Here is a 61,496-nt window from a genome sequence, read left to right on the forward strand (position 1 = left end):
GATTAAATTCATTCATTTGTTCTATATGTTGTCTATATCTCTCGTTTTCCCTTTCCCCCTGACTCTCAGTCTGAAGAAGGGTCTCGACCCGAAACGTCACCTATTCCTTTTCTCCAGAGATGCTGTCTGACCCGTTGAGTAACTCCACCTTTTTGTGTCTATCTTCAGTTTAAACTGGCATCTGCAATTCCTTCCTACACATTTCAGCTCTCTGGGTAGGAAGGAACTGCAGATGCTGGTTTACACCGAAGATAGACACAAAATGCTGGAGTAGCTCAGCAGACCGGCAGCATCTCTGGAGATATAGCTCTTAAGGCTAACGGAATCAAGGGATATGGGGTGAAAGCAGGAACGAGGTACTCATTTTGGATGATCAGCCTTGATTATAATCAATGGCGGTGCTGGCTTGAAGGGCCGAATGTCCTACTCCTGCAGCTAATTTCTATGTTTCTTTGAGAGAAGGAATGGGTGACGTTTCAGGTAGCGACCCTTCCTCAGACTGAGAGCCAGAGGAGAGGGAGTCCAGAGATATGCACAAAATGCTGGACTATGCTAGAGTGCTATATCTCCCCTGACTCTCATTCTGAAAAAGGGTCTCGACACATTTCTTCTCTCCAGAGAGATGCTGCCTGTCCCTCTGAGTTGCTCCAGCATTTTGTGTCTGTCTTCAAATCTTTAGGTACTTTGTTTGCAGGGCTATGCATAGTACACACCGGCATTCGACGTTATTATGTGTCTTTAGATTTACAGACATCATAGAAACATAGAAACATAGAAATTAGGTGCAGGAGTAGGCCATTCGGCCCTTCGAGCCTGCACCGCCATTCAATATAATCATGGTTGATCATCCAACTCAGTATCCCGTACCTGCCTTCTCCCCATACCCTTTGATCCCCTTAGCCACAAGGGCCACATCTAACTCCCTCTTAAATATAGCCAATGAACTGGCCTCGACTACCCTCTGTGGCAGGGAGTTCCAGAGATTCACCACTCTCTGTGTGAAAAAAGTTCTGCTCATCTCGGTTTTAAAGGATTTCCCCCTTATCCTTAAGCTGTGACCCCTTGTCCTGGACTTCCCCAACATCGGGAGCAATCTTCCTGCATCTAGCCTGTCCAACCCCTTAAGAATTTTGTAAGTTTCTATAAGATCCCCTCTCAATCTCCTAAATTCTAGAGAGTATAAACCAAGTCTATCCAGTCTTTCTTCATAAGACAGTCCTGACATCCCAGGACATCCAAGTATGCTTGGATGTCAGAGATTATTGGAATCTTCAGTAAAATAAATGAATTATTGTAAACACGAGTCCATTAGTCTGGAGACAAACAATCGTTAATGATGTCCTAGAGGATTTAGATGCTTAGCTGTAAACCATAGCTTTTATATACGTTACTCTGCTATTGATACCCAGTGTTACTATTCCTGTTTAGTAGCATTGCTTATTCAGCTGTTTGGATTAGTTTACAGATACAGCATGAAAACAGGCCCTTCGGCCCACCGAGTCCGTGCCGACCAGCGATTCCCGTACACTAACACTACCTACACAAACTAGGGACAATTTACATTTTAACCAAAGCCGATTAACCTACAAACCTGTACGCCTCCGAAGTGCGGGAAGAAACCGGAGCACCCGGAGCAAAGCCACGCGGTCCCGGGGAGAAAGTACAGATAACACCCGCAGTCAGGATCGAACCCGGGTCACCGGCGATGTAAGGCAGCAACTCTACCTCTGCACCACTGTTTATCAACATAATTGGTGAAAAGCTTCTGACAGCTGTTCTGAATCCAAAATCACCCGTCCCCATGATGTTTACATAGCTCGGCCTTAACTCTGCAGTGAAGACATTGTCCAAAAAATCCATATATGTTATGTTCAAGGTGTGCAAGAAGGAACTGCAGATGCTGGTTTACACCGAAGGTAGACACAAAATGCTGGCGTAACTCAGCGGGTCAGGCAGCATTTCTGGAGAACACCTTTTCATACTTTCCTTTCATTTATTTCCCTTTCCCCTGACTCTCGATCCGAAACGTCACCTATTCCTTTTCTCCAGAGATGCTGCTCCTGTTTCCTCCCACATTCTAAAGGCTTGCAGGTTTGTAAGTTGATTGACTTCTGTAAAATTTTCCCTCAGTGCGTAGGATAGAAATAGTGCACGGGGCAATTGCTGGTTGATGCGGACTCAGTGAGCTGAAGGGCCTGTTTCCATGTTGTATCTCTAAGATCTAAAGTAAAGTCTTGTGTCACCATGGACATTCTATCAACTGGTGTCTATTACATATCTGGAGGGGGGGGCGCTGTTGAGGATGGCTTCCCCGCCTGCAGTAGTTCGTCCTTTCACCTTTTTTTTATTTTTAGGGGGGGAGGGGGAAGGGGGAATCTGTTTTTCTCAGTCCCTACCTGGTCGGAGATGCGTCTTTCCTCCGAGCCGCATCTTCGCTTCCTCCTCGTGGCCTACCACCTGGACTGGAGCGGCGTTTCCTGTCGGGACCGGCCAGATCTTCAGCATCGGCAGCGGCACAGCGCTGAAGCACCACCGTGGAGCGGGCGATGCCTTGCCTGGGTCGCCGTGTGGTAAGCTCTGGAGTGCTGAGACCGCCGACTCCAATATCGCGGAGCTGTGGTTGCGGAGCTTCCAGCTGCGGGCGGCGATGACTACAACATCGCGGTGGCTTGGGATCTTTCTCCGAGGTCGCCAGTGTGAATCTCCGCCCAGCGCGGCCTGTGGTCTTCGAGAGCCGCAGTCTTCGGTAGGAAGCGGCCGATTCAGAACTCCAATGGAGCTATTTTGTGCATATCTCCTGGTGCTCCGGTTCTCTCCAAAGCCAGAGCTCCATCATCCCAGCGAGAGGGCCTGAAACATCGGGCCTCCACTGCAGCGACTGCAGAGGCCTTAAATAGGCCCCAACCACGGGTGAACGCAGAGGAAGAGGACTGAACTTTTACTGCCTTCCCTCACAGTGCAAAATGTTGATTCTGCCGTGGGGGAACGTTCATGTTAAATTCTATAATGTGTTAGAACTTAACATGAATTTTACAAAAGTCAATCAACTTACAAACCTACAATAGACAATAGACAATAGACAATAGGTGCAGGAGTAGGCCATTCGGCCCTTCGAGCCAGCACCACCATTCAATGTGATCATGGCTGATCATCCCCAATCAGTACCCCGTTCCTGCCTTCTCCCCATATCCCCTGACTCTGCTATTTTTAAGAGCCCTATCTAGCTCTCTCTTGAAAGCATCCAGAGAACCTGCCTCCACAGCCCTCTGAGGCAGAGAATTCCACAGACTCACCACTCTCTGTAAGAAAATGTGTTTTCTCGTGTCCGTTCTAAATGGCTTACTCCTTATTCTTAAACTGTGGCCCCTGGTTCTGGACTCCCCCAACATCGGGAACATGTTTCCTGCCTCTAGTGTGTCCAAGCCCTTAACAATCTTATATGTTTCAATGAGATCATCTCTCACCCTTCTAAACTCCACAGTGTACAAGCCCAGCTGCTCCATTCTCTCAGCATATGACAGTCCTGCCATCCCAGGAATTAAACCTTGTAAACCTACGCTGCACTCCCTCAATAGCAAGAATGTCCTTCCTCAAATTAGGGGAGCAAAACTGCACACAATACTCCAGGTGTGGTCTCACTAGGGCTCTGTACAACTGCAGAGGCAGTTTTCCTCCTGCTGTGGTGGATGTATCCCTCACCTGTGTCTCCTCTGTGTCCAAGGTTCTGCTCCTCCCCACAGATGGGATACAAGGATAGATTTCCCTCCTTCCACCCCACCAGCTCCCCCATCCAACACCTCATACTCCGACATTTCCGTTACCAAAGTGATCCCACCACCGGTCACGTCTTCCCATCTCCACCCTCTTCTGCCTTCCACAGGGATCGCTCCCTCCGCAACTCGTTGGGTCACTCACCCCTTCCCACCCAAACCTCCCTCTCCCCAGATACTTTCCACTGCTCGAAGGGCCGAATGGCCTATCCCTGCACCTATTTGCTATGTTTCTATGTAAGTGGAATATGAGGCGCTGTTCATCAGTTTGCATTTGGGCCTCACTCTGGCAACGGAGGAGGCCCAGGACAGAAAGGTCAGTATGGGAAGGGGAAGGGAGTTAAAATGGTTAACAACTGGGAGATTCCACAGGTGCTCTCTTTAAGGAGTTTGTACGTTCTCCCCGTGACCTGCGTGGGTTTTCCCCGGAAGCTCTGGTTTCCTAATACACTCCAAATACAGACAGGTTTGTACGTTAATTGTCTGTGTGTGTAGGATGATGTTAGTGTGCGGGGATCGCTGGTCAGCGTGGACTCAGTAGGCGGAGGGGCCTGTTTCCGCGCTGTATCTCTAAACCAAACTAATCTAAACTAAACTAAACTAAACTCTCCATCTCCTACAATCATTCTGAAGAGGGGCCCCACGATGAAACGTCACCTACCTATGCTCTCCAGAGTTGCTGCCTGACCCGCTGAGTTACTCCAGCACTTTGGGTCCTTTCCCATGGTATTAAGCTTGCATTCATCAAACAAGTGCTCTATCTGAATTGAAAGGAATGTTGAATATCACCAGGTCACTGACAGCAACATTTTCTTATACAATTCTCATACTTTAACTGGCAGAACACAACATAGTTGCTGCTCAAAACAAGACCACCGTGAAAAAGGTTTCTGCTGCTGAAGGCAACATTTCCACAGTTGGAGACAAGGAGAGAGTTACGATCCCAACCACATTCTTCTTCTGCCGTATGTCTTTTAGACCTGCAGCTCCGTTGAGGCGAGCCAGGCCAACGTGTCACCGACCAGGTCAATCAGACCTCGTTCACCATTCGGTGGCCAGTGTTTGGGGCAACTGGTGACGATGTGCTCCACTGTCTGCGTTGGGTCCCCACACTCGCAGGAGGCGCTCGCTGTCCACGAGGCCCCACCTCTTCATCGCTACTCCATAGCCAGTCCTCAAGCGGTTGAGGGATGTCCATTGCTTTCTGGGCAGGTCCTGGCCAGGGACGTCGATGGGTCAAGACGAGATGGAGAGACCAGTGGAAGTCAGCGGAACCATCTAGGCTACACCATTACATCAATGACCCCAACCCTCGAAGGGAGGTTATAGGAGATGCTGCCTCAAAATGGCAGCCATTGTCATCAGAGACCCTCGCCACGCTGCCCACCCTCTCATTTCACTCCAACTATCGAGAAGTAGGTTCAGGAGTCTGAAAACCATGAACATCAGGTTCAAGAATTGCTTCCACATTCTCCAGAGGAATCCTCTGCCACAGACACAGCGGTAGAGTTGCTGCCTTACAGCGCTTGCAGCACCAGAGACACAACTTCAATTCCGTCTACGGGTGCTGTCTGTACGAGGTTTTTACGTTCTCCCCGTGACCGCGTGGGTTTTCTCCTAGATCTTCGGTTTCTCCCACACTCCCAAAACGTACAGGTTTGCAGGTTAATTGGCTTGGTGCATGTATAAATTGTCCCTAGTGTGTGTAGGATAATGTTAATGTGCGGGGATTGCTGGCCAGCACCGATTCCGTGGGCCGAAGGGCCTGCTTCCGTGTCTCTAATCTAAAAGAAGGCAGTGGAGGCCAATTCATTGGATGTATTCAAGAGAGTTAGATTTAGCTCTTAGGGCTAACGGAATCAAGGAATATGGGGAGAAACCAGGAACGGGGTACTGATTGGGGATGATCAGCCATGATCATTTTGAATGGCGGTGCTGGCTCGAAGGGCCGAGTGGCCTACTCCTGCAGCTATTTTTTTATGTTTCCTTGTTTCTTCTCAACAACCATTTGGAGATTGCTGGTCGGCATGTACTCGGTGGGCCGAAGGGCCTGTTTCCGCGCTGTTTCTCTAAACTAAACTCAAATTTCGAGGATGTAACTAGTAGAGTGGATAAGGGAGAACCAGTGGATGTGTTATATCTGGACTTTCAGAAGGCTTTCGACAAGGTCCCACATAAGAGATTAGTAAACAAACTTAAAGCACACGGTATTGGGGGTTCAGTATTGATGTGGATAGAGAACTGGTTGGCAGACAGGAAGCAAAGAGTAGGAGTAAACGGGTCCTTTTCAGAATGGCAGGCAGTGACTAGTGGGGTACCGCAAGGCTCAGTGCTGGGACCCCAGCTATTTACAATATATATTAATGATCTGGATGAGGGAATTGAATGCAACATCTCCAAGTTTGCGGATGACACGAAGCTGGGGCCCAGTGTTAGCTGTGAAGAGGATGCTAGGAGGCTGCAAGGCGACTTGGATAGGCTGGGTGAGTGGGCAAATGCATGGCAGATGCAGTATAATGTGGATAAATGTGAGGTTGTCCACTTTGGCGGCAAAAACAGGAAAGTAGACTATTATCTGAATGGTGGCCGATTAGGAAAAGGGGAGATGCAACGAAGCCTGGGTGTCATGGTACACCAGTCATTGAAAGTAGGCATGCAGGTGCAGCAGGCAGTGAAGAAAGCAAATGGTATGTTAGCATTCATAGCAAAAGGATTTGAGTATAGGAGCAGGGAGGTTCTACTGCAGTTGTACAGGGTCTTGGTGACACCACACCTGGAGTATTGCGTACAGTTTTGGTCCCCTAATCTGAGGAAAGACATTCTTGCCATTAGAGGGAGTACAGAGAAGGTTCACCAGACTGATTCCTGGGATGTCAGGACTTTCAAATGAAGAAAGACTGGATAGACTCGGCTTGTACTCGCTAGAATTTAGAAGATTGAGGGCGGATCTTATAGAAACTTACAAAATTCTTAAGGGGTTGGACAGGCTAGATGCAGGAAGATTGTTCCCGATGTTGGGAAAGTCCAGAACAAGGGGTTACAGTTTAAGGATAAGGGGGAAGTCTTTTAGGACCGAGATGAGAAAATCATTTTTTACACAGAGAGTGGTGAATCTGTGGAATTCTCTGCCACAGAAGGTAGTTGAGGCCAGTTCATTGGCCATATTTAAGAGGGAGTTAGATGTGGCCCTTGTGGCTAAAGGGATCAGGGGGTATGGAGAGAAGGCAGGTTCAGGACACTGAGTTGGATGATCAGCCATGATTATATTGAATGGCGGTGCAGGCCGAGGGGCCGAATGGCCTACTCCTGCACCTATTTTCTATGTTTCTATGTTTCTAAGTTAAAATTGCAAACATGAATGAAATTAAACAGGTGAAAAGTGAAGGCTTCTGATGCAAATCAGAGGAAACCGTTGGTTAGGCCTAATTTGTAAACTGAAAGAAAGAATAATATTTAATTACTTTATACTCAACGCATCACGCAGGAATTTAGCTCGTTGTGCCTTGTTGGTTAAAAATCTTTGCCATGGAAACACTATTTTATAACTTTGAACAATTATCATTCAAATGCCTTTATCGACCATAATTGGATATGTTTAATAATGAATAATGTGATGTTTCATTGTATTTTGGGGAACGGTGACCCTTATGCAGGGCAGCAGGGTGGTGCAGCGAGAGAGCTGCCGCTTTACAGCGCCGGAGACCCTTGTTCGACCCTGACCATGGGTGAGATAAAATGTTCAAGAAGGAACTGCAGATGCTGGAAAATCGAAGGTAGACAAAAATGCTGGAGAAACTCAGCGGGTGCGGCAGCATCTATGGAGCGAAGGAAATAGGCAACGTTTCGGACCCGAAACGTTGCCTATTTCCTTCGCTCCATAGATGCTGCCGCACCCACTGAGTTTCTCCAGCATTTTTGTCCACCTACTGACTATGGGTGATGTCTGTAATGAATTTATACATTCTCCCTGTGACCGCGTGGGTTTTCTCTGGGAGCTATGGTTTCCTCCCGCACTCTAAAGACATTCAGGTTTGCAGGTTAATTTGCCTCTATAAATCACAGTAACAAACACAATCACAATAATACTTTATTAGCCAAGTATAGTTCTACAACAAACGAGGAATTTCATTTGCCAAGTCAGTCATACAAATAAAAGGCAAAGGAACACATAAAATACATTTTAACAAAAACATCCACCACAGTGACTCCTCCACATTCCTCACTGTGATGGAAGGCTAAAAAAAGGTTCAAATCTCTTCCTTTCTTTGCTCTCCCCCCCCCCCCCCCCGGTCGGGGGCCTCGTGCCCTCCCTTGACGGAACAATCTTGGCTCACGTAACCAACGGCGTTTGGGCCCTCCACATCAGGGCGATCAGCTCCTGCATCGGGGTGATCAGCTCCTGCATCAGGGGGGGATGTCATCTCCCCCGCGCCGGTGATCGGACCCCCAGAACAAATTTTTCCTTGCGCGTAGGATAGAACTGATGTATGGGTGATCACTGGTCGGCGTGGACCAGGAGGGCCGGAGGGCCTGTTTCCATGCTGATTCTCTAACCTAAGCTGAACTTAATATTGCTTTGTAATTTTGACAATTAGCATTCAAGAGTCAAGAGTGTTTTATTTTCATATGTCCCAGATAGAACAATGAAATTCTTAGTTGCAGCAGCACAACAGAAAATGTAAACATAGTACACTGTAATCAATATGATAAACGAGAGAGAAAAAAGTTCAGTGTGTATATATACACATACTACCATTTATTTATATATATACATATATTTATACATACACATATATATATATACACACACACAGCAGTGTTCACAACTTTATGCAGTACAACTTTATGCAGTACATCTGTATACACTACATATATATACACTACAACCTCACATAAGCTCTGAACTACAATAGACTATCATTATTACCATTGCACTATTAGTGTTTGTATTTTGAGTATGTGTATATATCTATATATATATATATATATAGATACAGGTGCACAACCTTTTATCCGAAAGCCTTGGGACCAGACACTTTTCGTAATTCAGAATTTGTCGGTCTTCGGAATGGAATTTTTTTAGCGTAGATTTTAATGGCTGGCTCAGTGGTAGAGTGCTCGGCTCATATCCGCAAGGTCGCGAGTTTGCGCCTTGATCCCGGCAGTAAACTCGGTCGCGAGTTTGAGTCTTCAATGTAGTTTTTTCTTGCAGAATAAATGTTTGTATGAAATGCAGTGTAGGAGAGGTGTACTGACTGTGTGGGCAGAACTTTGGAAGTGATTGCCCACCAGTCTAAAAAGCCGCTGTCTCCCTGTCCCTGGGATAGCAGGGGGCGATCAAACAGCACAATACCCCCCTCCCCCTCCAACTCCAGAGGAATCCGCTCCCTAATGGGCCGCTACGGCGACAAGTGGCAGTTTGCCCACAGCCCGAGCTGCGCCCCCTCATCCGCCACCCCAAGAACAAGACGTACCTTGCACACCATCAGCTTCTGCCCCTACGTGTTCCTCTGGAGTTGGAGCGGGGCTGGGCTGGAGTTGCTGCTGGCTGTGCGTCTCTGGGATCTCCGTGCTTGCAGTGGGCCTGGGGGTCGGTGTCCCGTTGGTCCTGACGTCTCCGGCCACCCCCCTGGACTGGAGCTGAGACTGGAAACTGTACCGCCCTTGCCCCCTCCCTCTGCAACGGCAAACAACCCCACTCTCCTGCAAGGGCGGTACAGTTCCCAGAGGATGGCAGGTGGCCGGAGACGTCAAGACCAACAGGAACCCGCTCCCCGATGGGCCCCTACGACGCCCCGAGCTGCGCCCCGTCATCCGCAACCCAGGTTCCTCTGTAGTTGGAGTGGGGCTGGGCTGGGCTGCTGTTGGCTGTGGGTCTCTGGGATCTCCGTGCTTGCAGTGGGCCTGGGGGTCGGAGTCCCGATGAGGGGGCGCAGCTCGGGGAACGGCTTCTGGTGGTCCTGACGTCTCCGGCCAGTTTGCAGTTTTCCTCTGGAGTTGGAACGGGGCTGGGCTGTTGCTGGCTGTGGGTCTCTGGGATCTCCGTGGTTGCAGTGGGCCTGGGGGTCGGTGTCCCGTTGGTCCTGACGTCTCCGGTGACAGTGCAAAGCTCCCGCGCCGGTGCAATGGGCGGGGAGCTGGAGAGGGGAGGGAAGGGATCACACACATGGCCGGGAAGCAGAGGGGTGTAGGTGGGGTGAAACTGAAGGGAGCGACAATCTGCTGCTGCCTGCCCCGCTGAGTTAAAAAGTTCCCACGCAAGACTCACGAAACACTGTGTATCGTGAGTCTACCGTGGGAACTTTTTAACTCAGCGGGCAGGCAGCAGCATATTGTCAATTATTAACCCTCCGGCGCAATATACCCTCACCTTCTCTTTTATGAATGGGGATTTAGTTCCCCTTTCTTCGAGGACCGACCGGAGGTTCCGCTGTCACCTCTGCGGGCCGCCCTCGGTGAACGTTTTCAAGGACCTTTCTTCAAGGACCGAAAAAATGGCCGCTATTCGGAGGTTTTCGTTATTTGGATCTTCGGATAAAAGGTTGTGCACCTGTATATAACAATATATAACAATAATAGTACAATAGTAATAATGATGGTCTATTGTAGTTCAGAGCTTATGTGAGGTTGTAGTGTTTAATGGCCCAATGGCTGTAGGGAAGTAGCTGTTCCTGAACCTGGACGTTACAGTTTTCAGTTCCTGTACCTTCTTCCCGATGGCAGTGGTGAAATGAGTGTGTGGCCAGGATGGTGTGGGTCTTTGATGATGCTGGCTGCCTTTTTGAGGCAGCCACTCCGATAAATCCCTTCGATGATGGGGAGGTCATAACTTTATGAAGTCTTTTCCACTCCTGGAAGTTCAAGTTGCCGAACTAGGCCACGATGCAACCAGTCAGTATGCTCTCTACTGTGCACCTGTAGAAGTTCAATAGAATACACTTCGACATGCCGAATATCCGTAATCTTCTCATGAAGTAGAGTCGCTGATGTGCTTTCTTTATAATTGCACCAGTGTGCTGGGTCCAGGAGAGATCTTCGGAAATATGCACGCCCAGGAATTTGAAGTTTTTGACCCTCTCAACCATTGATGTAAACAGGATTGTGGGTCTTCATCTTTCCCCAATCAAAGTCCACAATCAGTTCATTGGTTTTACTGATATTGAGAGCCAGGTTGTTGTGCTGGCACCATTTGGTCAATCAGCCGATCTCACTTCTATACTCTGACCCATCACCATTTGTTATTCGTCCAACAACAGTGGTGTCATCGGCGAACTTGAAGCTGGAGTTCGCACCATGTCCGGCTACACAGTCATAGGTATAGAGTGCCTTTCAAATGCCTTTATCGACTAAAATGATATGTACTTAATAATTAATAATTTGTATTTCATTATTTATATTATAGTCATAGAGTGATACAGTGTGGAAACAGGCCCTTCTGCCCAACTTGCCCACACCGGCCAACATGTCCCAGCTACACTAGTCCCACCTGCCCGCATTTGGTCCATATCCCTCCAAACCTGTTCTATCCATGTACCTATCTCACTGTTTTTTAAATGTTGGGATAGCCCCAGCCTCAACTACCTCTACTGGCAGCTTGCTCCATACGCCCACCACCCTTTGTGTGAAAAAGCTACGCCTCAGATTCCTATTAAATAATTTCCCCCTCACTATGTAGTCTGGTCCTTGATTCCCCTACTCTGGGCAAGAGATTCTGTGCATCTACCCGATCTATTCCTCTCATGATTTTATACAAATTATGAAATTATTAGTAATTATTAATCATTATAATTGTGCGTTGGGGAACTGTGACAATAACCCCTTATGCCTAGAGGAGTAGACTTCTCATCTGCGCTGTCAGAAGACAGTGCACATACACTTCTAATATGGAGAAACATGAGAAACTCAGTGGGTTGAGTTTCCTTCAGAAGTTTGTTATTTCTTCGTAGGACCCCTTCGGTGATGGCTGACCATGGGTGTCTCCAGGGTGTTATTCCCTATATGGAGGACGCCTGTGCGTGACTTTGTTTAACGTGGGGAGACTGGTGCACAGACAGCCACCCCACGGTCCTTGACAGATCTGGGTCAGGATCCAGTGGCATGGAGTCCAAGACGACCGGTGACCATTCTTCGTTCTTGGTTTCTTGGTACTCCAAAATATTCCAAATTGAATTTAAACTGGAGGTGGTGAAGGGAGGGCTTAAGCCAGAAAGGGTTATAGGGAAGAAAGAGCTATAAATTTAGTTGCAACTGGTTGGGTAACTATAGTTGGGTGGAGATTATTCCATGCTTTAATTGTGCGGGGGAAGAACGAATTGCTGTACACATCGGTCTTTGTAGCTGGAATCACAAATTGGATCGAATGCCCTCGTCTGCTCCTAATTGGTTTGGGTTTGGTGTAGGTCTTGTAGTCTATGTCGAGCTGACCATTTAACATTTTGTAAAAACAGGTCAAATTATGAGCTTCACGTCTGTCTTGGAGAGGTTTCCACCCCAGAGAATTCAGAAGTTTGGTGACACTCACTTCTCTCTCTGCTGCAGCCTTCATCCGCCTTCCCAGCCATTGTGACGCTCCACTAAGGTTAGCCATCATCCTCTGCTTATTCCACCGTTGAGGTCTTGGTTATTTACACTCAGGAAAGTAACACTCATCTCTAACATCCTTCAGCAAAGGAAATATGCTATGCTTACCTGCTTTGGTGTAAAAATCACTCCACTGTATCGGATGTTTTAACACTGCAGTTAGACAGTTTTGGTCTCCTTACCGGTAAAAAGATATAATTGTGTCAGAGGGAAGGCAATGATGGTGCCAGGGATGGTTATTCTGCATTAGAAGTGATAGAATAGACTAGGCCTACACTCCCTTGAGTGGTTTAGTTTAGTTGAGAGATACAGTGTTGAAATAGGCCCCTTTGGTCCAGCGAATCTGTGCTGACCGCCTCTACACTAGTTTAAGTTCAAGTTACATTTATTGTCACATGCAAAAGATTGTCACTAGTTCCATCTTTTCCCAGTTTCGCATCCAACACACTATGGGGCAATTTCACAGAAGCCAATTATCCCACACACCTCTTTGGAGTGTGGGGGGAAACTGGAGCACCCAGAGAAAACCCACACAGTCTCATGGAGAACGTGCAAACTCCATAAAAGAAGATGCTGGTTTCCAATTTAAAAAAGAAAGTGCAGGATTAACTCAGCAATTCAAGCAGCATCTCAGGAGAACATGGATAGGTGATGTTTCTTCAGAATGATGAAGAAGTGGGGTCCTGACCGGAAACATCACCTGTCCATGTTCTCCTGAGATGCTGCCTGACCCGACATATCAAGTCAAGTCACATTTATTTATATAGCACATTTAAAAAACAACTCTCGTTGGCCAAAGTGCTTTACATTTGTTACAAGAATAGTATAAACAAACAAACTACATACATATATACATATAGCCCTCACTCAGTGGACGTCAGGAAAGGCTTGGGAGTATAGATAAGATTTTAGTCTTGACTTAAAGGAGTCGATGGAGGGGGCAGTTCTGATGGGAAGAGGGATGCTGTTCCACAGTCTAGGAGCTGCAACCGCAAAGGCGCGGTCGCCCCTAAGCTTATGCCTAGACCGCGGGATATTCAGCAGCCCCAAGTCGGCCGATCTGAGGGACCTGGAGGTGGAGTGGTGGGTGAGAAGACTTTTAATGTAGGAGGGGGCAAGCCTATTGAGGGCTTTGTAGACATAGAGGAGGGTCTTGAAATGTATACGGACATATAATGAAAGAATGGTTCGACTGGGCTTATATTCACTGGAATTTAGAAGCAAGAGGAAGAGGACTGAACTTTATTGCCTTCCCTCACAGTGGGAAATGTTGATTCTGCTATGGGGGGATGTTTTCATGTTTTATGTTAAATTCTATAGTGTTGTGTTTATCTTATTTGTGTGCTGCATGGTAACTCAAATTTCACTGCACCAATTGGTGTATGTGACAATAAATGTCCTTTGTCCTTTAACCTTTATCCTTTGAGAGAGAACCTTATAGAAACATATAAAATTCTTAAGGGATTGGACAGGCTAGATGCAGGAAAGCATTTCCCCATGTTGGGGTAGTCCAGAACCAGGAGTCACAGTTTAAGAATAAGGGGCAGGCCATTTATGACTGAGATCAGGAAAAACGTTTTCAGCCAAATGGTGTGAATCTGTGGAATTCTCTACCACATAAGGCAGTTGAGGCGAGGCCAATTCACTGGATGTTTTCAAGAGAGAGGTAGATAGAGCTATTAGGGCTAACGGAATCAAGGGATATGGGGAGAAAGCAGGAACGGCGTACTGATTCTGGATGATCATAGAAAAAAAAATGTTTTCTCTGAAGCATCACTTATCCATGTTCTCCAGAGATGCTGCCTGACCTAAAACATCACCTGTATGTTCTGCAGAAATGCAGCCTGACTCGCTAAATTACTCCAGCACTTTGTGTTTCCACACAGTGGAAAATGTACTACTAACTGAGCCAATACTGACACCTACTGGACCTCTGAGGAAGCAACTGTGTTTATGCTCTCTGCTGAAAATACTACGCCTCTCAAAACTCTGTATGTAAAGGGCCTGTCCCACGAGCATGCGACTGCAAGCGGCAAGCGCGACCTAACGTGGTCGCTTGAGCTGTACGGCCTCGCGGGGCCGGTCCCACTTCGATCGCTGGAAGTGTGGAGCTGGTCCCGACATCGCGCAGGGCTCCGAAAAACTGACACTGTCCAAAAATTCCGCGCGGCAACGGCCTGCCGGCCCGCAGCTGCCTTGACGCCGTACGCACCGCCTCAACGCCGTACGCAGCGTCTCGACACCGTGCGCAGCGTCTTGACGACGAACGCCTAGTGCGAACTTCCCGTGGACCGCTCAAACTTCATGTCAACTTGTACGGGATCACTGGACCTCCGCGCGCCCCCCGCTTCCGGTTTGGTCGCGCTTGCCGCATGCAGTCGCATGCTCGTGGGACAGGCCCTTAAGAGTTTAATTAAAGTTGGTGCTAAGTTAATTCTTTAGATTGAATTCTGGTGTAGTGTCAGGAACCAGAGGCCGATGTAACTCAGTGGGCCAGGCAGTATCTCTGGAGATTGCGACCTTCACGTGGTCCGCCCTGTTTCGACAAATGCAATCAACCCGACGTGCACAAACAAAAGATCAAATAGAACAAGTTAACCTACAACTTTAGGCTGTGCACGCCATACGCAAGAAAAAGAAGCATCTCTGGAGAACATGGTTAGGTGATGTTTCATAGAAAAAAGGAGGCCATTCGGCCCTTCGAGCTAGCACCACCATTCAATATGACCATGTTTCCCAGGAATCTATGTTTCAATTCCTTGAAAAATACTTAGTGGTATTACTAACTGTTTTTCCTTTCAATACCATATCTCTAATATGTGGAACTAATCAACATTAGTTTATTCATTAGTCATTTAATGTTCATCAGTGATCGGAGCGGAATTAGGCCATTCGACCCATCGTCTATTCCACCATTCGATCATGGCTGATCTATTTCTCCCTCCTAACCCCATTCTCCTGCCTTCTCCACATCACCCCTGACACCCGTAATAATCAAGAATCTGTTGATCTCTGCCTTTGAAAAGATCCCATCATCGACGCAACAGGGACTGAGTCTCCCTAGTCCTCACCTTTCACCCCACTAGCCGTCGCATACAACACATAATCCTCCAACATTTTTGCCACCACCAACGGATCTCACAACTAGCCCTTTCCACCTTCCGCAGAGACCGTTCCTTCACAACTCCCTGGTTAACTCGCCCCTTCCCATCCAAACCACCCCCTCCCCAGGTACTTTCCCCTGCAACTGCAAAAGATGCAACACCTGTCCCTATATCTCCTTCCTCGACTTCGTCCAAGGATCCCAACAGTCCTTTCAGGTGAGGTAGAGGTTCACTTGCACTTCCTCCAACCTCATCTACTGTATCCGCTATTCCAGGTGTGGACTCCTATATATCGGCGAGACCAAGTGCAGGCTCGGCGATCGTTTTGCTGAATATCTCTGCTAAATCTGCCTAGGCCTACACAATCACCAGGTTGCCAAACACCCTCTCTCATTCCCACACTGACCTTTCTGTCCTGTTCATCCTCCACTGTCAGAGTGAGGCCCAGCGCAAATTGGAGGAACAGCACCACATATTTCACTTGGGTAGCTTACACCCCAGCGGTATGAACATTGACATTTCTAGCTTCAAGTAACCCTTGCTTTCCCTCTCTCTCCATCCCATCCCCCTTCCCAGTTCTCCTACCAGTCTTACTGTCTCCAACTACATGTTATCTCTGTACCACCTCCTCCCCTGTCAGCAGTCTAAAGAATGGTCTCGACCCGAAACGTCACCCATTCCTTCTCTCCAGAGATGCTGCCTGTCCCGCTGAGTTACTCCAGCACTTTGTGTCTATCTTCGATTTAATCCAGCAACTGCAGTTCTTTCCTACACACTTCTTCAGACTAGTCTGGGGAAAGGGAAACGGGAGATAACTGATAATAAGACTAGACAAAGTGGGACCCGTTGGGTCCCTGCATCACACGGGAGGGCTGGTCACCAACGCAAAATTCCACCTCTCCACCAATTCCAATACTGCTCGCCAGTGGGGGGGTGTTTGTTGCACTAGTATGAGTGTTGCGGGCCGAAGGTACTGGTTTCCAGAGGGCTAGTATAGACATTGTGGGCCGTATGGAGGCTGGCATCCAACTGTTGCAACGATTTTAAAAGCCAAGCCAAGGCAAACAATTGGGCTGCAGCCACCCGACAACCAAAATTCATTTTGTGAACACAAACTTGTTAAAAAAGGCGAGGCAAACAATTGGGCTGCAGACACCCGACAACCAAAATTCATTTTGTGAACACAAACTTTAAAAAAAGGGCTGCAGCCACTTTACAGCTGCATCGAGGGGACTCACCGTGGAGTAGACGTGCCTTCAGAGTTATTCGCAGCTCAGAGAGCCGTGACCCTCTCACTTCCTGGGTCTGGCAGAGACTGAGTGAGGCACGACACTTCCTGGTTTTATAGTCCGTCCCCCTGCCGCCAGCGGGGGCAGCAGAGAGAATGGGGAATTTTATAAAAACATTAATATCTCTCTAATTTCTCATCGACGGAATAAATCCTCCGCACTCATACGGCGGAGGGGGGCTCTGAGCGAGATGGCCAAAAATGACGGCCGTAGATGGCGGCGTTCTCTCAGAAATCGCAGCACACTCGGCCAAAAGCGGTCAAGATCAGAGATTTAGTAATATAGATAACATAACAAGATATCTCTTGTTTCCCTCTCCGCTGACTAGTCTGAAGCAGGGTCTTGGCTCGAAACATCACCCATTCCTTCTCTCCATAAATGCTGTCTGTCCTGCTGACTTAATCCAGCATTTTTGTCTAACTTAGGTTTAAATCGGCATCTTTAGTTCACTACTTCTGACACACACTGTAAGTTATCCCTTGGTGTAGGTAATGCAAGAAAAAAAATCATTGGTTCAGCATTGGTCTCATCAAGCACCTGCAGAATTGGATTGAGGGGGGACCTCATTGAAACATGCAGAATAGTGAAAGGCTTGGATAGAGTGGATGTGGAGAGGATGTTTCCACTGGTGGGAGAGTCTAGGACTAAAGGTCATAGCCTCAGAATTAAAGGATTTTAGCGGATTGGGACAATAGACGGTTTTTCTGAATCAGATTTATTCTCAATATGATTCACCGATGACGTGTCTAAGAATTGCCACTGAACACAACTAACCACAACGGTAGTCTTTCAATGACTGACTGGGCAGAGCCCAGAAACCGCGCGAAAACATGACCCCTCCCAGACGGTTGGAGACAGTGCGCGCGGGTTCCGACCGCAGAGTTCGATACCCGCGAGCACCAGCAGGTGCCGCTACATGGCCCCCCCCCCCCCCCAGAAACCGAGGAACGGAAACGAACAGGGAGCCGAACGGTACGGCCTGAACACATGGTCCTCAAACGTGGGACGGGCGTAACAACAGGGACCGGCAGAACAGGTTCGGGAAGACACGAAAACCGCGAACAAGGGGCGGGTGTAACAATGGGTACCGGCGAACCAGTTGCCGTCTTGGGAATGTCATCGGGGTGGACGGGGATCTGATTATAACCCCGGACCAGGTCCACTTTCGAGTAGAAATTGTCGTCCTCCAAGTGCGCCGAAAATATAGGGAAATATATCCTGTATATAGGGCACCGGGTAACGGTCCGCTTTGATTACCGAATTGAGCCACTTGTAAGCACCGCACGGTCTCCACACTCCAGACGCCTTCGGGACCATATGGAGCGGGGATGCTCATGGGCTGGCGGACCGCCGGACAATACCCATGTCTTCCATCAACTGGAACTCATCGCGGGCAATGCGCAGCTTGTCCGGAGGCAGGCGGCGCGCGCGGGCGTGCACCGGTGGGCCTTCGGTAGGAATATGATGCACTACACCGTGACGGGGAGCTGCCCCGCTGAAATGGGCGTAAGGAGCTCGGGGAACTTGGAGAGCAGAGCAGCGAAAGGGCCCTAGACCTCCGCGATGTCGTCAGGTTGCGGGTCGGGCGGAGGTGAACTGCGCGGAGCGGTGGGGCAGAGGTCTGACAACAGGGCCATACGACCACCGCACACGTCGATGATAAGGGGGAGCGCGAGCAGGAAATCGGCTCCTAAGATCGGCTGGGCAACGTTAGGGACGATGAACTTCCACCTGTACGGGCGGGAGTTGAAAGTGAGATTAAGGGTCCGCGTACCGTACGTTCGAATGTCACTCCCGTTAACGGCCGAGAGGACGGGGCCCACCTTACCAGCACAGGTATCATGGCCGGTCGGGGGAATGATGCTGACGATGGCACCGGAGTCCACCAGGAAACGGCGGCCAGTGCGGTGGTCACGGACGTAGAGGCGTTCGATCAGGCCGATCGAGGTCGCCTCTACAGACAATCAGCCGAGGCATTTCCCTGAAACGTGCCGGGATTTCGACAGCGTTGAGCATCCGCGCTGAAACGGAGGTGATAGTAGCACCAGTGGGTCTCGGGGCGTTGTGGCGGTTCCTCAGAGGGGGACGGTGGCGGGCCCTCTTCGCGTGGCGGTAGTCGAGCCGGTGCAGCCGGACGGCTGAAGGTACAGACCTCCTGGTGCCTTGTCTTCCACAGTTCGTCGGCCCTCTCCGCGAGCTGGTGAGGATCATTGAAGTCGGCGCCAGCGAGCATCAGGCGGACATCTTCAGGCATCTGTTCGAGGAAGGCCTGCTCGAAAAGCAGGCAGGGGCGATGCCCATCCATTAATGGCAGCATCCGGGCCATCAGGGCGGAGGGTCTTCGATCGCCCAGACCGTCCATGTGAAGGATCCGAGCGGCACGGCCACGACGACTGAGCACAAACGTGTGCAACAACGGGGCCTTGAGGCCGTCGTACTTGGCCGTTGCACGTGGATCTCGCAGGTAACGCAGCAAATAGGAGGCAGACTCTTGCGGCAGCGCCCCCACCACGTGGAAATACCTTGTCTCGTCAGCGACGATGTAGTGTAGATGGAACTCGCCTCCACATGCGCAAACCATACCTTAGGTTGATCAGGCCGAAACGGGGGCAGTCTGAGGCTGACCGTGTCCTGCTGGGCGTCCGCAGCACCGGTGGGAAGGTAATTGTCCTGCATGGTTTCTTCGTCTAACTCCAGTTAGATGCGTCGGGGTCACCAAATTGGCGGATTGAGACAATAGACGTTATTTCTGAATCAGATTTATTTTCAATATGATTCACCGATAACGTGTCTAACAATTGCCACTGAACACAGCTAACCACAACGGCTGACTGGGCAGAGCCCAGAAACCGTGGGAAAACACCACCCCTCCCAGAGTCACGTGTGGCAGGGTTCCGACCGCATGGTTCGATACCTGCGAGCACCAGCAGGTGCCGCTACAGGATGTTCTTTTAGGAAGTTCTTTTAGGGCGGTCACAGTGGCGCAGCGGTCGAGTTGCTGCCTTATGGCAAAATGCAGCGCCGGAGACACGGGTTCAATCCCGACTACCGGTGCTGTCTGTACGGAGTTTGTACATTCTCTCCGTGACCTGCGTGGGTTTTCTCCGAGATCTTCGGTTTCCTCCCACACTCCAAAGACCTACAGGTTTGTAGATTAATTGGCTTGGTAAAATTGAAAAAATTGTCCAGCATAAAATTGTCCAACTTCCAGTGTACTGGTGGACTCTTCGGAAGGTATAAGGTACAAGGAGATGAGGAGGAATTTCTTTAGTCAAAGATGAATCTGTGGAATTCTTTGCCCACAGAAGACTGTGGAGGCCACGTCAATGGATGTATTTAAGGCAGAGATTGATATATTTGTGTTTTTAACAATAATAATAATAATAATAATAATAATAATAGAAACATAGAAACATAGAAAATAGGTGCAGGAGTAGGCCATTCGACCCTTCGAGCCTGCACCGCCATTCGATATGATCATGGCTGATCATCCAACTCAGTATCCCATCCCTGCCTTCTCTCCATACCTCCTGATACCTTTAGCCACAAGAGCCACATCTAACTCCCTCTTAAATATAGCCAATGAACTGGCCTCAACTACCTTCTATGGCAGAGAATTCCACAGATTCACCACTCTCTGTGTAAAAAATGATTTTCTCATCTCGGTCCTAAAAGACTTCCCTCTTATCCTTAAACTGTGACCCCATGTTCTGGATTTCCCCAACATCGGGAACAATCTTCCTGCATCTAGCCTGTCTAACCCCTTAAGAATTTTGTAAGTTTCTATAAGATCCCCCCTCAATCTTCTAAATTCTAGCGAATACAAGCCGAGTCTATCCAGTCTTTCTTCATATGAAAGTCCTGCCATCCCAGGAATCAGTCTGGTGAGCCTTCTCTGTACTCCCTCTATGGCAAGAATGTCTTTCCTCAGATTAGGAGATCAAAACTGCACGCAATACTCCAGGTGTGGTCTCACCAAGACCCTGTACAACTGCAGTAGAACCTCCCTGCTCCTGTACTCAAATCCTTTTGCTATGAATGCTAACATACCATTCGCCTTCTTCACTGCCTGCTGCACCTGCATGCCTACTTTCAATGACTGGTGTACCATGACACCCAGGTCTCGCTGCATCTCCCCTTTTCCTAATCGGCCTCCATTCAGATAATAGTCTACTTTCCTGTTTTTGCCACCAAAGTGGATAACCTCACATTATACTGCATCTGCCATGCATTTGCCCACTCACCCAGCCTATCCCAGTCACCTTGTAGCCTCGTAGCATCCTCCTCACAGCTAACACTGCTCCCCAGCTTAGTGTCATCCGCAAACTTGGAGATGTTTGTTAATAATAATAATAATAATAATAATAATAATAATAATAATAATAATAATAATAATGGTGATAATAATTTATTACGGGTGTCTGAGGTTATGAGGAGAAGGCAGGAGAATGGGGTTAGACTTGATGGGCCGAATGGCCTGAATCTACTTCCTATCCCTTCTGACCGACTTTATGAATGGATCCAAACAAGACACCAACTCAGCCACCATCGGCTATTTCCGCTTCCGCTCGGCTCCCCCCTCGCCCTCACCAAGATGGCCGCCGCACGCCTTCGCGGGCCGACTGGGCATGCGCAGCGGCCTTCCTTAGTCGCCCTGCCACATCCCCCGACATTTAGTCGGAACGCATGTCCCTGTCTCTCGTCCAGCTGAGTGCAACGTTAAAAAGGTATGTATTCACGGCCCCCTAAATTAAGCGTGTGTCCCCTCCCCCCCCCCCCCTCCTCCTCTCAGCACACAGTGAGGTTTCAGCAAGAGGCCGGCGTTAGGTGTCCGGAGTGAGGATGGAGGGGTCCTGGGTGGATGGGTGGTCGCGCCGGAGAGGTCCTGGGTGAGTGGAGGGTCGCGCTGGCGGCGGGTGGAGGCGGCGACTTGTCGGTCGGTCCGTGTGAGGAGGAGGAGGAGGAGGTGAGTGAGGGAGGGAGGGAGGGTGAGGGCCGCCGGGGCTCCCCGGGTCAGTCCGGAGAGGCCGGGATCCGTCTGGTCACCGGTCACTACAGCTGTTGGAGGGGGAGGGGGGGGGGAGGGGGAGTGAGAGCGACGTCCCCTTCGTTTGGCCTCCGCTCCACTCGCCACACTCCTCCCCCTCACTCCCCTCATTCCACCACACGACACTTTCCATCTCTCCCCATCCGTCATTTCCATCCCTCGCCCCTTTCTTTCCCCATTTCCCCTCCCCCCATTCCCCATTCCCCATTTCCTCCCCCATTTCCCCTCCCCTTTCCCCATTTCCCCTCCCCCATTCCCATTTCCCTTTCCCCATTTCCCTTTCCCCTTTCCCCATTTCCCTCTCCCCTTTCCCCATTTCCCCATTTCCCTTTCCCCATTCCCCTTTTCCCATTTCCCTCTCCCCTTTTCCCCATTTCCCCTTTCCCCATTTCCCTCTCCCCTTTTCCCATTTTCCTCTCCCCTTTCTCCTCCCATTCCCATTTGCCCTCCCCTTTCCCTCTCCTTCCCTCACCCCTTTCTCCTCCCATTTCCCCTCTCCTTTCCCCATTTTCCTTCCCTTTCCATCCCCCCTTCCCCATTTCCCCTCCTCCTCATTTCCATTGCATCGCACTCAACTCCCCTCCTGTCCCTGCCCCCTCCCACTCCTCATCCCCCTCTGCTCCCCCTCCACGCCATTTCCATCACTCGCACTACACTACACTCTCCTCCATTCCACTCCCCTCAATTCCACTCCCCTCACTCCTGTCCCTTCCCCTCCTGTCCCCTCCCCTCACTCCTTTCCCCTCATTCCACACTAATCATAGCCATAGAAACATAGAAAATAGGTGCAGGAGTAGGCCATTCGGCCCTTCGAGCCTGCACCGCCATTCAATATGATCATGGCTGATCATCCAACTCAGTATCCTGTACCTGCCTTCTCTCCATACCCCCTGATCCCTTTAGCCACAAGGGCCACATCTAACTCCCTCTTAAATATAGCCAATTAACTGGCCTCAACTACCTCCTGCGGCAGATAATTCCAGAGATTCACCACTCTCTGTGTGAAAAAAGTTTTCCTCATCTTGGTCCTAAAAGATTTCCCCCTTATCCTTAAACTGTGACCCCTTGTTCTGGACTTCCCCAACATCGGGAACAATCTTCCTGCATCTAGCCTGTCCAACCCCTTAAGAATTTTGTAAGTTTCTATAAGATCCCCCCTCAATCTTCTAAATTCTAGCGAGTACAAGCCGAGTCTATCCAGTCTTTCTTCATATGAAAGTCCTGACATCCCAGGAATCAGTCTGGTGAACCTTCTCTGTACTCCCTCTATGGCAAGAATGTCTTTCCTCAGATTAGGAGACCAAAACTGTACGCAATACTCCAGGTGTGGTCTCACCAAGACCCTGTACAACTGCAGTAGAACCTCCCTGCTCCTATACTCAAATCCTTTTGCTATGAATGCTAACATACCATTCGCCTTCTTCACTGCCTGCTGCACCTGCATGCCTACTTTTAATGACTGGTGTACCATGACACCCAGGTCTCGTTGCATCTCCCCCTTTCCTAATCGGCCACCATTCAGATAATAATTTACTTTCCTGTTTTTGCAACCAAAGTGGATAACCTCACATTTATCCACATTATACTGCATCTGCCATGCATTTGCCCACTCACCCAGCCTATCCAAGTCACCTTGCAGCCTCCTAGCATCCTCCTCACAGCTAACACTGCCCCCCAGCTTCGTGTCATCCGCAAACTTGGAGATGTTGCATTCAATTCCCTCGTCCAAATCATTAATATATATCGTAAATAGCTGGGGTCCCAGAACTGAGCCTTGCGGTATCCCACTAGTCACTGCCTGCCATTGTGAAAAGGACCCGTTTACTCCTACTCTTTGCTTCCTGTCTGCCAACCAGTTCTCTATCCACATCAATGCTGAACCCCCAATACCATGTGCTTTAAGTTTGTATACTAATCTCTTATGTGGGACCTTGTCGAAAGCCTTCTGAAATTCTAGATATAACACATCCACTGGTTCTCCCTTATCCACTCTACTAGTTACATCCTCGAAAAATTCTATAAGATTCGTCAGACATGATTTACCCTTCATAAATCCATGCTGACTTTGTCCAATGATTTCACCACTTTCCAAATGTGCTGCTATCCCATCTTTAATAACTGATTCTAGCAGTTTCCCCACTACCGACGTTAGACTAACTGGTCTGTAATTCCCCGTTTTCTCTCTCCCTCCCTTTTTAAAAAGTGGTGTTACATTAGGTACCCTCCAATCCTCAGGAACTACTCCAGAATCTAAAGAGTTTTGAAAAATTATCACTAATGCATCCACTATTTCTGAGGCTACTTCCTTAAGTACTCTGGGATGCAGCCTATCTGGCCCTGGGGATTTATCGGCCTTTAATCCATTCAATTTACCTAACACCACTTCCCGGCTAACCTGGATTTCACTCAGTTCCTCCATCTCATTTGACCCCCGGTCCCCTGCTATTTCCGGCAGATTTTTTATGTTTTCCTTAGTGAAGACAGAACCAAAGTAGTTATTCAATTGGCCTGCCATGTCTTTGTTCCCCATGATCAATTCACCCGTTTCTGACTGCAAGGGGCCTACATTTGTTTTAACTAATCTTTTTCTCTTCACATATCTATAAAAGCTTTTGCAGTCAGTTTTTATGTTCCCTGCCAGTTTTCTTTCATAATCTATTTTCCCTTTCCTAATTAAGTCCTTTGTCCTCCTCTGCTGGTCTCTGAATTTCTCCCAGTCCTCTGGTAGGCTGCTTTTTCTGGCTAATTTGTACGCTTCATCTTTTGTTTTGATACTATCCCTGATTTCCCTTGTTATCCACGGATGCACTACCTTCCCTGATTTATTTTTTTGCCAAACTGGGATGAACAATTGTTGTAGTTCATCCATGCAGTCTTTAAATGCCTTCCATTGCATATCCACCGTCAACCCATTAAGAATCAATCGCCAGTCTATCTTGGCCAATTCACGTCTCATACCCTCAAAGTTACCTTTCTTTAAGTTCAGGACCCTTGTTTCTGAATTAACGATGTCACTCTCCATCCTAATGAAGAACTCAACCATATTATGGTCACTCGTGCCCAAGGGGCCACGCACAACAAGACTGCTAACTAACCCTTCATCATTACTCAATACCCAGTCTAGAATAGCCTGCTCTCTCGTTGGTTCCTCTACATGTTGGTTTAGAAAACTATCCCGCATACATTCCAAGAAATCCTCTTCCTCAGCACCCTTGCCAATTTGATTCACCCAATCTATATGTAGATTGAAGTCACCCATTATAACTGTTTTACCTTTGTTGCACGCATTTCTAATTTCCTGTTTGATGCCATCCCCAACTCCACTACTACTGTTAGGTGGCCTGTACACAACTCCCACTAGCGTTTTCTGCCCCTTAGTGTTTCGCAGCTCTACCCATATCGATTCCACATCCTCAAAGCTAATGTCCTTCCTTTCTATTGCGTTAATCTGCTCTCTAATCAGCAACGCTACCCCACCTCCTTTCCCTTTCTGTCTATCCCTCCTGAATATTGAATATCCCTGGATGTTCAGCTCCCAGCCTTGGTCACCCTGGAGCCATGTCTCCGTGATCCCAACTATATCATAGTCATTAATAGCTATCTGCACATTCAACTCATCCACCTTATTACGAATGCTCCTTGCATTGAGACACAAAGCCTTCAGGCTTGTTTTTACAACACTCTTACCCCTTATTCTATTATGCTGAAAAGTGGCCCTTTTTGATTTTTGCCCTGGATTTGCCGGCCTGCCACTTTTACTTTTCACCTTGCTACCTATTGCTTCTACCCTCATTTTACACCCCTCTGTCTCTACGCTCACACATTTAAGATCATCCCGCTCCAGTCCACTCTATGCCCCTGCACTCTTCTTTTACAACCTCCTCCCCCCCCACACAACACGCGCACACACAAGAGACAGAAAATCTATCCTGATGTTGTTCCCTTGCAAGCGTTTAGAGTTAGTAGCCTGTAATCCATGTGCGTGAGAAAAATGAACATTTTCAGTACAAGAGACTGCGGATGCTGGAATCTGGAGTAAAACAAAGTACAATGTAATTGAGGAACTCAGTGGGCCGAGCAGCAGCTAAAAGAATACACAAGGAACTGCAGATTCATTAATCTAGTGTGGAGCACAAAGTGCTGGAGGAACTCGGTGGGTCAGGCGACATCTGTGAATGGAAAAGTATAGGAGTCATGCATTTTGGTAGTAGGAATAAAGGCGTTGACTATTTTCTAAATGTGGAGCAAATGCAGAAATCGGAGGTGTAAAGGGACTTGGGAATGCTGCTGCAGGATTCCCAAAAAGGTAATCTGCAAGTTGAATCAGTAGTAAAGAAAGCAAACGTAATGCTAGCATTTATTTTAAGAGGGTTCGAAACAAAAACAGGGTGTAATGCTGAGGCTCAGTAGGTGCTGGTCAGGCTGCATCTGGAGTATTGTGAGCAATTTTGCACACCGTATCTGATGAAGGATGTGCTGACTCTGGAGAGGGTCCAAAGGAGGTTTACAAGAATGATCCCAGGAATGGGTTAACTTATGATGAGCATTTGTTGGCTCTGGGCCTGTTCTTGCTGGAGTTTATGAGGGGGGGGGGGGGGGGTTCCTCTTTGAAAAGCAACAAATAGTGAAAGACTTGGATAGAGCAGATGTGGAGAGGATATTTCCATTAGTGGGAGAGTCTAGGACAAGATTTCATCGCATCAGAATTGAAGGAGATGAGGAGGAATTTCTTTAGTCAGAGGGTGGTGAATCTGTGGAATTCTTTGCTACAGAAGTGTGTGGAGGCCATGTAAATGGATATTTTTAAAGCAGAGATAGATATATTCTTAATTAGTACGGGCTATGGGGAGAAGGCAGGAGAATGGGGTTCGGAGGGAGAGATAGATCAGCCGTGATTGAATGGTGGAGTAGACGATGGTCCGAATGGCCTAATTCTGCTCCTATCACATGACATTTCAGGTCGGGACCCTTCAGATCTGTAAGAGGAAAGGAACTCCCCTCAGTAGAAGGGTCCCGACCCAAAATATAGACTGTCTATTCCCTCCACAAATGTTGCCAGAGCTCCTCCAGCAATTTGTTTTTGCCCAAGATTCCAGCATCTGTAGTTTCTTGTGTTTCCAGGACACAATAAATTGTTGACTTTTTGGTTTGAAACCCTGCTTTGTGGACTCAAGTTCAACAGTTGGTGTGAGTTGGCATTTGCAGGCCGTGTATGTGTTGGACAGCACAGTGGCGCAGTAGTATAGTTGTTGCCTTACAGTGCCAGAGACCCGGGTTCGATCCTGACCTCAGGTGCTGTCTGTGTGGTGTTTGCGCATTCTCCTTGTGATTGCATGGGTTACCTCCGGGTACTCTGGTTTCCTCCCACATCCCAAAGTTATATGAGTTTATAGGGAGGTTTTACGGCAGTCGGGTCACGACCCATGACCCGTACTGTTGCTCCGCTACTCCAAATGGATTACACGCGATGTACTGCAGGTAGGCATTTACCATTGTTTCCAGCGTAGCGGGCCCTTTAAACCCACTGAAATTGTCAATTTTTGTGCTGTAAATAATTATGGAAATCGGGATAAGCGTGTGAGACATTTAGCCTACTTCAGAATTCCAAAAGTGAGGAGAAATGACGACAGATAGAGGCGAAAGCTGAAGGGACAACAACAGCCAGAGTGCTTGGCGAACATTGGCCGTTTGCTCACTGCATTTCATCAACTAAGGTGTTTTTTCTTGATTCCTTTGGCATCTAAAAAGTTTCAGAAGTGATAAATCTGGCTGTAATTTTTTTAAATCGCCCATAGTTCCCGTGGGTTTTTACATACAAAATGAAAACGCATCTGAAGAAAAATTTACAGACAGATTTATCACTTCTGAGATTTTTTAGATACCAAAGGAATCAAGAAAAAACACAAATAATGCCTTACTTGATGAAATGCAGTGAGCAAACGCGATAATTCCCAATATTTCCAATGTTTATCAAGCACTTTAGCTGCTGTTGCCCCTTCAGTTCTCGCTTCTCTATACCTTCATTTCGCTTCACGTTTGGAATTCTGAAGTTGGGTACATGTCTCTAACACTTACCCCGACTCCCACAATTTTTTTCAGCGCAAACATTCAACATTTTGGCGGTGTTTAACAGGTAGGAAAGTACGCGTTTCTAGCATTAATAACATATACCAGAAGTGACGGATGTCCTCCAGTTGGATTTAGCGGCTCCGTGCGTCGAGCCCTCTGACCCAGTGACCTTTCGTGCAACCTCCCTATAGGTTGACACAAAATGCTGGAGTAACTGAGCGGGACAGGCAGCATCTCTGGAGAGAATGAATGGGTGACGTTTCGGGTCTAGACCCTTCTCGAGACCTGACCCGAAACGTCACCCATTCCTTCTCTCCAGAGATGCTGCCTGTCCCGGTGATTTACTCCAACATTTTGATTTAAACCAGCATCTGCAGTTCTTTCCTACACATGAGTTTCTAGGTTAATTGGCCTCTGTATATCCCCTAGTATGTAAGAAGTGGGCTAACACAACTAATTTGAACTGGTGATTGATGGTCGGTGTGGGCTCGATGGGCCGAAGGGCCTGTTTCCCTGCTGGATCTCTAAACTCTAAATCCAGCGCCGTCTGAAAGGACCATATCGGCATGAGAGAAAATAATTTGCAGGCCGATGGGAAAAGGATGGGTGAATGGGACTCTTGAGATCGATGCAATGGAGGCTGGCATGGATGGCGTGAATGGCCTTCTGATGGAATGACTCCATAATAAAACCAATTAAAAATTCTGTAGTTTTGAAAGTCTGATAAGATATCAAGACTTTCTCTTTACGTATCTCATTATCATGCTATTCTTATGCCATTGGAAACTTTAATAATTAGTGCTTAATTTTGAACATTGCCTTGTAATCCCTTAATCGTTGTTCTGAGTTCAACAGGACAAGGGGAGGAGAGGGTGCACCATGGTGTAGCGGTAGAGTTGCTGCCTTACAGTATCGGAGACCTGAGTTCGATCACGACTATGGGTACTGTCTGTACGGAGTTTGCACGTTCTCCCTGTGACCTGCGTGGGTTTTCTCCCATATTCTCGGTTTCCTCCCACACTCTGTTGAGTGGTGTAAAAAAAATTATAAAAATGTTAATAGCAAAATATTTTTAATTAGCTTTATCATGTTTGTTTGGGTTCATTTTTCATTTTGATTATTAAAAATTACAACAATTTTTAAATTGGCAGTGAAGATCAGAATTCAAATTGCTTAATTTGGATACAATGAATAGTTTATTTTTGCATGCCACCCAAGAATTCTTATTACAGCAAGAGGCATTAATAATAATTTTATTTCCTAAGGATTCAGAACGTCAATTCCAATGTTGTCCACTTGCAAGCGTTTAGAGTTAGCAGCCTGTAATCCAGGTACACTGCTAATTCATCACCTCTGCCTGGTTCCACAGAAGAATCCTAGAGATTCTTATCCCTGCTGCTGAGGTCAATTCATTCCTTGATTGTTTGAAAGTGTAGATAAAGTTGGTGAACAAAATATGTGCAGCTGGTTGCAGATTAGCTCTCTTGTTTATTTCAGTGCATGTTTGGACGATCAGCTGTCCGAGTTGTTGCTGCATTTCATGGGAAGTGCAGGGGGTGAGAGTTTTTTGTAATTCAATCACAGGATATAGGTATTGACTGGAATTCCTAATTCCCTCGAGTTGAGTAACACATAGTCAGGAATCAGCCACAGCGCTGTTACCAGAGTCCGAAACAGTGGTGTCCAGGTTCAGGAACAGCTTCTTCTCAATGACTTCTTTAATAATTGACTCCAGCTTCTTCCCCACCACCGATGTCAGGCTAACTGGTCTATAATTCCCTGTTTTCTCTCTCTCTCCTTCCTTGAAAAGTGGGATAACATTAGCTACCCTCCAATCCACAGGAACTGATCCAGAATCTATTGAACATTGGAAAATGATCACCAATGCATCCACAATTTCTAGAGCAATCTACTAGATGCATCACCAATACATCCACAATTTCTAGAGTACCCAGAGATGCAGACCATCAGGCCCTGGGGATTTATCAGCCTTCAGTCCCATCAGTCTACCTAATACTATTTCTTGCCTAATGCAAGTTTATTTCAGTTCCTCTGTCTCCCTAGATCCTCTGTCCTCTAGTACATCTGGGAGATTGTTTGTGTCTTCCTTAGTGAACATAGAACCAAAGTACCTGTTCAATTCTTCAGCCATTTCCTTGTTCCCCATAATAATTTTACCTGTTACTGCCATCAAGGGACCCACATTTGTCTTTACTAATCTTTTTCTCTTAACATGCCTAAAGAAGTTTTTACTATCCTTCTTTATATTCTTGGCCAGCTTACCCTCGTACTTCATCTTTTCACCTCACATTGCCCTTTGTGTTACCTTCTGTTGTCTTTGAAAGTTTCCCAATCCTCTGGCTTCCCACTACTCTTTGCTATGTTATACACATTTTCTTTTAGTTTTATTCCATCCTCAACTTCCCTTGTTGCTCCGAGAGGCTTTGTGGTTTGTTTGTTTTTTTGCACTGTACTGGGTTTTCCAAATTTATTGAACTCTTTTTAAGTTTGTGTATTATATCTATTCAATATGGTAGGTTTACAAACCTGCCGCTAGTAAGAATTTCATTGTTCCATTTCGGTACATATGTGAATGGAAAAAAATCTTGACTCGCATATGGGCCAGACTGCATAAAGTTAGCAGGGTCTGAAGAAAGATCCCAACAGGAAATGTACTCCAGAGATGCCCCATATCTGAGGAAGAATATGTTGGCGTTGGAGGGGAGTCCAGAGGATAATCGAAGGAATGTGTGGGTTAACAAATGATGAATGTTTGACGGCACTGTCTATTTCTGCCATTGACTTGGCCTCCACGGCCTTCTGCGGCGATGAATTTCACATTCACTACCCTCTGACTAACGAAATTCCTCCTCATCTCCTTCCTAAAGGAACGTCCTTTAACTCTGAGGCTATGACCTCTGGTCCTCGACTCTCCCACTAGTGGAAGCTACTAGTTGCATCATACCAGCATGAGAAGAACCCATTTACTCCAGCTCTGTGTGACAACTAGTTAACAGAAGATGTTTAGTTTGGAGAGAGCAGATGGGGAAGTTGGAGACGGTGCAATAAAACCTTGATAACCTGGCGTCCGATCAGTCAGAAATGTTGATAGTACAGCGTGTGACTCGCTCGCTCAATAGTCCCAATGTGTGCCAGGCACCCAGAGTGAAAGCAGAATGTGCGGTCAAAGGAGCAGACAAGATAAGAGTCTGAGAAAGTGTCCCGTCCCGCAACGTCACCTATTCATGTTCTCCAAAGATGCTGCCTGACCCGCTGAGTTACTCCAGCATTTTGTTTCTATCTTTGTGCGAATGAAGCCTGGGTTTAAAAGGAGTTGGTACTTGTGCAATTTCAGCTCCCTTTAAACTTAACGGCTTTTTTGGAAAATTTATTATACAGCTGGGTGATAAGGTTACTGTTTTTGTTTAATGCAGTAGGTATCAACTCTTGAGTTGCTGCCTGAGACACCATTAAACAGGTTTTCTTTAAACAGCGAGTTAGTTGTTGCGATCTGCATGGAAGACCTGAAAAACAGAATCGGCAGGAAAATTCATTGAGATTTTGAGAGATGCAACATGGGAACAGGAAAGCTCGGCCCACCGAGTCCACGCTGACCACACTAGTTCATTCCTAGACACTAGCGACAATTTACAGAGGACATTTTAGAATGTTGGGAGAAACCCGGAGAAAACCAGCGTGGTGGCAGGGAGAACGTACAAACTCCAGTCAGCACCCATGGTCAGTATCGAACCCAGGTCCCTGGTGCTGCACCTCAGCAAATCTACCGCTGCGTCACTGTGCCGCCCAAGGGGAAAGAAACTGCTAAACTCTGCACAAGGAGAAAAGTTTGGATTGAATTGATCAGACGAGGCATTTGAGTCGTGAACACGATGGTGTTCGCTGTGGTGTATCTCTCTGATTCTAGAATAGGAGGGTTGCTAATGGAAAAATAATTGCTAATTATTTGGTGACATAAAAAAATGGCAGTCAAGGAATGCCTTACTTTGCTAACTGTTGTGAAGCTTGAAGCATTGTGAGTGGACACACTGCATTTCTGTGGCCATAAAATCTTTTGGGTCTGATTAAAAAAAAAAAAAGGGTGATCATGGAAACAGAGCTGCCAAGAGGGAGAGAGGGTGGGAGTGAGAGGGAGGGAAAGAGAGTACGGATTTTCCGTATTTTGTATGGAAATGCAATCAGAATACGGATGTACGGATTTGCTTTTTAAAATACGGATTATTTTTAAATCAGCCCGACCCCGTTTCATCTTGCTGATTAAAAAATGCAAGGATATAAAAAAGTCATACTGTACCTCTAAAAATTATAGTAGATTAAATCTATTAGTATTTTAAATTTCAAGATCTGGAAGCTTTGATCTGCCTGTCCCGCTCCAGGTTTAAATAGCGCTGTCAGTTTAACGCGTGGGAGTTTGAACGAACAGCGCTATGGGTTCTAAAAATAGCGCTCCCAGTACATAGCACTATGGGCTTTACACATAGTGCTATGGCCGCAGCGCTATGGGTCACAGACTGTTAGGGGAGGGAGAGAGGGAGGGAGATAAAAATAGGAAGAAGGGAGGGTGGTAGGGAAAGAGGGAGGGAGGGTAGGAGGGGGAGAGGGAGGCTTCTAAAATTGCTTCTACATCATCATCTGGTGCTAAAAGCAGGAAGCAGCCGTTCAAACAGAAGTATACAAAGAGATGGCAATGAATGCACTCTCAAGTAAGGTGCATAGAAGACATGTCAATTGGTAGCAAAGTTATGCATTCTTGTACTCTTACATGGGTATGACCGCACATTAAAAAAATGGCACCGCGTAAAAACACTGATTTCCGCAGCAAAATACTGATTTTCAGGTACGAGAATACTGAAATGCTCTGACAAAACTTGGCAACTCTGCAAAGGAAATCGGAAAGTAATTGCTTTATCAAAGCAATCAGTAAGTATCAACTGGATAAACCAGGAAATGCAAATGCTGCTGGTTTACAAAAAAAAGACATGGCCTGTTTCTACGCTGTATGACTGACACAAAAGTTGTTGAGCTCCAATTAACTTGCGTTATTTTCTTTTCCAGTTAGGTTCCTGACCAGTGTCAATGATGGCTGCTACAATCGTACATGATACTTCGGAGGCTGTCGAGCTGTTTGCCCCTCAGGGTTTGTTCCTGAAGCCGATCGCCAAGCTGACCATCAGCGTGTCGCTCCCTCAGCTGAAGCAGCCCGGGAAATCCATATCGAACTGGGAGGTGATGGAGCGACTCAAATGCATGGTCCACCCCGAGCAGTTTGCCACACTCCGCGTGTCCAAGAGCACAATGGACTTTGTTCGCTTCGAGGGCGAGGTTGAAAACAAGAACATGGTGAAAACCTTCCTGTCCAAGCTGGACGCCAAGACTATTAAACTCAGTGGCTTCACGGACACTTTAAAAGTACGTGCAGCGGAGGTCAAAATAGACTTTCCGACTCGTCATGACTGGGACTCTTTCTTCCGGGATGCCAAAGACGTAAACGAGACTTTACCGGGAGAGAGGCCGGACACTATCCATTTGGAAGGACTGCCGTGCAAGTGGTTTGCACTGAAGAACCCCAGCTCGGAAAAGCCCAGTGATTCTATCCTTCGCAGCGTGTTTGAATCCTTTGGCAAGATTCGGAACGTGGACATCCCAATGTTGGACCCTTACAGGGAGGAGATGACCGGGAAGAACTTTCACACCTTCAGCTTCGGTGGTCATTTGAACTTTGAAGCCTATGTCCAGTACCAGGAATATATAGGGTTTGTAAAGGCAATGGATGCCTTGAGAGGAATGAAACTGCTGTACAAAGGTGATGATGCTAAAGCAGTGGCCTGCAGCATAAAGGTCAGTGCTTATTTTAGTTTGGTGATACAGCATGGAAACGGGGGCCCTTTGGCCCTCCAAGACAATGCCGACTTGTTCTGTGTTATACCATTTTCTCATCCACTCCCTACACACTAGGGGCAATTTACAGAGGTTAATTAACCTACAAACTTGCATGTCTTTGGTATGTGGGAGTAAACCGGAGCGCCCGGAAGAAACTCACACCACCGCAGGTAGAACGTGCAGACTCCACACAAACAGCGCCCAAGGTCAGGATCGAACTTGGGGCTCCGGTGCTGTGAGGCAGCGCTCTACCAAATGCCGCCCTTTAATCTGCTTCATGTATTCTGTGCAGTTTTGGGCATCGCATCTTCGACAAGCAGAGTAATGATAGAGGTGTGAGGCCATGTGGTACAGGTCCGCCACCCATTTCACGGCACCCTTGGTTCCACAACCTTGCCATATTATCAATTTTGCCGAATCAACAAGGGGGTCATGGCCTCGGATGGGGTGGGTGGGGGGGGGGAAGGGGGTGCGAGATACCGGCCTGCAAAGTCGTCCTCGGAAATAGCTTATGGCCGGGCTAGAGTTCCAGAGAATTCAATCCGCCAATCTGCCACGGGCGCGGCTGTGGGCGGAAGATTGATGGTGCACCTCTATGACACACGGAATTTAATTAATGATGGGATTTTTATTTAAAATAAAAGTTAAGGCTGTTTATTCACATTTATAAAACATTCCCACTTTGAGCTGTTGGGCATATTAATTCTACATTGCTAACCCAACTAAATGAGATGGCCTCAGCCCAGGGGTCTGCTGCAATATGTACAGTGAGGGTACATTTGCCACAGAGCTAAAGAGACAAGTAGAAAGCCCATTGTTGAAACTAATCTTGGATTAGTTGGCCATTTTGCAGAGAACCTCCATTCAGCCCAAGGGCTATTTTTTAGGCGACTACAGGTGACTAGGCTGTCGCCACATGGTCGTCGGGGTGTCTCCTGTATGGGCGCGAGTCGTCTCCTCAGTCGCCCAAAGGGTCGTAGCATCTTTCTGGTCGCCGCTGGATTTTCAACATGCTGAAACATTTTCGGAGACAGTCGGCGACAGTGGGTTTGACGCCAATGAGCGTAGCTTGACTTCTCCTCACGTAGTTGCTGTCGTAGCTGTCACCAGGTTAACGTAGGTTGTCGCCAGTGCTGACTTCGTTTTGGTTTTGTTGTTAAAGTAATTATTCTATTTCAAATTTTATTTCGAAGGGGGGTCCAGTCGCCGGTTTTTCGGCGACCCGCTACGACTATGACAGTCGCCGGCAGTCGCCTAAAAATAGCCTAAGTGGGACAGGCCCTTTAGTTTTTAGTTTTAGAGATACAGCATGGAAATAGGCCCTTTGGCCCACAGATTCCGCACCGACCTGCAGTCACCCGTGCACTAGTTCTGTCCTACGCACTCGGGACAATTTACAGAAGCCAATTAACCTACAACCCTGCACATCTTTGGAATGTGGGAGGAAAGTGGAGCACCTGGAGAAAACCCACTCGGGGCACAGGGAATATGTACAAACTCTGCACAGACAGCACCGGTAGTCTTGGCCAGAACCCCGGTCTCTGGCGCAGTGAGGATGCAACTTTACCTCTGCAGCATTGTGAAATTCCACATGCGTCATATTTTAATTCTCTACCCCCCCCCCCCCACCACTCAATTTTGGGGCAGGGCAGGTTGCTCGGTATTGAGTGAATCAATATGCTTGAGTAAGGCAATGGTGGGCAGTCACAGAAAGTGGCAATTTCCCTTCAGAGGTCATACAGCATGGATGCAGACCCTTTGGCCAAGCTTGTCCACGCCGGCCAATATGTCCCATCTACCTTAGCCCCACCTGCCTGCGTTTGACCCATATTCCTCTGAACCTGACCTGTCCTTTATCTCGACATTTTGAGAAGAAAATGAGGGCTGAATTTTTCTTTTTTTTAAAAGAAGCATTCTCGTATCCTAGGTGACATTTGACACAACAAAGCACCTGAGCGACTTGTCGATCAGGAGGAGGCAGCTGGAGCGGCAGAAGTTGCAGGAGCTGGAACTGCAGCGGGAAGAGCAGAAACGCCGCGAGAAAGAGGAAGAAGAACGGAAGAAGGACGAGGAAAGGTACACCGGGTTTGGCTAAGATAACATCGGCGCTTGAACAGTATTTTACAGCAGACATACAAACATTGTTGCTGAGTCAAGGAGGGAAAATTATGCTACTCCCAATAGTAGGAGAGAGGTTGGTTTTGCCTTTAAAAGGGATGCCTGCTGTGTAGGTGATGCATTATTTAATTTGCTGTAGCTGCTACATCTCTAATAGTCGGGGGGGGGGGGGGGGGGGGGGGGGCAATGACTTTTCCACAGGGTAACACACCTGCTGAGATTGCTTTTTACAAGTGACTGATCCAAGCTGTCAGCAACCGAGCTATCCTTTATTCAACCATCTGTCCTTTGTAACACGGACCGCAGGTAATTGATACCCTAAGTTCACCGTCACATCTGTCACTTGATCTGACTTGGCATCGGGTGGACAGACGCAAAAAGCTGGAGTAACACAGCGAGTCAGGCAGTATCTCTGGAGAAAAAGGAACAGGTGAGGTTTTGGGTCGAGACCCTGCTCCAGACTGAGAGTCAGGGGAGAGGGAAATTAGAGGTATGAAAAGGTACGAAGAACAAATGAATGAAAGGTATGATAAAGAACAAATCAAAGCCAGCAACCTTGATCACGAAAAGGTGGAGCCCACAATGGTCCATTGTAGGCTGTGGAAAAGGTGATAACGATTGGATGCAAAATTGGAGTCCACACCTGGAGTATTGCGTACAGTTTTGGTCTCCTAATCTGAGGAAAGACATTCTTGCCGTAGAGGGAGTACAGAGAAGGTTCACCAGACTGATTCCTGGGATGTGAGGACTTTCATATGAAGAAAGACTGGATAGACTCGGTTTGTACTCGCTAGAATTTAGAAGATTGAGGGGGGTTCTTATAGAAACTTACAAAATTCTTATGGGATTGGACAGGCTAGATGCAGGAAGATTGTTCCCGATGTTGGGGAAGTCCAGAACAAGGGATCACAGTTTAAGGATAAGGGGGACATCTTTTAGGACCGAGATGAGAAAAACATTTTACACACAGAGAGTGATGAATCTCTGGAATTCTCTGCCACAGAAGGTAGTTGAGGCCAGTTCATTGGCTATATTTAAGAGGGAGTTAGATGTGGCCCTTGTGGCTAAAGGGATCAGGGGGTATGGAGGAGGCAGGTACAGGATACTGAGTTGGATGATCAGCCATGATCATATTGAATGGTGATGCAGGCTCGAAGGGCCGAATGGCCTACTCCTGCACCTATTTTCTATGTAACAGTGAATCTAAGCAGGACAGCAGTGAAAGTAGTGGAATCGGCTTGGATTAGTTAGATAAGGAATTCATTTTGTTTTTGTTCCTTTGAAATTAATTTCAAAAGCACATACTCATTATGGGGATTGGGGCACATTAAACTTGCAAAGTGAGGAAGCAAAGTTTTCAGGCTCTTGTGTAGAAACGTTTTTTATAGTGACTGAAGTACGACGTCTTTGTCATGTGAAATTGCTTGCTTTGATAGCTTCATTCAGCCCTACGATGCCCACCGCAGAGAAGAAGGGAAACAATATAATTGAAAGGTAAACTTGAATTGATATAGCACCGTTCACATCCTCAAGATGCCTCAAATGATTAGTACGGGTGTCCGGAGTTATAGGGAGAAGGCAGAGGAAAAGATAAATGGACTAGCCATAATTGAATGGCAGAGCAAACTTAATGGCATAATTCTACTCCTGCCACTAATGGTAGACAAAAATGCTGGAGAAAGTCAGCGGGTGCGGCAGCATCTATGGAGCGAAGGAAATAGGCAAAGTTTCGGGCCAAACCCCAAAGGGTTTCAGCCCGAAACGTTGCCTATTTCCTTCAGACCCTTCTGAAGAAGGGTTTCGGCCCGAAACATTGCCTATTTCCTTCGCTCCATAGATGCTGCCGCACCCGCTGACTTTCTCCAGCATTTTTGTCTACCTTCGATTTTCCAGCATCTGCAGTTCCTTCTTGAACACTAATGAACAAAGCGCATCACGTCTTCTTCTTCTGGCGTATGGCGTGCATTGCTTGTACTATTTGATCTTATTTGATTGTACACCCCAGGTTGATTGCATTGGTTGAAACAGGTCGGACCACGTGAAGGTTGCAATCTTCCACCCAGCATCGTGTCATTTTCCTGTTGTAAGATGGGAAAAGCAGCAGGCAGTTTGTGCATAAGCATGTCCCAGGAGTAGGATGTTGGCTAGATCTTAATGTCTTGTAGTGCCTTGATTGAGTGGATAAGTATTGGCTCAGTTGGGTTCTTTTCAGTCATTTTCTTCTTATTCAAAACAATGTTGCGGGATTATCAACAGGTGAGGGCCCAGTTGGCTGTTTTGATGCATTAGTATACTTTCTGACAATATTCATGACAATATGGTCATGATAGCTTCACTCATCCATACACAAACAAGTCAGAGTATACTACAGCTTGAAATTCTCTTCTTGAAAATCCAGCTTCAGGTTCCTGGGGTCAACATCTCCGATGACCTCTCTTGGACCCACAATACCTCAACTCTGGTCAAGAAGGCTCACCAGTGTCTCTTCTTCCTGAGGAGACTGAAGAAGGTCCATCTGTCTCCTCAGATTCTGGTGAACTTCTACCGCTGCACCATTGAGAGCATCCTTACCAACTGTATCACAGTATGTTATGGCAACTGTTCTGTCTCAGACCGGAAAGCACTGCAGAGGGTGGTGAAAATTGCCCAACGCATCACCGGTTCCTCACTCCCCTCCATTGAGTCTGTCCAAAGCAAGCGTCGTCTGCGGAGGGCGCTCGGCATCGCCAAGGACTGCTCTCACCCCAACCATAGACTGTTTACCCTCCTACCATCCGGGAGGCGCTACAGGTCTCTCCGTTGCCGGACCAGCAGGTCCAGGAACAGCTTCTTCCCTGCGGCTGTCACACTACTCAACACTGTACCTCGGTGATTGCCAATCACCCCCCCCCCCCGGACACTCCTCCCACCAGGAAAACACTATGACTGTATGCATGTAAATAGATGTATTTATTGCTCATATTCTATGTCGCTCTTCCAGGGAGATGCTAACTGCATTTCGTTGTCTCTGTACGGTACACTGACAATGACAATTAAAGTTGAATCTGAATCTCTGCCATGTTAATGTGGAAACTTTGCTATTTTGTGTTGGCCCAAATCTGCTTAAAGAGGGCCTAATAGTTGTTTTACACTCGTTCAGATACTTTGGTAAGCTTCATCTTCTTTGATGTTATCTAACTTGCAGGAATACTTCAATGCAATTAAAACGTATATAATTGACTTCAGTACGTACTGTTTATTACATGTAGTGGGCCTAATTATGGCTGTAATCCAACAACAATAAAAGCAAATAATTTTAATTTACAATTGATCAAGAGATTTTTAGTAAGTAGACAGAAGGAACCGCGGATGCTGATTTGCAAAGAAAAAACTGAACCAGTGCTGGAGTAACTGCGAGACAAACAGCATTTCTGGAGAACATGGATAGGCAGCAACGTTTAGGTGTTTGTTCTTCTCACCACTTGCTTTATGTTGGAGCTCCAGCCAGTGCACAGTCGCTCCTCAAATTACAGATCCCGCAGCCTGGGCTTGCCAGCGGCCTTATTTCTCGTTCTTTCTGTTTGCTCCAGGAGGCAGCGAGAGTTTGAAGAGCAGGAGAGAGAGAGGAAGAGAGAAGAAAAGGTCAGGAAGCGGGAACAGAAGCAGAAGGAGCGGGAGGAGCGGCGGAACATGCGCAAGCTGCAACGCGAGGAGCAGAAAAGGCTGCAGGAGAAAATAGCTCTGGAGGAAAGAAAGCTGCTGCTGGCACAGAGGAACCTGCAGTCTATCCGGCTGATCGCAGAGCTGCTCAGCAGAGCCAAGGTGAGTGCATAGGAATTATGTCTGGTCAGCAGATGGTGTGCATGGATGACTGGCAGCACTCTGTCTGCTTTAGATTTATTGTCTTGAGCTGCTGCTGCTAAGCCCCTAGTAATCTTTGGTAAAACATAAGGGCTTCAAAATTATCCTGCCAAACCTGAAAACTCTTCCATCAACAAAACCTCAAATAGATGTAACCATCCCTTATACTCAACACTGACTACAATTCAAAAGGATTTGGCTGGAAAGACATATGGACCGTTCTAATATGTGTGCAAGTTTTTATTTCTTAAAAGAGCATGTCTGATCTGTATCTAAATTCCATCCACCCACATTGGTTATGTATCCCTTAATACCCTTGTCTAACAAAAATAGGATTGGATTTACTGAAGAAAGCTTTATAAATAGGAGTGTCCATTATTGCCAGCGGACCAGGTGATCTGCTAAAGTGCAGATTTGATCTGGAAGCATTTGTTTAAAGTTTTGTTGTCAAGGCAGTAAGCTTCCCACACACATACATAAAGTGTGAGTACTTACAGGATTTTTTTATTGGAATGGGAGCCATATTGTGTGATTTTTCAAAAGCATTTATATTGATGTTGGAGCCTAAAGGGCCTGTCCCACTTGCATGCGATTGCATGCGTTTGGCGCGACAAACGTGGTCGCTTGAGACGTACGGGCACCGTATGGCCGCGCGGGGCCGGTCCCACTTTGAAGAGCGGAGTTGTGCGGGGCTGGTCCCGACATCGCGCAGGGCTCCGAAAATCTGACAGTGTCCGAAATCTTTGCGCGGCAACGGCCTGTCGACACACAGGCGCATTGCGGTCATACGCAACGTCTTGATGGCGTAAGCCTAGCGCGTGGCGTTGCACGATGACGTCACCGGCCGACGTGGCGTTGTGTGATGACGTCACCGCCCAACGCCGTGCGACGCCCAAATTCAGTCGGCCTGCCTCCTGCCCAGCTGATTGGTAAGTATGACGCAGATGGCGTCACGTGCGAACTTCGCGTGAATTCCGTTTGGTCACGTCAGACGCACGCAATCGCATGCAAGTGGGACAGGCCCTTATGTTTAGTTTAGAGATACAGAGTGGAAACTGGCCCACCGAGTTGGCATTGACCGGCGATCAGTCTGACAAATGGTCACAGCCCGAAGGGTTGCTTATCTATTCCCTCCACAACAAAATACTCCAGCATTCAGTGTTTTGTTGAAGGTTCCAACATCTGCAGTTTTGTTGTGTCTCCATTTTACTGCTTCATTTCAAAAATCTGAAACTTTGCAGAAATTCTCCACCTATCTCCATGTCTTACTGTTGCCCCTCTGTGAATCCTGCTGCTCTCCTACTATTCAATCATATTCCCTCACCCCCCACCCCCACCACATTCAGTTTGAAGAAAGGTCCAAACTCAAAACGCCCATGGATAGGCGATGTCTTGCAGGGTAACTCATTGGACAATAGGTGCAGCAGTAGGCCATTCGGCCCTTCGAGCCTGCACCACCATTCAATGTGATCCACAATCAGTACCCCGTTCCTGCCTTCTCCCCATATCCCCTGACTCCGCTATCTTTAAGAGCTCTATCTAGCTCTCTCTTGAAAGTATCCAGAGAACCGGCCTCCACTGCCCTCCGAGGCTGAGAATTCCACAGACTCACAACTCTCTGTGTGAAAAAGTGCTTTCTCATCTCGGTTCTAAATGGCTTACCCCTTTAACCTTAAACGGTGCTGGACTCCCCCAACATCGGGAACATGTTTCCTGTCTCTAGTGTGTCCAAACCCTTAATAATCTTATATGTTTCAATAAAATCCCCTCATCCTAAATTCCAGAGTATACATCCCAGCCGCCGCATTCTCTCAGCATATGACAGTCCCGCCATCCCGGGAATTAACCTTGTGAATCTATGCTGCACTCCCTCAATAGAAAGAATGTCCTTCCTCAAATTTGGAGACCAAAACTGCACACAATACTCCAGGTGTGGTCTCACTAGGGCCCTGTACAACTGCAGGAGGACCTCTTTGCTCCTATACTCTTGTTATGAAGGCCAACCTGCCTTTCTTCACTGCCTGCTATACCTGCATGCTTTCTTTTATTGACTGATGAACAAGGTCCCCCAGATCCCTTTGTACTTCCCTTTTTCCCAACTTGACACCATTTAGATAATAATCTGCCGTCCTGTTTTTGCTACCAAAGTGGATAACCTCACTTTTATCCACATTGAACTGCATCTGCCATGCATCTGCCCACTCACCCAACCTGTCCAAGTCGCCCTGCATTCTCATAGCATCCTCACAGTTCACACTGCCATCCGGCTTTGTGTCATCTGCAAATTTGCTAATGTTACCTGTAATCCCTTCATCTAAATCATTGATATATATTGTAAATAGCTGCAGTCCTAGCACCGAGCCTTGCGGTACCCCACTAGTCACTGCTGTCATTCTGAAAGGGACCCGTTAATCCCTACTCTTTGTTTCCTGTCTGCCAACCAATTTTCTATCCATGTTAGTACTCTACCCCCAATACCATGTGCCCTAATTTTGCCCATTAATCTCCTATGTGGGACCTTATCGAATGCTTTCTGAAAGTCCAGGTATACTACATCCATGGCTCTCCCTTGTCCATTTTCCCAGTTACATCTTCAAAACATTCCAGAAGATTAGTTAAGCATGATTTCCCCTTTGTAATTCCATGCTGACTCGGACCGATCCTGTTACTGCTATCCAAATGTGCCGCAACAAATTTGAAAAATCTTGTGTCTTTGTGTCTTTTTTAATAGCTCGCGTCCTTTTCTTTCTCATTTTTAAATGGACGGTTTAACTCCCATGATCTTGACCTCTCCCTGCAGGCTGGTAAACAGCAGGAGCTTGAGGCACGGGAAGTGGAAGCAACCCGGCTACACAAAATGGAGGAAAAGAGGCGGCAGCAAGAGACCGAGCTGCGGAAAGTGGAAGAGGAGAAAGAGCGAGTGGTGGAGTTGCAGCATAAGGAGAAGGAGCTGCGGGAGAAACTGCTGGAGAACCTCAAGCGGAAGGAAAGTCAGAGCCAGCAGAGACGGGAAGAGTCGAAGCCCTGCCACGCACACCAAGTGGCGATGAAGCCCCTTGCCAGTGCGTCCCCAGCGCTGGAAACTGCCCCTGCCACCACCGCCCAGGCAAGCGTTGATCGCACTGCAGGTCAGGCGGCTGTAATCCACAAGAATGTGCCGCTCAACAAGGACCTAAATGGGCACCCAGACACGGCTGGAAGGTATGTCAATAATTCGGACCAAGCCCCGGCGCAAATAAATACAAGTCCGGCCGATCGTCCGAGCGGCACCAAGCCTGCTCAGAACGAGCAGTGTACGACGGGAGCGGCTAATAGCCAAGGGCGTTCTTCCCAGGAACGCTGCGGTAAAAAGGGTAAATGCCAGAACGGGCCGAGCCACAAAGAGAAGGAGCCGCAGAGCAACCCCGCCAACGTTGAAGGCCACCAGTTGCAAAAGGATTTGAACAAGGGACGGGGCTCGCGCAAGAGCAGCGGCAGCAGTGAGCGGAGTAGGAACTGGAGGGAGTCCAGCAGCGACAGCAGCTGCCACCAGAGGGAATGGAGCCGGCACCAGACCCGCACCAGGAAGGAGAGCGGCCGGCACGCCCGGGACCCGAGCAGGGAGCGGGGCCGCTCCTGGCGAGACCTTGGCAGCGAGCAGGGCCGGGGCCGGCGGGAGACGAGCCGCGAGCGGAGGCGTTGCAAGAGCAGGGAGCGCCCCCGCTGCCGGTGGGGATCCAGCCGCGAACGGAATCAGAGCGCCGAGCGGCGGCGGCCCGGCCTGAGCGGGGAACGGCCCCGTCGGCCGAGGAGCGCCAGCAGGGACCGCGTCCGGCGCCGCGGAGACTCTGGCGAGGAGCGCGGCTCCAGCAAAGGACGCAGCCGCCATCGGAGGTAGTCAAAGCCGGCCGCAATGCTGGCTGTCCCCATGGGCAAAACCGGAGAGTAACAGACTCAACAGCAACAAGTCAGAGGCTCACCTGCGCCTGGGACGGTTTGGTTAACAAATACAGCTCGGAATAATCGCCCGGTGTGGCAATTCCAATTAAAACCATTGAGGCAAATGTCACTTGAAGTAGTAAGTTTGCATTGAAGAAGTCTCCTTTGTTCCGGTGGAAGGGGCAGAAACAGGAAAGGCATACAATCACAGATTCTGACAACACGGGATAGCACTGTACTTCACTGAACCTGGCAACAGTTACACGATTCTTTAACATTGTAATTGTTTGGTCCTTGCAAAGTTCCCTGATAAAGTTCCAACGTTTTGATGTAAATTCGGTAACTACTTGTGTTTTGGTTGCAAATTATTATTGCAAGGCAGTATTTAGAAAGTGTGCAGTGGTTGTGTTGTGGCAATCCGTTGCATACGGCATTTATCCCATGATGAATTTTAGTCAATGCTGTACATGTTTTATTATCTCCTGTGAACTGCTGCTCATGTCACGTTCGTTTCAATTAACACTTCACCACGCTTATTTATTATGCACCCTATGCCCTTGAGAATCGAAATACACTCGAAAGATTAGTGGCAAACTTGGTTTATGCGGCTGATATTTCCATGAAGTTCTTGGCAGTGCCTCTCATGGGTATGGTCGGTGTTAGGAGTTTCACCACTTGATCAAGCCATTTCCTGACTTCCTTCGGCAAACATTAACTGCTCATTGTCAACTTGGCGCGGACAGTATAGCTAGCCCTGACTGTTGGTGTAGAAGATGGCCACCTGAAATTGGCATTAGACGAAGCTGCTAGATTTAAGTTATAGGCATCAACTGCTCAAGATCCCTGTTTGGGAGCAAAGTATATTTTAATGGCCCATCACAAAGTCAGAGGGATGGGTAAGTAGCGAGATCTGACTTGCAGTTCAGTGGTTGAGAAGAGAAAGCAGACATTATGAAGAACAAAACTACCGGGTTACCATTGAGAAATCCACAGTTCTGTAACTGAATGGTGTGGAGACTGCATAGCATCGAGTAATTCGCATCCTGTCTGTTCAACATAGAGAAGCTTGAAGCTCCCCAATGTGTTGGAACCTTTTCCGTTCTACCAACCAAGCACGAATGCAGGAGTCTCTAGCTCAGCTATTGACTGGCTGCTGTCTTAAGTTCACCTTGCATGCGACATCCAGTTCAGCCTCCCATCCATTAGAAGATTGGACTGTCTTTACCTTGTACAGGTATTTTCAGGGTTAAGTGGATTGCTCCTGCAAGACCCACCACAGAGCCGGGTTTGTTGTATTTGTGTTCAGCCATTTGAAGTTGAATGGAAAGTATTTCTGATTTCCAAATGTGCCTCCCATTGGGTTTTTTTTTAAATCTTTTCGATGTCCTTCTGAGAGAGATTGTAATTTCACTGAAGCTTTCCAGTTTTAAAGTAATGGGACCAAACCGTCAAGCAATCCTTTTTAAAACAAACTATCTGTGCCACATTTTGATTGATGATTTAGCTTTTGGTAGCTATTTCAAATGCTGTGTAATCCTCACAGTATAGCTCTAGTCACAGTTAGTTTCATCATAGAGCAAACTATTTTCTATACCTCAACTGAGAAAGTGAAGCATCCTGCTCCATAATGTTTTGAATTGGATAGACGATCAACACGAAAACTACTGATGGTAACTGCTGGTGTTAGTGCAAGAAAATGGACGTCCAGTGTTGTTAACATATTGGCATCTTCCAGTCAGAAACTACCGCTGATGGACACGAGATGCTGGAGTAACTCAACGGGTCAGGCCGGGCATCTGTGGAGAAAAGGAATAGGTGAGGTTGCTCTGCCTGGCCCGCTGAGTTACTCCAGCACCTCGTGCCTGTCTTCAGTATAAACCAGCATCTGCAGTTCCTTTCCGCACACTACAGCTCATGGTGAGTGAACAATCTGAGTTGCAAGTAGATTAGTTATTGAACGGGTACTGAATTCTCATCTGTTTTCACCCTTTTGTCTTCTGATTGACGAAGATGATACTTTATTGTCACTTGTATGTAGCTAGGTACAGTGAAATTCTTTGTTTTTGTATATAAAGGGCACAAAAGTGTCGCCACAAAGGTGCCAACAAAGTTACAAAAAATACTCATCCCTTCTCTGTCCTCCATCTTTCCCCCTCCCTCCCTCTGGATCCCCCTTTGTTCTCGGCGGCCCACCCACGCTAGGTCCCCCATAGTTCTCAGCAGCCCCCCCCTCCTCACGCCAGCTCCTCGGGTACACGGCCAGTCCACCGCAGCCCGACCTCGAGACTCCGACCTCTTCCTCCACCCCGAGGTTCGTTTCGAGGTTCCGATCCCGCCCCTTCCTCCAGGGACTCCGATCTCACGCCGTGGGGTCCTCCCTTTGCACCTGCATCCACGATAGCAAAGACCAGCCCCTGGTGTGACTTTCTGCAGCACCCTCTCCTCTTTCCCCTTGGCCTCGTCAACCGAGATCCCAATGGGGTGGGTAGGAGGGAGGACCTGGATGGAACGGTGCATCTCATTTCCCCAACCCCCCCCCCCCCCCCCCCCCCAACTCCAAAAACATCACCTTAACTGGGATATTTCCCTAAATGATACAAATGTGATCGCTTTGATTACTCTTTTGTTTTGTCTTTTGTTCTGGTGTGGTATTTGAAAGGCAACCTCAATTAAAGGTCGGGAACTGCAGTGCACTTGGGTCAAAAGCAGTTCTGATTCACACTTGCCATTGATGTGCCCTCAAACAGCTTAAAAAACCCTGAAAACCCAATTTTTACTCTTTATCAAATGACATTAGATCCAGAAAGATTAATATTAAATTTTTCAGAAGGCTTAAATAATCTACAAATAGCTCACTCGTAGAGTACTGGTATTTGGATGGCCCAAAAGAGGTTTTGTCCAGTTAGTCGACAACAGCCTCGCAATGAAACCTTCGATCTGTGTGAGTGTATCTAAAATTTCACTTTAAAACTGAAAGTTCTCTCAGTAATTTGATGGCTGAGTAGTAGAGCATATATAAGCATTGAGAATTTAATTTACAAACAAAAGCCCGGAACTTGTTTTTAGCTTCAATGGTGACCTTGATGTGTCGCCTTGTTTTCAGTGTTGTGTATTTCCTGTTCTGTACCAAACTCTTCATTCAAAATTGCATAATAAATGCCATTTTGTTGCCATTTGTCTCTTACCTATCATTTGCTGAATGTTAGTCTTCACCAAATTTATTAGAATTGTCCTGTATTTATTTTGTTTTTTTCGCACAACTGTCAATGGTTTGCATCCTCCAGTAAAAAAAAGTTTATTTTGAAATGCCTTTCTCATTTGTCTTTTAAAAAAAAAAAAAAAAAAAAATTAAAATAAATTTAAGGAACTTCATGAAAAGTCATCAATAGGCATGCCTCTCAATCTTTCAAATGTTCAAAGCACGAATCGATTAAAATGTATCTAACGCTGAAATGTAAACTTTATTTTTTGTCAATAATCTTATCAAATGTTTTGTGTATGGCATGCGTTTCCTGTCCAATTTTCTCTTCCACTTTGAGGTTATCCACTTTGCCGGCAAAAACAAGGGGGCAGATTATTATCTCAATGGGGTTAGGTTAGGTAAGGGGGAGGTGCAGTGAGACCTGGGTGTCCTTGTACACCAGTCACTGAAAGTTGGCGTGCAGGTACAGCAGGCTGTGAAGAAAGCTAATGGAATGTTGGCCTTCATAACAAGAGGATTTCAGTATAGGAGTAAAGAGGTTCTTCTGCAGTTGTATAGGGCTCTGGTAAGACCACATATGGAGTATTGTGTACAGTTTTGGTCACCTAATTTGAGGAAGGACATCCTTGTGATTGAGGCAGACGAGATTGATCCCTGGGATGGTGGGACTGTCATATGAGGAAAGATTAGACTCACTGGAGTTTAGAAGGATGAGGGGGATCTTATAGAAAAATATAAAATTATAAAAGGACTGGACAAGCTAGATGCAGGAAAAATGTTCCCAATGTTGGGTGAGTCCAGAACCAGGGGCCACAGTCTTAGAATAAAGGGGAGGCAATTTAAGACTGGGGTGAGAAAATACTTTTTCACCCAGAGAATTGTGAATCTATGGAATTCCCTGCCACAGAGGGCAGTGGAGGCCAAATCACTGGATGGATTTAAGAGAGAGTTAGATAGAGCTCTAGGGGCTAGTGAAATCAAGGGATATGGGGAGAAGGCAGGCACGGGTTATTGATTTGGGACGATCAGCCATGATCACAATAAATGACTGCTGGCTCAAAGGGTCGAATGGCCTCCTGTGCCTATTTTCTATGTTTCTAAGTTGGTAGAGTGAAAACTCTGGGCAAATAAGAGGATAAAACTTTGCTGAAGGGAACCAGGATAGAGGGTTACATAAGTATGGGCGTACTGTGAATGTGTGTGAGTGATTGGTGGTGGTCGGAGGGGCCGTAGGCGCAGATTGGCAGCCACGCTTCCGTCAGTCTGCCCCAGGGCCGCTGTGGCTACAGAAGTAGCTTACCACCACCGAGTGTGACTGAGGAGTGAATGAATAATGCGATGTAAAGCGCCTTGAGTATTAGAAAGGCGCTATATAAATCCCATCCATTATTATTATTATGTTCTTGGAAGTAAGTAGTTGAACCATTTGTAACATTAACGAATTTTAATAATATTTCCTCTTTTAATTTTACTCTAACAAACTTATCATTTTAGTTTAAAGTTTGGGCGGGCATGGTGGCGCAGCGGTAGAGTTGTTGCCTTACAGCGAATGCAGCTGCGGAGACCCGGGTTCAATCCCAACTATGGATGCTGTCTACGGAGTTTGTACGTTCTTCCCGTGACCTGCATGGGTTTTCTCCGAGATCTTCGGTTTCCTCCCACACTCCAAAGACGTACAGGTTTGTAGGTTAATTGGCTTGGTAAATGTAAATTGTCCCTAATGGGTGTAGGATAGTGTTAATGTGTGGGGATCACTGGTCGGCGTGGACCGGAGGGTCTGTTTCTGCACTATCTCTCAATCAAAAATATAAAGTCAGAATGACAACATAGGTTTATATTTTCTGATATTTTAAATATAACACTGTATAACAAGGGCTAAGCTTAATTTTCAAAGACTAAAATCGAGATGGAAGTCTGGCCACATCTCAACATTTTGAGCACATTGAGCCTTAAAATATTTTACCCATTGCTGGCTATGCTGTCGTCTTCTGGATCTGTACCTCTTGAACTTAATTGAATTCCTACAGGTGTAGGGTAGGGAGCACATTGGTTCAGTAACGCAAAAGTTCGGGAATTAAGGAGATGTAATAGAGTGGTTCATAAGATCATAAGTGATAGGAGTAGAATTAAGCCATTCGGCCCATCTAGCCTACTCTGCCATTAAAAACACAATTTGCATAGTTCCTGACAGCAATTGCCTGTGTAGTTCACAGCGGCTGGGCCTCGGCCTTAAACAGTACACTCCAAAGCTGCCACAGTGCAGCAGCCTAAGGTCATGTGAAAGGAGTAGAATTAGGCCATTCGGCTCATCCAGTCTACTCTGCCAGTCAATCATGGCTGATCTATCTCTCCCTCCTAACTCCCATTCTCCTGCCCTTCTCCCCATAACCTCTGACACCTGTACTAATCAAGAATCTATCTCTACCTTAAATATATCCACTGACTTCCTCCACAGCCTTCTGTGGCAGAGAATTCCACAGATTCACCACCCTCTGATTAAATTCCTCCTCATCTCCTTCCTAAAAGAACATCCTTTAATTCTGAGGCTATGACCTCTAGTCCTAGGCTCTCCCATTAGTGGAAACATCTTTTCCGCATCCACTCTATCCAAGCCTTTCACTATTCTGTACATTTCAATAAGTTCCCCTTTTGGTTTTTGGTCCTCCAAAATATTCCAAATGGAATTTAAACTGGAGGTACTTCTAAACTCCAGCCTGGCCCAGTGTCATCAAACGCTCATCATATGTTAAACTACTCAGTCCTGGGATCATTCTTGTAAAATCTCTGGACCCTCTCCAGGAGCCAGCACATCCTTCCTCAGATATGGTTGCTACTGCATCGTCCATCACAGGTACTGATCTCCCCATCATCAAAGGGATATATAGATGCGATATAGGTGCAATGTCATTCGAGACCCACACCACACAGGCCACATTCTCGTTTCACTCCTACCATCAGGAAGAAGGTGTAAAAGTCTGAAAACCATGACCACCATGTTCAAGAATAGTTTCTTCCCAACAACCACCAGGCTCTTGAACACTACACAACACTAACCTCAGCCATGGATTGTCTTTGGTTGCTCTAAGGACTTTGGGTTTTTTCTTTGCATTAAAAATGTGGTTATTTATTGAATTCTTGCTTATTATTTAATATCTACAGTCATACAGCATGGAAACGGGCCCTTTGGCCCAACTTTCTCTCGCCAAACATGTCCCTTCTACACTTGGCCTATAAACTTCTAAACCTATCCTATCAGTACACAGAGAGTGGTGAATGTGTGGAATTCTCTGCCACAGAAGGTAGTTGAGGCCAGTTCATTGGCTATATTTAAGAGGGAGTTAGATGTGGCCCTTGTGGCTAAAGGGATCAGGGGGTATGGAGAGAAGGCAGGTACAGGATACTGAGTTGGATTATCAGCCATGATCATATTGAATGGCGGTGCAGGCTCGAAAGGCCGAATGGCCTACTCCTGCACCTATTTTCTATGTTCCTACATGTCCAAATGTCTCTTAAATGTTATGATGGTACCTGCCTTAACTATCTACTCCGGCAGCTAATTCCCATATACCCACCACCTTTTGTGTAAAAAAAAAAAAAAAGTTACCCATCAGGTTTCTCAATTACCCTACTCTGGACAAAAGACTCTGTACATTTATCCGATCTATTCCTCTCATATGTTTGTACACCTCTATAAGATCACAACTCATTCTCCTGTGCTCCAAGGAATAGTCCTAGCTTGATCAACCTCCCTCACTAGCACAGACCTTCGAGTCCTGGCAGCATCCTCGTAAATCTCAGCACCCTTTCAGCTTGACAGCATCTTTCCTGCAATATGGTGACAAAAACTGAACACAATATTCTAAATGTGGCCTCACAATGTCTTACACAACTGTATTATGACCTCCCAACTTCTATACTCGATAACCTGTCTGATGAAGGCCAATCTGCCGAAAGCCTTTTTCGCCACCCTATCTACCTGTCATGCCACTTTCAAGGAGTGATGTACCTGCACTCCCAGATTCCTCTCCTCCACAATGCTTTGCATAGTCCTACCATTTAGGCTCACTGGTCTATAGTTCCCAGACATTTCCTTGCAAGGCTTCTTAAATAGAGACACAACATTAGCCACCATCCAATCCTCTGGCCCCTTACCCGTATCTAATGCTTATATATATCTCTCACCCAATGCACCTGCAATTTCTTCACCGAAGTTAGTCTTTTCTGAGTGACTTACGAACAGTGGCATCATGTTCGGTTGGGACATTGTTGGCCGAAGGGCCTGATCCTGTGCTGTACGGTTCGCTGTTCCAACGCTGAATTTATTTCAGGTGGAGGATCCTTCATCAGAGCTGTTGGATGAACGGGAGGATGTTCTGGGAAGGGGGCCACCGCACTGTGAACAAGTTAACTAATGGGATGGAGAACGTCAGAAACATTGCGATAGACAAAGCTGTGTGTTATCAGTTTACCATGAACACACAATCATTGCAAATGTGTAAATAACATACATGCTTACTCTTGCAATTATCAAGCGACATATTCAAATCACTGGTAGACAAAAATGCTGGAGAAACTCAGCGGGTGAGGCAGCATCTATGGAGCGAAGGAATAGGTGACGTTTCGGGTTGAGAGCCTTATTCAAATCACTGGATCTTCAATGAGAAGAGTATTAGTAAAATGACCCACAATGGGAAAACTTTTATTCCTGAACATAACTAAGTAGATTCTAATTTAATCCACAAGGAATTGAGTCCTTCCCAATGGATCTTCCTCGGATTCCAGCCTGCCACCGTGTTATCTAAGGGAAGAGAAAAATAAATTCAGACTACCATTTTAAATTAAATTGGAGGAGTAAAGCAAGAGGGTAAAGGTTGAAAATACAGCAATATTACATTTAATACCGGTATCTGGAAGTTCATCACATGAAGGGGAAGCAAACCATCGAATGAGCTGCCGAATTAAAGTAGAGATTGTAAGCACGCATCACCTGACTCGGGAACGTAGAAAATAGTTGCAGGAGTAGGCCATTCAGCCCTTCTAGCCTGCACCGCCATTCAATATGATCATGGCTGATCATCCCCAATCAGTATCCTGTACCTGTCTCCATACCCCCTGATCCCTTTAGCCACAAGGGCCACATCTAACTCCCTCTTAAATATAACCAATGAACTGGCCTCAACTACCTTCTGTGGCAGAGAATTCCACAGATTCACCGCTCTCTGTGTGAAAAATGTTTATCTCATCTCGGTCCTAAAAGACTTCCCCCTTATCCTCAAACTGACCCAGTGTTCTGGACTTCCCCAACATCGGGAACAATCTTCCTGCATCCGCGGCTCACCGAACCCCGCAACGGGCCGGCTCAAACACCGCGGCCCGGGGTGGTCGAAGCTGCCGCCCTCCAGTCCAGCGGACGCAGCCACTGGCCCGCGGCCGAACCCAGGACTCAGGTCACCGCCGCCAGAATGCCGTCCCAGCCCCCGGAGCACCGTTCCAGCCCCGAGCCGGATCGCCCTGACGTGAGTGCCGTTCCTCCCTCGGGCTGGGCCATTCCGACGGGAGTGCCGTTCCACCCTCGGGCTGGGCCACTCCGACGGGAGTGCCGTTCCTCACTCGGGCTGGGCCACTCAGACGGGAGTGCCGTTCCACCCTCGGGCTGGGCCACTCCGACAGGAGTGCCGTTCCTCACTCGGGCTGGGCCAATCCGACGGGAGTGCCGTTCCACCCTCGGGCTGGGCCACTCCGACGGGAGTGCCGTTCCTCCCTCGGGCTGGGCCACTTCGACGGGAGTGCCACAGCCCCTCACGGGAGAGTCTCGGCCCCTCGCCAGTAGCCTGTCCAACCCCTTAAGAATTTTGTAAGTTTCTATAAGATCCCCCCCCTCAATCTTCTAAATTCTAGCGAGTACAGCTTCTTCCCTTCTGTTATCAGGCTTCTGAACAGTCCATACTGTGCGATTTTCCTCTATCCCATTGACTATAAACCATATTCTGTGATATGTACAAGCTGCCAGATGAGATACAAGGTATAAGATATACAAACTGCCAGAGGAGGCAGTTGAGGCTGGGACTATCCCAGCGTTTAAGAAACAGTTGGACAGGTACATGGATAGGACAGGTTTGCAGGCAAGTGGGACTAGTGTAGATGGGGCATTGTTGGCCGGTGTGGGCGAGTTAGGCTGAAGTGCATGTTTCAACACTATTACTCTATGATGATATTAATTTTCCGTTTCATTACATAAGACAATTAACTCTTGACTCTGGGCTTTGTGGAACTGAAGCACAGAGAACTATATTTTTCACTCCGTATCTACTTCCTCTTTGTTCTTCTCTATTGTTCTTGAGTTTGACTGGATTGCATTTACGTATGATATATCAGATCTGTTTTTGATAGCATGCAAAACAAAGTTTTCATTGTACCTCTGTGACAATAATAAACCAAAAGTTGAGAATCACTGATTATATCAGTGCGGTCATGAGAGGTGACACGGATGGTGAGCTGTAGTTTTACAGCATGGAAACAGGCCCAACAGCCCAACTTGTCCATTGCTAACAAAGACGTCCAGCAACACTTGACATAAAGTGCTTAAAACTAACGTCCAGGTTCAGGAACAGCTTCTTCCCTGCAGACATCAGGCTATTAAACACGACAACCTCCAAATCAATTCTAGAAACAGAAAAATAGATGCAGGAGTAGGCCATTTGGCCCTTCGAGCCAGCACCGCCATTCGGTATGATCATGGCTCATCATCTAAAATCAGCACCCCTTTCCTGCTTTTCCCCCTTGATTCCTTGAGCCACAAGAGCTAAATCTAACCTTCTTGAAAACATCCAGTGAATTCGCCTCCACTGCCTTCTGTGGCAGAGAATTCCACAGATTTACAACTCTGGGTGAATAAGTTTCTCCTCATCTCAGTCCTTAATGGCCTACCCCTTATTCTTAAACTGTGACCCCTGGTTCTGGACTCCCCCAACATCGGGAACATTTTTCCCGCATCTCGCCTGTCCAATCCTTAAAATTTTTTATATGTTTCTATAAGACTTCCTCTCATCCTTCTAAATTCCAGTGAATACAAGCACAGTCATTTTACCATACAGTATGTCAGTCAAGCTGTCCTGGGTTATTAACCTAGTGAACCTATGCCGCACTCCATAGCAATAATGTCCTTCCTCAAATTAGGCCAAATTTTCACACAATACTCCAGGTGCAGTCTCACCAGGGTCCTGTACAACTGCAGTAGGACTTCCTTGCTCCTAAACTCAAATCCTCTCGCAATGAAGGCCAACATGCCATTAACTTTCTTCACTGCCTCCTGCACCTGCATGCTTACTTTCAGTGACTGATGTACAAGCACACCCAGGTCTCCTTCCACCTGTCCTTTTCCTCATCTGACACCATTCAGATAATAATCTGCCTTCCTGCCACCAAAGTGGATAACCTCACATTTATCCACATTATACTGCGTCTGCCCACTCACCCAACCTGCCCAAGTCACCCTGCAGCCTCATAGCACCCTCAACGCAGCTCACACTGCCACCCAGCTTTGTGCCCTCCGCAGACTTGGATATGTCACATTTAAACCCCTCATCTAAATCGTTAATATATATTGTAAATAACTGGGGTCCCAGCACTGAGCTTTGCTGCACCCCACTAGTCACTGCCTGCCATTCTGAAAAGGACCCGTTAATTCCTACTCTTTGCTTCCTGTCTGCCAACCAGTTCTCTATCCATGTCAATACCCTACGCCCAATACTATGCGCTCTAATTTTGCACACTAATCTCTTGTGTGGGACCTTGTCAAAGGCTTTTTGAAAGTCCAGATACACCACATCCACTGGCTCTCCCTTATCCATTCTACCAAATGAGGGGGGGGGGGGCTGTCTGTTGCGCTAGTATGGGTGTTGCGGGCTGAAGGTACTGGTTTCCAGAGGGCTAGTATAGACATTGTGGGCCGTATGGATGCTTGAGCAGGCATCCAACAGTTGCAATGATTTTAAAAGCCAAGCCAAGGCAAACAATTGGGCTGCAGACACCCGACAACCAAAACTCATTTTGTGAACACAGACTTGTTAAAAAAGGCGAGGCAGCTGCAGACACTCGACAACCAAAATTCATTTTGTGAACACAAACTTTTTAAAAAGGGCTGCAGCCGCATCAAGGGGACTCACCGTGGAGTAGACGTGCGTTCAGTGTTATTCACAGCCCAGTCTCTGCCAGACCCTCTCGCTTCCTGGGTCTGGCAGAGACTGAGTGAAGCACGACACTTCCTGGTTTTATAGTCCCTCCCCCTGCCGCCAGCGGGGGCAGCAGAGAGAATGGGGAATTTTGTAAAAACATTAATATCTCTCATTTTTCATCGACGGAAAAAATCCTCCGCACTCATACGGCGGAGGGGGGCTCTGAGCGAGGTGGCCAAAAATGATGGCCGTAGGTGGCGGCGTTCTCTCGGAAATTGCAGCACAGTCGGCCAAAAGCGGTCAAGATCAGAGATTTAGTAATATAGATATATATATATATATATAGTTTATTATATTGTTACAGAGTGCTATGTTTTCATATTCTGTTGTGCTGCTGTTCATTGTTCTGTCTCGGACATATGACAATAAAGCACTTGAATCTTAGCTCAGCGGGTCAGGCAGCATCTCTGGAGAACATGTTTAGGTGACATTTCGGTTCAGGTCCCTACTTCAGGCTGATCCAGAGATACGTAGTTCTCACATTCTCCCCCATGATTACGTTAGTTTAGTCCAAGATCTTCGGTTTCCTCCTACACTCCAAAGACGTACAGGTTTGTAGGTTAATTGGCTTGGTATCAATGTAAATTGTCCCCAGTGTGTGTAGGATAGTGTTAATGTGCGGGGATCGCTGGTCTGTGCAGACTTGGAAGGCTGAAGGGCCTGTTTCCACGCTGTATCTCTAAAGTAAACTAAAGATCCTGAACCGGAATGTCACATATCCCTGTGCTCCAGAGATGCTTCCTAACCTGCTGAGTTACTCCAGCACTTTGTGTATTTATTTGTAAACCACCATCTGCAATAACTTTGCTCCATAGATGCTGCCTCACCCACTGAGTTTATCCAGCATTTTTGTCTACCTTCGATTATTCCAGCATCTGCAGTTCTTTCTTAAACATCTGCAATTCCTTGTATCTTCACCTCTATCCAAACGCATCCTTGGTTTCAAATCCTTTCAAGGTTGCTATCTCATTACTGTAATCCTTTCTAGCCCTGGTACCCCTAACTTATTCCTGATCCTTAAGTAGAATAGAAAGCCTTTTATTGTCATTCAAACAACTTGGTTTGAACGAAATTGCATTTCTACAGTTTTAACATTACAAAAAAAAACAAGAGCCACACTTAACACAATTTGCACAAACATCCATCACAGTGAATCTCCAACACCTCCTCATTGTAATGGAAGGCAAAGTCTTATCTATTCCCTTTGTTCTTCTCCCGCGGCCCAGCAATCCAACAGCAGCGTTGAGGCGACTTGGGCTCACGATGTTAAAGCCCCCGGTGGGTGATGGTAAGTCCCGCGGACGTTTAAGCTGCTCCGGGCGATGTTAGGCCCCGCTCCGAAACATTTAAACCCCGCGATTCCAGCAGGGGAAGTTGCCGTTGCGGGAGCTCCGAAAAGCGGTCTCCCACCAGGGACCTGCGAGCTCCCGATGTTCCTGCGTACCGAGCCAGCGGCCGGAGCCTCCGAAGCTCCGAAGTCGGGTCACAGCCGCGCGCCACCACTGCTCTCCCCGCTCCGAAGTAGGCCAGCTCCGCGATGGCGAGTCCACAGGCTCCGTGACTGGAGCCCTCAGGTTGGAGGCTGCCGCTGGCTCCACGATGTTAGGCCCAACGACACCGGAGATCCGACAGGGAAAAAGTAAAGGGAAGAGATGAAATGGTTTCCCCCATCCCCCCCACACATATACACAGCTAAACAATAATAAAAACTAGAATACATTTAATGAGACAAAAATAAAAAAAAAGACAGTCGAGCCGCTGCCGTTAGGCGCTGCCACACCACAAGTTTGGCTACATTGAACAGTACATACTGTATTCCTGGATCACTGCAACTGTAATCCATTGACTGGAGAGTTGATTGACTATTAAAAGCAGGACTGAATTCCAGGACCATGACTCAATATGAAAACTCCATTAGAGGGCATTTAGTCTGGCTGTGTTGTGTTAGCCAATGTAGTCAACGACTTTGTTGAGCGGTGTGGGCTGAATCACCTGCAGATCAACACCAACAAGACTAAGGAGTTAGTGGTGGACTTTCGGAGGAGAGGAACACCCCTGTCCCCTGTCTCCATCAATGGGGTGGATGTACAGTTTACCAAGGAGTACAAATACCTTGGGGTTTACCTGGACAGTAAACTGGACTGGTCCAGGAACGCTGAGGCCCTGTACAAGAAGGGACAGAACTGGCTGTTGCTTTTGAGAAGGCTCCGCTCCTTCAACATCTGCAGTAAGATGTTCTACCAATCGGTGGTAGCCAGAGCCAACTTCGTCGCTGCCGTGTACTGGGGCAGCAGGACGAAGGCTGAGGACGCCAACAGGATCAACAAACTCATCAGGAAGGCTGGTTCTGGCCTGGGTGTAGTTGGAGTTGGATTCACTGGAGGTGATCTTGGAGGGCAGGACGCTCCTCAAACTGTGGAGCATCCTGGACAATACAGCTCACTCCCTCCATGACACACTGGTCAACCTGAGGAGCACCTTCAGCAACAGACTGGTTCCACCAAGATGCAGGACAGAATGCCACAGGAGATCCTTCTTCCCTGTGGCTACCAAACTGTACAACTCCTCCCCCTTCTGTCGTGGGATAGACTGACTCCCACCCCCGTCCCCCCCCCTATCTTTATACATCCCCAATCCTTTCCACTCGTTACTTTAATTTAATGTATATTGTGTTTTATGACTGTTGCCAGATTAATTTCCCTCCTGGGATAAATAAAGTTCTATCGCCTGGTAGAGCAGAAAAATTCAGCAGTAAAACTCCAATGATCTGCTGTCCGATTGTCTGGCAAATGCAATGTTCTTCATTTGGGTCACAGTGTGCAGGTTTCTGCCCTCCCTTTCACACACCAGCATTCCCTTTGGGCGGCACGGTGGAGCAGCGGTAGAGTTGCCGCTTAACAGCGCCAGAGACCCGGGTTCGAACCCGACTGCGGCAGCTGTCTGTACGGAGTTTGTCCGTTCTCCCCGTGACCGCGTGTGTTTCCTCCGGCTGCTCCGGTTTCCTCCCACACTCCAAAGACGTGCAGGTCTGGAGGTGAATTGGCTTCTAGAAATTGTGAATTATCCCTCGTGTGACAATAGACAATAGGTGCAGGAGTAGGCCGTAGCACCGCCATTCACTGTGATCATGGCTGATCATCCCCAACCAGTACCCCGTTCCTGCCTTCTCCCCATATCCCGTGACTCCGTTATTTTTAAGAGCCCTATCTAGCTCTCTCTTGAAAGCATCCAGAGAACCTGCCTCTACCGCCCTCTGAGGCAGAGAATTCCACAGACTCACCACTCTCTGTGATAAAAAGTGTTTCCTCGTCTCCGTTCTAAATGGCTTACTTACTCCTTATTCTTAAATGTGTGGGGAAATGAAATCACAGCGGTAGAGTTGCTGCCTCACAGCGTCAGAGGGTTTGATCCTGTCTGTACTGAGTTTGCACGTTCTCCCTGTAACCTCGTGGGTTTTCTCTGGGTGCTCCGGTTTACTCCCACATTACAAAGTAATACCCACTTTTAGATTAATTGGCTTCTATAATTGTCCCCAGTGTGTGGGATAGACCTAGTGTACGGGCGATCGCTGGTCGGTGCGGACTCATTGAGCCGAAGAGCCTGTTTCCACGCTGTATCTCTAAACTGGTACACTGGGATCTTGTTTCCCACACACCAACAATGTCTCTAAGCTCACCAGGTCCCTAGATGTAGCACTCCCTTGATGCACTCCAGGTTCATTGAAAAATGTATTATATTATGGCGTATCATTGAAAAAAAAAGACTTTAAAGTATTTTGGAGGATTATGGAAACTGCAGCTACTGCTTTACAAAAAAGGGCACAAAGTGCTGGAGTAACTCAGCGGGTCTGGCGGCATCTATAGAGAACATGGATAGGTGGCGTTTCATGTCGAGGTGTGTTCCTGTCCATGTTCTCCAGAGTTGCTGCTGGAATCTGTTAATTTATTTCAGCGCTTTGTGTCATTGTGTGCATTAACTAATTCGAGGAAGGACATCCCTGTGATTGAGGCAGTGCAGCGTAGGTTCACGAGATTGATCCCTGGGATGGCGGGACTGTCATATGAGGAAAGATTGAAAAGACTAGTCCAGAACCTGGGGCCACAGTTTTAAAGGGGAGGTCGTTTAAGACTGAGATGAGAAAATACTTTTACACCCAGAGAGAAGTGAATTTATGGAATTCCCTGCCACAGAGGGCAGTGGAGGCCAAGTCACAGGATGTATTTAAGAGAGAGTTAGATAGAGCTCTAGGGGCTAGTGGAGTCAAGGGATATGGGGAGAAGGCAGGCACGGGTTATTGATAGGGGACGATCAGCCATGGTCACAGTGAATGGCGGTGCTGGCTCGAAGGGCCGAATGGCCTCCTCCTGCACCTAGTTTCTATGTTTCTATGTAACCAGCATCTGCATTCTTTGATTCTAGATCAGACATAGTGGTGCAGGCTTCTCCCTGATCCAGATCCATCTGCATTTAGTTCATTAGATCATTATCAGTTATGCTGCCAGGACCTGAGGGCCTGAGCTGTCGGCACAGGTCGGGCAGGTTTGGACGGGTCGGATTGGGATCCTTCTTCCTTCTTTTGGGAACCAACCGCAAAACGGCACCTGCCCATGTTCCCCAGGTACGCTGCTTGGCTTATTGAGTTACTCCAGCACTTTGAGTCCAGAAAATCTGTTTATCTGGTACCACCAAAGTCCCAAGATGCTGGATTAGTAGAGCCGACTGCCTGCCCCTCTTTCGGGCCTACGTCCGTGCCCGCACGTCCCTGGAGAGGGAACACGCAGTGCCCACGGGGACTCTGGAGTCCTTCCGCGGACTTAATTATTGATGAAGTTGGCGATATATTAATTTGATGACTGTTCGTTTGTAATCTGCCAATATAGGCAGCCTTTGATTGTGTTCATGCTCTAGATGTTTGATTTTGTTTTTTTGAATAAAAGTATTTGTTAAAAACAAATGGTGTTGGATTAGTGAAGCTTTACTGTATTGACGTCACAGGCAGGATGAGTGGACTTGCGCAGATGGTCCATAGTTTATGCTCCAAGCAAAATACACGACAACTAAGTTTTGTAACTTATTTTATTCTGAAAATAGCTTTCAGCTCACAGGTTCTTACAACACGTCTGGCCACAACGGTGGTCAGCACTCAACTGCCGCGCAATAGCGAAACCGCGCGAAAAACAGCAGCCCCTCCCGAGTCACGTGACCGCGGTTTCCGAACGCCGGGTTCGATACCTGCGTGCGCCAGCAGGTGCCGTTACAAGACTATACATAGGGTGGCACGGTGGCACAGCGGTGGAGTTGCTGTCTTACAGCACCAAAGACCTGGGTTCGATCCTGACTATCGGTGCTGTCTGTACGGAGTTTGTACGTTCTCTCTTCGACTGCATGGGTTTTCCCTGGGTGCTCTGGTTTCCTCCCGCACTCCTTTGGAAGTGAATTGGCTTTGTTAAAAATGTTAAATTGTCCCTTGTGTGTAGGATAGTATTAGTGTATGGGTGATCGCTGACTCGGTGGGCCGAAGAACCTATTTCCACGCTGTTTCTTTAAACTAAACTTAACTATGGGACACTGGGATTTTGGCTCCCACTCACTGTGTCAGAACGTTTAAGAAACAATTAGACAGGTAACTAGACAGGCGGATGGTTCGACCCCCAACCGCGGGAGATAAAGGAGGAAAGAAGATATAGGGCCTATCCCACTGAGGCGATTTTTTCGGCGACTTCCGCCGACTGTCATAGTCGTAGCAGGTCGCCGAAAAAAACAGCGACCGGATCCACCCTACGACAATGTCTACCACAAGCTACCACCTAGTGGGCGTCAAGCTACGGCAAGCTACCGACAACTGGCGAGCCATTAGGACGTCCACCCATGACAACCTATGTTAACCTGGCGACAATTACGACAGCACCTACGTCAGGAGAAGTCAAGCTACGCTCATTGGCGTCAATGACTGTCGCCGACTGTCTCCGAAAATGTTTCAACATGTTGAAAATCCAGCGGCGACCAGAAAGACGCTACGACTCATTGGGCGACTGAGGGGACGTCTCACGCCCGTACAGGCGACACCCCGGTGACCATGTGGCGACAGCCTAGTCGCCGGCAGTCGCCTAAAAAATCGCCTAAGTGGGACACGCCCTGAAGACTCTATTGTCTTCCATCACAGTGGGGAATGTGGAGGAGCTGCTGTGGTGGATGTTTATGTCAAATTTTTATGTAGTTGTGTGTCTTGTTGTTTTTTTGTTATGATGACTGTATGGAAAATCAATTTGCTCCTATGTCGCAAAACATACTTGGCTAATAGATTATGCTTATGATTATGATGAATAGGACAGGTTTGGAGGGATATGGGCCAAATGCTGGCAGGTGGGACCAGTGTAGCTGGGACATGTTGGTCGGCGTGGGCAAGTTGGGCCGAAAGCACTGTTTC

General features: G+C 47.3%; 1 protein-coding gene across 3 annotated transcripts; it reads left to right on the forward strand.

The window, feature by feature from the left end:
* Positions 1–21,559: 21,559 nt before the first annotated feature.
* On the forward strand, positions 21,560–46,939 carry akap17a (A-kinase anchoring protein 17A). 3 transcript variants are annotated; one of them, XM_033023338.1, is made up of 5 exons: positions 21,560–21,570; positions 32,937–33,715; positions 35,685–35,833; positions 39,445–39,676; positions 42,516–46,939. In XM_033023338.1, the coding sequence occupies exons 2-5, from the start codon at positions 32,954–32,956 to the stop codon at positions 43,590–43,592; spliced, it is 2,220 nt and encodes a 739-aa protein (XP_032879229.1). In that variant the 5' UTR covers positions 21,560–21,570; positions 32,937–32,953; the 3' UTR covers positions 43,593–46,939. The 3 variants fall into 3 exon arrangements, with proteins under 3 accessions (XP_032879229.1, XP_032879228.1, XP_032879230.1); XM_033023337.1 differs by lacking the exon at positions 21,560–21,570 and adding an exon at positions 21,595–21,709 and having other exon boundaries at positions 32,933–33,715; XM_033023339.1 differs by lacking the exon at positions 21,560–21,570 and adding an exon at positions 21,595–21,709 and having other exon boundaries at positions 32,933–33,715; positions 39,448–39,676.
* The last annotated feature ends 14,557 nt before the right edge of the window (positions 46,940–61,496 follow it).

The sequence above is a fragment of the Amblyraja radiata genome, chromosome 6 (assembly GCF_010909765.2).
Source record: "Amblyraja radiata isolate CabotCenter1 chromosome 6, sAmbRad1.1.pri, whole genome shotgun sequence".
Classification (NCBI taxonomy): Eukaryota; Metazoa; Chordata; class Chondrichthyes; order Rajiformes; family Rajidae; genus Amblyraja; species Amblyraja radiata.

Coding starts and splice junctions, on each gene's coding strand:
- akap17a (XM_033023338.1), top strand. CDS start 32,954: ATGATGGCTGCTACAATCGTACATGATACTTCGGAGGCTGTCGAGCTG. Junction 33,716..35,684: donor CAGTGGCCTGCAGCATAAAG/GTCAGTGCTTAT, acceptor CTCGTATCCTAG/GTGACATTTGACACAACAAA. Junction 35,834..39,444: donor CGGAAGAAGGACGAGGAAAG/GTACACCGGGTT, acceptor TGTTTGCTCCAG/GAGGCAGCGAGAGTTTGAAG.